This window comes from Amblyomma maculatum, chromosome 10, assembly GCF_055883805.1.
Source record: "Amblyomma maculatum isolate TAMU_Amacu chromosome 10, ASM5588380v1, whole genome shotgun sequence".
Taxonomy (NCBI): domain Eukaryota; kingdom Metazoa; phylum Arthropoda; class Arachnida; order Ixodida; family Ixodidae; genus Amblyomma; species Amblyomma maculatum.
The window spans coordinates 113581164-113653252 of NC_139353.1; the positions used below are offsets into that span (position 1 = coordinate 113581164).

The 72089-nt window shown below is 44.5% G+C and overlaps 2 long non-coding RNA genes and 2 pseudogenes across 2 annotated transcripts in view; 1 reads left to right on the plus strand and 3 right to left on the minus strand.

Moving 5' to 3' along the window:
- Positions 1 to 6350: 6350 nt before the first annotated feature.
- LOC146177268 (uncharacterized) lies at positions 6351 to 27557 on the minus strand. The gene is made up of 2 exons (XR_014701021.1): positions 27406 to 27557; positions 6351 to 6494 (listed from the first exon to the last, which is right to left on the minus strand). It is a non-coding gene; the product is annotated as an uncharacterized LOC146177268 (long non-coding RNA).
- Positions 27558 to 39919: 12362 nt separating this feature from the next.
- Positions 39920 to 42756, plus strand: LOC146177269 (uncharacterized; annotated as a pseudogene).
- A 1432-nt stretch (positions 42757 to 44188) lies between these two features.
- On the minus strand, positions 44189 to 61655 carry LOC146177270 (uncharacterized; annotated as a pseudogene).
- Positions 61656 to 67154: 5499 nt separating this feature from the next.
- LOC146177271 (uncharacterized) overlaps positions 67155 to 72089 on the minus strand; it is a 7877-nt gene continuing 2942 nt past the window's right edge. Inside the window, exons 2-3 of the long non-coding RNA XR_014701294.1 lie at positions 69820 to 69968; positions 67155 to 67268 (exon numbers count right to left, since the gene is read on the minus strand). This is a non-coding gene — a long non-coding RNA (uncharacterized LOC146177271). The remainder of the gene's footprint in view (positions 67269 to 69819; positions 69969 to 72089) is intronic.

Genomic DNA, 72089 nt, shown 5'->3' on the forward strand with positions numbered 1-72089 from the left:
GGAAATGCTTCGCAGCTAGTTGCATCATAGCTCAACAAACGCGAACAATGTGTTAGCACTAAAGGCTTGTGCTCCTCCTTTGAACATATAAAATGTGGTGTTCCGCAGGGTAGTATATTAAGCCCTTTTCTGTTTAATTTAAAAATAATGAACTTAAGAAAATTACAGACATGGCGAAATTTATAATTTACGCCGATGACGCTAGCCTGATTTTTTCCAGCAGATCTTCAGATGAATTACTGGCTACTGGAAATGCAATTTTAGAAAAATTGCTACATTGGTCTCATCTTAACTCCTTACACGTGAACACCAAAACATCCAAAGCAATAACGTTTCATCCTGTAAACCGAGTAACACTCACAGCTCTGTCGCTAACCCTTGGAGTCGATAACGTTAAAGTCGTTAAGAAGCATACAATTCTAGGAGTAATTTTTTACGAGCATCTAAAGGGGTTTGACCATATTCAACACATCACTTGTAATTTAGCAAAAACTGTAGGTGTGCTGTGTCGATGTCGTGATATGGTGCCAATGGAAGGGAAGAAAATGATATACCATGCATTATTTCACTCACAAATCAACTATTGCCATTTCGTCTATGGAGCCGCTGCCCGTACACATATAAACCGACTTCTTCGTATGCAAAAAAAAAAAGCGATTCGTGTTATTTTATCTGCAGATTACCTAGCACATACATCACCGTTATTTGTTCAACATAATATTCCATCAGTGAACAAAATACTGCAATATAACGTTTTGCTTTTAATGAAATCTAAGGCTTCGCACCGGAGTAACTTCCGTCGCAAATTGGCATCGTTAAAACAAACAGACCAACCTAGAGAAACACGCCAAAAACTCAAATGGACAGTACCTCAGCTACGTACTAATTATGGGAAACAAAGGATGAAGTTCTTAATACCGGCTACATTGAATGCAAATGAATGTTGGCATGAAAATACCGGTCTCAAGAAGAACATATTGTTGAGAAATTTCCTGAAATATATCATGAATATTAACAGTTTTTTTTTCTTGGGTATCTAGTGTTTTGTTTTTCTGCCGTGCCTCCGTTTGCTGTCTGTGTTATCTCAGAAATAATATATGCTTACAAGCGTAGTTTGTTTTCGTCCTCATGGATTCTGCGAGAGCTGAGTGGTAGTGTGATCTGGATTTTTATATTTGATATTCGCCTGTCTGTATCTGTTTCTTCTCTTTTTATTACTTGTTCCATTGTTCCCACTTTCAAATTCTTTCTGTTGGTGAAAATTGTTCGCATGTTTATATTTTTGTATTTATTGACTATGGAAGTCTCTTATTTATTTATGTTTCGTCAACACCTATGAATGCTGTATGCTGTATGTTGCCCTGAAGAAGGCTCCGGGCCCAGTCAAGCTACTTTGTAAGTAGCTTTTTGCCCGGGGGCCTTTTTCTCTCTGAGAAAAATAAAGTACGCTTTGAAATTGAAATTGAAATTGAAAAGGTAAAGGGGCTGCTTTCCGTAGACAGATTTTTTTCCGGTACGAATAAAGCATAATCTATTACACGATATGGACAGACCCAAACCGGAGAGTTGAGATGGTAAAACATTAAGCGCGTGCTGGAGCGCCGACTGTTGTACGGAGGAATCTGGATGACAGGACCACAAGGTCGTGTCGTCGGCGTACGCAAAAACGCGTACCGAAGGCATGTTTTTTGGGGCTTGGACAAAAGTAATAAAAGCCTCGTTAAATATTATGAGGTGAGGACGGAGCCCCGGGTTACCCCCCGGTTGGAGGTAAAGTGACCAAAAGGCTTCCCATGGGCACGAATACTAAAGGTTCTGTTTGTTAAAAAAGAGTGAATTGGGACAAGAAAGCGATTCGAGAGACCGAGATCCTGAAGGGTGCCAAGAAGTGCAGAGTGAAGGACGTTGTCATATGCCTTTGCGATGTCTGTAGCGATCACAGGACGAACCAAATGACTCTGGGGAGAATGGTTAAGTACATCAGCAGCGAAAATTGCAAGGCCGTCTTCTGTTACAATTTGAGGACGGAACTTGATTTGAGATTCTAGATAACAAGCATTTGATTCCAACTGCCATGACAAGCGAGCTGCTAGAATGTGTTCGTAAAGCTTACTGATAGTAGGTGTAAGGAAAATAGGGCGGATGGCCATTACAGAAACTGGGGATTGACCTGATTTTCCTTCTCCCTCATCGTCACCCATCATGACCTTCTTTCTTCTCTCCTTCCCCTTCCCCAGCGCAGAGAAGCAGGCTACATTTCAATTATTCCGGCCAACCTCTCTGCCTTTTCCTTTCAATAAATCCATCTATCTATCACCTGATTTTGGTATTGTTGTTTCGGCGCGCGTCATTCTCTTCTTCTTCGTTTTCTTTCTTCTCTATTTTCTCTTCTGTCCGCATGAGGCAGCGGAGGTGGCTCAACATCCCAGCCAGTAGCAGGCCCGTGCATTTTCTTTTCCTTCTTCCTACAGCCAAAGAACAACAGCTATGCTGTGCAATGTCAGCACACGTTATTAATCCCCAGGTGGTCTAAATTACTATCCGTTACGATTCCTATTCCTTCATTTTCACTTTCACTTCCACCTTCCTCCCTTCCGTTAGTGCGTGGTTCAGGTGTCCACTGAAACAAAGGTGACACGGTGCCATTTCCTTCCTGTGAACCAATTAATATTCACGTAGAGCTAAAGTAAACATTTGCAGTGGCTTAGCTCAACTATGCCAGGTTATACGTAGCGAGAGATACTGCGTTTCATTGGTTTTGCTTTTTGCGGTCGTTCGTGTATGCAGACAATAACAGTCTTCACCCACGCCATCATAGGAGCACGACAGCTTTATTTATGCCATAGGAAGCACTTTAGACCATTTATGTGGGATGAGGTGAAAGCATCCGAGCCTCTCCCTAGAGGAAGGAAGTTCTCAGGAAGCGTTCCGTGGCCTTTCAGAACAAAACAACTCTCCTGGTGCCCTGGTGGCGCCGGATGCCCACCGGTATTCAGTAGGCAGCAGTTTTCCCTCGGTGGGCTCTTCTGAGGTGAAATGCTTGGAAAACAAGTCATTGACCGAAACCTAGCGCTAAGGGGCTACTGCTGCATGAGGTGGATTTTTAGTATGCAGATGGCGGATCAAACATTAAACATTTTAGCTCTCCTAAGATCTTACCTCTATTCAGGCTTTGCTACATTTATTGATCGCCATTACATTTGAACACGAGGAATAGCTGTAGGCTTGTGCCTGGTACCATATTTAAAATGAAATATAATTATCTATGAAATAAAAACATTTTCAACCGTCTTTTCAACTCAAGCGCGCAAAAGTTTTTAGGTATTGTGGAAGAAGGCGAGGTCGAGACGGCAAGGTCGTGAAGGCAAGGCAAGGTATGCCGTGTCTGGCGTTTATTCCGATGGACAAAACTCAAGCGCGTGCCGGAGCCGGCGCCGCGGGACGATGATGATGGTATGTACAAGAGGAAGAAGAAGATCATGGTATGTACAAATGAAAGAAGATCCGTTTAGGGCTCACAGTATGTATACATAACCTAGTGGTAGTAAACATAACTGATGCTCAGTTGAGAGGTATTGCTGTGAAAGCATCGCTGAACTTTTTCTTGCGACGTGTTTGGGATGAAGTACACTCAATATTGAAAGCAATAATGTAACGCCCAGTTTCTTGATGGGTGCTTTATAAAGAATGACTTGTTTGCTGGCAGTACCACCCATGGTCAAAAAAGTTACTTCCTAATTAGGAACTGCCTCAATCCAAGCTCGTGCAAAGAACTCTAGAAGCAAATGCGTTTCCTGTGCTCTTGCCAAGTCGTGCTATAGTCTATTCCTTGATGGCGTCAATGCCTAAGGCGAAGGACTGCTTGAGTCGCTTTAATAATTACAGTTTCACAGTAGAATTGGTAGAGGTCAGGTTATTTAAGTGGCCACATTCACCATTGCTCGCATGAGCCAGTACGCAAGACGTTTTAGAAAAACGCACGAGTGCCTCAGACGTACAACACAATAAATAGCCGAAAACATTTTGAAGCATGCTCTACATCTAATTAAAAAGAGAAATGTTTCAGCGGTCCTGCATGCGCTACGACAGCAAAAGAGATTATCGGAATCCTAAAGTTTTCGGTAAGCGTGGTAGGCGATATAGATATGTGCTGATAAGTTGAAAGCGAGGGATATGGAACATTGAGGGTGATTTGTTTTGCTTGCAATGAAAATTTTCATCTTGTTGGGCCATAAGTTTCAGCCGCAGGATCCACTAGCGGGCAACTGAATGCATAAAAAGCCTATTATTGTAGTGATTTGTGGGGTTTAACGTCTCAAAGGGACTCGGGCTATGAGAGACGCCGTAGTGGAGGACGCCGTAAATTTCGACCACCTGGGGTTCTTTAATGTGCGCTGACATCGAACAGCACACGGGCACCATTGCTTTTCGTCTCCATCGAAAAGCGGCCGCCGAGGCCGGCATTCGATCTCGCGTCCTTGCGAACAGTAGTAGAGCGCCATAACCACTGCACCACCCGGCGGGGCAGCCTATTACTTAAATAAACACCAGTTGAAGTTCAGAGTTAGTGGTGCCTACTCTGTCTTCATCCATGAGTTTTTTGTGCGCTGGAATAACGTCGCGTAACTCTGTGCAAAACCAACTAGTTGAACTCTTTACTATTCACGAAGCACAAAACGCACACACCATGTCCATTTGGCTGATGAAACCGGAAAGAAATCATTACCCTGTTAGAGTTGAACTTGGATGTACCGATCTAATATAGCTCTCAAACCGAAGAGACCGCGACCAGTTTAGAGATTAATTCGGGTCTACTGGTCCGGTTTAAAACTAGTGAAGGAAAAGCAACGGGTTTAAAACTAACGCCCGAAATCTAGTCTTACACGGAGAAATGTACAGGGTGGGCGCTTTTGGTATAGAAGACTAGCATCTTTAATTAGCGTTTAGAGGAAAGCGCTCTCATGCAGGGCATATGCAGTTCATATCAAAACATTGCGACTTCGTGAGTTCGTGCTTTACTTAACAAATAACGTAATGTTATGATGCCACCGAACTGTACCGTCGAGCTACCACCTGAATGTATCGCATTTATTTGTTGCGAGCTTTCTCTCATTTAAAGATTTGTTGAGTGTGACGGAAACATCTTAGGCGCTGCTGTTTCATTTATCGCTAGAAGCTAGACGGCACAATTGGAATAAAAATGCCGGTTCAGATCTATCTGTATGTAATAATGATGGCGACAAAACAGCCAACACTGGTAAAATCGGATATCCTGAGGTGTGCATGTAAAACAGCAACGCATAATGAGGTTGCTGGACACTGCGGACCCCATGGGCCACCTCCCAAATAAATTCAGCGTGCATAAAGACCAACTGAGGAACGACCAAGATGTGAGGACTTTGGAGAAAGTTACCAAGAACGAAATTGAGCTGCTTCTAAACTAAGAGCGAAGCGAAGTGTTCAGTGTTTATCAAATATTTTTAGTGGCTAGCATGCTGACCAGGGGTGCATATGTTGGTTGTTTGAATCCTGTGAAGAATTCAAATTATCTCATAAATTTCTACATTAGGCCGTTTGTTTTATACGTGTAGTTTCTTTCGTGGGCGCCTTTTTATAACTTCTATCTAATACCCACAAGGGGGATCGCAAATGACACTTTCACCTTCTTTCATGGCGGTAGACTCTACAGAATACAGGGGTATGCCTTCTCTTTCATAACATTGATACCAGAGTTTTATGTAGGCAGCCCCTAGATAGATAGATGGCCATGGAATCTGACAAATATTTTCACTGAAGCCCTAAACTGATGGTTTTAGTTTCGGCACTCAATATGAGAAGTGCTACTTTTCTGACAAATTCATTTCTCAGCGCGTCAGTCCAGTTATTTCTTAAATGGTGGCCTCTACATTGTCGCGTTAAAAAATGTTTTGATGTCCGTCAACGAAACAATCATTTTCTATGTGCTGAATGCTTATTACTGCGCGTTGCTTCAAATTCGACCTTAACGTATTCCGGCCAACCTCCCCTGCTTTTTTTAAGAGGGGGTCATAAATATGCGTTCTTAGCATACAAGAACTCCCGCTATGCGTAAAGGAGAAAACCATTTAACCGCTGCGATATCCTGGATGGCAACTGCTTCTCTGTCTTAATTGTTATTGTTCATACGCCTTGCCATTCCATCCTGTCTTTTTTTGTACGTAACTGCGTATCACAATAATGTCTGTGGGCCTTTCTTTCAGTTTCATGCCGCAAAATGTTGTTGCGATTACAGTCTAGTGTGAAGGGGATGGACCATGACAGACGTTAGATATCTTTGATATCTGTATTATCTATATCGCTTACCACTGACCGTTGACTTTGTATCCACGCTCCAGAAAGTACTGGTATCCTTCATTCGGCCAATTGGGATCTAAATACATACATTTTACGTCAGCCCTGTACATCTCGTCTTTTGTTCGAAGATACAGGTAAATTCTTTCGGTGGTGTTTAGAGCCTGCAAGCAATATAACACGTATTATTCCCTGAAATCTTTCGTTATTGCCTTTATGTATCAATTTAACACATTCTGTATAAAAGAGCAGGTACACTCGCCGGCGCTAGTTCCCTATTCGTTTATGGGGCTTCAAAACTGCTGCCTGCATTTCAGAAGATGTGCACACATGTGCATGAGAACTACATACACGCACTTAAACTCTACTTGTAGCCGCCTGCAGCAATGCGCAGTCAAGTGGATACTGATATTTATACGGTTAGCGAACTCTTGGGTTGACCGAACTACACCATGCTTCCTTGAAAAACATAATGGTAGTATGATGTTGCAATGTTTCTATTAAACTTGTCAAGATTACACAAATATGTTACAAAGTTCCGCCCCTCTGTTCATTGCACATCACTTGTTAAAGCCCCTAATTAAGCATATTTAATTCGACCTCATTTAGAGACACTGTTCAAAACATTATTCTATGTAAGATTTGTTAGGGAGTAGTCCTAGAAGATTTACGAACGAAATTACAGTGTTTAATGTTATTAAATATTTTAGGGTCCCAGTAATTTTACAGCTTGAACATGGAATTCATGTTTACAACTTCCAAAGCAATGCATAATAACAAGGGTGCTTGAATAAAATGATGCAACAATGTATGTGGTGACGAGCTTAGGAGTATTTGTATCGGAAAGCAAGCTATAGTTTCTCAAATTTGTGAGAATTTTCCTTTTGACCTGCTACTGCTAAGATTGTTGCGTGAGCGGCTTCTCCGCCATTATAAACCGCCGTTGAAGAAGCTTATGTTAGCGGGCGACGCCTTCAGTGACCCCATCGCCAAGGCGAATATGCTAATTGAATGGCGGCTGCTACATTTGAAACATTTTCATGGATATAGTTTTTTTAAGTAAAAAATGGCGCTTGACCAACAGCGAAACCGTTGGCAGGCGTTCACAGCTGAACTAAAAGCGTACTAACGTTGATTCCAAAAAATGATTGCTAGTGCCAAGGTGAGTGCAACAACAAACTAAAAAGAGGCCTTCGTCCTGAACTGAACATGCAGCCGTCTGGGAAGAATGTTGTGATCCTGTCGAACTCATATCATCACCTGAGAAGAGCTTGTTCACCAAAGTTCTATTCCAATGCTTGGCTTACCCCAGCGTAAGGAAGGCTCAAGATAGGGTGAACGATTAAATAAGGCCCTTAATGTTAGCCCTCATTATCAGCCGATATACACCCATCAGAGGGAAACACCTATCCAGTATTCAGTAAATCACCCTGCCCTGTCTCAGCAACGGGGATTCAATTACGCTAATTATTTATTCTTTTAAAAAAGAATAGTTTGACCTTCCTTGTTCAAGAGTTTTTTTTAGTGGTGTGTCAGACATCGATATAAGGCCCAGGTAGCACAAAGGGAGCTATGACGTGGGGGCCCGTGTTGGGCCCGTGGGGGCAGCCCATACGGGCCCCATGCGAGATTTGCAAAACATACCCAGAGGGGCCCGCGTGGGCTGCCCAATTTTGCCGCGGTTGCTCCCAATCTGTATCCTTGTGGGCGGCCCAGATAGGGCTGCCCGCATTCAGCCCAGATAGCCGATTGTGGGCAGCATACACGAATCATTAATGGGTCCTACGTTTGTGCAGGCAGCGCCGCCCTATTGATCAGTTTTAATCATTAAGTCGATTAATCCCTCCAATACCCGAGTTGTACCGGCGCGAGCTTCGGAAAGGCCAGTCCGTTTCCGGCTGGCCCACGGGCAGCCCTCATGGGTTGAATCTGGCATTTCCGGGGCTGCCCAAGTTCCATTAATCATGATGTGTGAAACATTGAGCACTATTTCATTACCTACCTTGTATTCGACACTAATTAACATAAGAGAAATTCCCAAAAACTACAATAATGTGGGCTGGCCAATATCACCCCCTAAATGTTGGTCTGTATATTTATTTCGGTGTTGAGTGTAGAATAATAATGGCGCAGAAAAACTTTTGAGGCAATTCGGTACGTACTCGTAAAGCAGAACAGTTACTGTTGCATATTTTTTGTCAATACTGCGTAATTAACGTAGTTTTCAGAGTAAAATTAGATAGCGTTTATTTATGGAATTCATATGCATAAAATATAAAAAAGAAGAACTGAACAAGGGTAAATAGGGTACGCCTCAGGTCGCAGATGAGCCAACGTTTCGACAAGTGGACTTGTCTTCGTCTGGGCCTGCAAACCGCGCAAACCATCTTCTTCCTTTCGTTCTATATGCATAAAATAGTTATGTAAAAAATTCAGAAGATGCAATTAGTGGCCTCCAGTATAAGATGAATTACATAAAACTGTGCCTGAAAGATAGGATGAATGCGTTTCAAAGAGGTAAACCCGCCTACGGCCAATTTGGGGCCCACAGCGGCCTTTCATGGGTAGCCCCAATAGGGCGTATTCTATGTTTAGCGTATGGAGTACGAATATATTTTGCATTTGAGCGCAATTAACCCAAGAAATACCCACGTGGGCAGCGTGGGGGCATGTCCACTTTTCAGCTCGGATGCAAACCATGCGGGACCAATTCAGGTTTTGAGTGGACAGCCCCATTTGGGCTAGCCCGTCTACTATTCACTTTAGGCCCACATTTGCATCGAAAGTGCCCCACAAGAGACCGATGCGGGCAGAAGCGGGAAGTAGCACTTTTCTGCCCGGCTACACGGGATGCGGAAACTATCTAGATTTATGGTGGGCAGCCCCATTTGGGGCAGCCCAGGAATTTTCTACATGAATCCTACATTTCCGTTTGACCTTCCTTCGAAAACACCTCAAGGGTCCCATGTATGCAATGCGTGGGCATACCCGTATTCAGCCCCGCCGCGGCCGATGCGCGACCTATTGCGCTTTTGAGTGGGCAGCCCAAATCAGATTAGCCCAGGCTTTTCTTATACAGAGCCCAAATTTTCTTTGCATCAGCCATAATATTCCCCAAGCGGGGCCCTTGAAGGCCAGATGTGGGAATATGTACTCAGCCCTATCCACGCCTATATGATGCCCAGGTGGTAAGAGCCGGGGCAAGCCCAATTTGGGATAACCCGCTTGATAACTAAAGGGAGCCCTCATGGGTGTTATCGTGGTTTCCTAAGTCCAACTTGCCCATACGGGCCTCAGGTGCATGGGCCACGTAATGTATGCTACTTGGGTGGAATCAACCTTCAGTATTCTTTTAAGACCTCTATTTAAACTTTAATTGAATTTATCTTCAAATAATATTTGAATTCCAAGTATTGAATTATGGTTTGATAATAAATGGTTCTTTATGTTTCGTTCATGTTTCTAAGGCGTGGTAATAAGATCAATCGAAAAGCTAGTATTCGGTCTTGCTTCAATGCATCATCACTGGCAGCATAATTGAAGCCATGGAGTGACAACAAACCGAATCAGGATTTCGATTCTTCGATTAACATCGACAATATTAGTATAAAAGCGATTGTTCAGTCCTTGAGACTTAAAGCTCAAGAAAAAAAAAACGGATATGAATTTGGCTCCCTCATTTCAGCGAATAGTTGATTCTGACGATGCGGGAGCATTTGAATGGAGGTGAAAGAGAAATAACCTGTCTTAAGTTAATTCATTCACAATGTCAGCTTCAGTCACATAAAAACGTTAATCCCTGTTAGTGTTTGGATATAATTCGTTTTGGCTGTAGTAGCCAGATCCAGAGTTATTAAACTGGACACCGCTTCTGCTCTGCGCACGTCATGGAGGTACATTTGTTTCTCTGCGAGCATATCATAAGGGTGGTACAAGTGCGACGAAGTATCATTTAACAGCCATAAAAATCCATCAGTTCAGTTCAGTCGTTCAGTCGTGTCCGACTCTTCGTGACCCTTGGACCACGTCACGCCACGCTTTCCGGTCTCTCACTATCTTCCTAACATTACATAACTTCATCTGCAGCGCCTCGAGAATGCTATTTAACCATCGCGTTCGCTGCCTATTCCTTCTCCGGCGACCCTCAACCTTTCCCAACATCAAATCCTTCTCCAGCGACTCCTCTCTTCTCATCAGATGACCAAAGTAGCTGAGCTTTAACTTTAGAATTTGACCCTCCAATGAGCAGTGACGGTTTATGGTCGGCAATATCGACTGATTTGATCTTCTGGCAGACCAAGGTCCAAGGTCCACTCTCTTCGCCAGCACCACAATTCAAACGCGTCAATTCTTCGGCGGTCAGTCTTTTTCACAGTCCAACTCTCCAATTCATACATCACAACTGGAAAGACCATAGCCCGAGTTATACGGATCTTGGTTGGCAGACTAATGTCTCTGCTCTTTACTAGGCGGTCTAGGCTAACCATTGCTCTCTTTCCCGAAGCAGGCGTCTCCTAATTTCATGGCTGCAGTCTCTTTTCGAGGTAATCTTGGAGCCCAAGAAGAGAAAATCTGTCACCGCTTAAACTTCTTGTCCATTGATGCTCCAGGACTTGATAGGGCAAGAGGCCATGATCTTTGTCTTTTTAATGTTCAGTTTGAGCCCAAACTTCTCACTCTCTTGTTGTACGCACATCAAAAGTTTCTTGAGTTCCACTTCACTTTCTGCCATTAAAGTGGTATCATCCGCATATCTAAGGTTGTTGATACGTTTTCCAGCAACTTTCACTTCATCTGAAGACTCGTTCAGACCGGCCTTCCTCATGATGCACTCTACATATAGGTTAATAGGCAGGGCGGCAGTATGCAGCCTTGCCTCACTCTTTTCTCAATCGGAAACCAATCAGTAAGACCATGCCTAGTTCTGACTGTGGCCTCTTGCCCTTCATACAGGTTCCTGAGGAGACAGATGAGGTGAATTGGAACTCCCATCTCTTGGAGAGCTTGCCACAATCTGGCTACCGGAATATACGGATGTTCGTCATTCATGTTTTTATAAATACTGTAGCTAATCTGGGTTGACATTTGCATGAGAATTTATATCCAAAACCCAAGGAACAGAGCACCTCGAGGTCTACAAGAAGAATATGTCACGCGTCTTTATCCTGTTATAGGACTCAAAAATAAATTCTTGGATTCACGCTTTTTGTATTAATACACCAGAGTAGTGTGCACAACACCCATAAATTGCACAAGACCGGAAAGTAGCAGCGATAATAACACTTCTTAGTGGCGGTTTGCAGTATACCTCGAGCCAGAATTGCATCCTAAAACCATATGGCTGCTTCGCTCAGCATAAAGTCGCAAGATGTCCGTTACTCAAGATTTATCTCACTTGCTCATTATTTAATAGAGCTGCATTCAGTGCAAACTGCGATATGTGTGATTTATTGTGCTTATGTATACCACAAGCTCGTCTAATTTAATATGCAGTAGAATTATTTTCGCTAGGGCAGAGGAACTAGAGACCAAATTGCCAACCTCCGCTGGAGCACGAAAAAAGCAAGAGAGTTCCAGAAAGCCATCTACTTCTGCTTTATTGATTATGGGAAAGCGTTTGACTGCGTAGATCACAGCAGATTGTGGCAAGCTCTCCAAGAGATGGGAGTTACAATTCACCTCATCTGTTACCTCAGGAACCTGTATGAAGGACAAGAGGCCACAGTCAGAACCTGGGCATGGTCACCTACTGATTGGATTCCGATTGAGAAAGGAGTGAGGCAAGGCTGCATACTGTCGCCCTGCCTATTTAACCTATATGCAGTATGCATCACGAGGAAGGCTGGTCTGGACGAGTCTTCAGCTGGAGTGAAGATTGCTGGGAAACGTTTCAACAACCTTATATATGCGGATGATACCACTTTAATGGCAGAAAGTGAAGGGGAACTCAAGAGACTTCTTATGCGCGTACAAGAGAGAGTAAGAAATCTGGGCTTAAACTGAACATTAAAAAGACAAAGATCATGGCGTCTTGCCCTATCAAGTCCTGGAGCATCAATGGACAAGAAGTGGAAGCTGTGACAGATTTTCTCTTCTTCGGCTCCAAGATGACCTCGGAAGGAGACTGCAGCCATGAAATTAGGAGACGCCTGCTTCTCGGAAAGAGAGCAATGGTTAGCCCTTGACCGCCTAGTAAAGAGCAGAGACATTAGTCTGCCAACCAAGATCCGTATAACTCGTGCTATGGTTTTTCCAGTTGTGATGTATGGATGCGAGAGTTGGACTGTGAAAAAGGCTGACCGCCGAAGAATTGACGCGTGTGAATTGTGGTGATGGCGAAGACTCTTGAGAGTTCCTTGGACTGCCAGAAGATCAAATCAGTCAATATTGTCGACCATAAATCCTGACTGCTCATTGGAGGGTCAAATTCTAAAGTTAAAGCTAAGGTACTTTGGTCATCCGATGAGAAGAGAGGAGTCGCTGGAGAAAAGTTTGATGTTGGGAAAGGTTGACGGTCGCCGGAGAAGGGGTAGGCAGCGAACGCGATGGTTAGATGGCTTCCTAGAGGCACTGCAGAGGAAGTTATGTGATATTAGAAAGATAGTGAGAAACCAGAAAGCGTGGCGTAAAATGGTCCATAGGGTCACGAAGAGTCGGACACGACTGAACGACTTAACTGAACTGAACTGAGAATTATATACAGTTGCATACAAATTCACTGAGTGATGCAATATCTTCAAAGAAGTACTTTCAATTATAAAATACGTTTTTATTTTTAACTAGCGTCTTTTAATAGCGTAGTCTATATCTGCGATTATTATCTGCCCGTAAGTATCGGTGCTTCATCACCATTTCCGGCGCCTCTTTACTTTTCTTCACCTTAAAATTTCCTATTAGCCTATACAGCACAATTCTAGTTTTTTTGGTACATATTTTAGCCTCGTATTTGGTATAGTATGTCAATATCATCGGGCAACCTTTCGAATTGTGCCCTGAAGTGCTTATGAAGACATTGTCACCAACTATTTTTTCAGTACTGGCATTTTCTGCATTTACTCCTACACGCAATTTTTCAAATTTATGAATCTGCTTGTTATTCCGCAGCTTGAAAATTGTTTAGGAAGTTGGTGTGTGTTGTCCAGCACACTACTTTGATCGGTGTGGAGCACTATGGTACGGTGTGGCAGCTAAAACGTTCTAGTTATATCTTATGTGGCAATCCTACACCCTCAATCTGCAGTGCTTACTTTGCTGCTCTGGTGTCAATGACTACAACTGCCCGCCTGCCCGCCTACCCACCTGCGCGCCCGCCCGCCAACCTGCCTGCCTGGCGGACGTAATCGGAACAAATAGTTATATGCCCTGCTAGTAGTAGCGATGACGTAGGCGAGTATAATTTTTCAGGAATCCAGCATGGGCGCACTGTGGGTCATCGCGATAGCTCGCTCAAATGACTGATCTCAGAAGTCGGGGAATATTGAGCAGCCATTTTTGGCCTTCAGGGAGATAGTTTCTGCGGTAAAGGAGGTTGTCACGATATTAAAGTGATGGCTTGACGTCGGAGCGCTCGAAGGGTGGCACTGTGATTGGTTGGCCGAAACGTTCATGAGTGAAACAATCCCAGGATGCTTGCGCTGCTCATATGTAATATCCATTGTTTCAAGGGAGAAAGGAGTGAGGCCGGCAACAGCGTGTGGCTCAGAGTCAGAAGTCACAGGGGAGCGTGAAAGGGCGTCGGCGCCGGAGTGCTTGCGACAAAGTCGATAAAGGACACGAATGTCATACTCTTGTAAACGGAGAGCCCGGCGGACAAGGCGACTGGAAGGATCTTTGAGGAATGAAAGCCAGCAGAGAGCATAGTGATTGGTTATGACACAGAATGGCCGACCATACTGCCATGTAGTGGTGACAAGGCCGTACCCACGAAAAGAACACACAGGCGTGATAGTACTGAAAGTAACCCTTTATTGAGCTGATTTGTGCCCGCAAAAGCAGCAAGCAACTCGGCGGCGGTGATAGCATCAAACGTGCTCGTCGATCGTGAAGCTGAAAATGCCTGCCGCACACATCAACGCTCAATTTAAAGGGGGCTCAGAACCAACTAGATAACGTCGCAAACTGTCATTAGCACAACCTGGAACATTGTAGACGCATACGCGAATGGCCGGAACCTTCGAGACAGATCTCGGCGCATCTTGCGCGACAAAGGAACTGATAAATGTGCGTCTCGCGACATCGAGCATTAACAAACAATGAATACAGAATTGATACGCGTGCAAAAATCAGAGTGATAAGGCCGCATGCCAGCGGCTGCTAAAAAACGAAAAATACAGTTTTGTAGGTTTTGGCCCCCCCCCCCTTACGCCCCCCTTAAAAAAAAACATCACCTCGATGTTCCAAAATAAACAAAGCAACTTAAAAATAACCATTACAAAGTTAAAACACCGCGGATTTTTCAACGCGCGTAATACGGCTTCAGACGAACAACAGGAGTGAATTCCGGTTGCGAGCGTCGCCGTTGTGATGCTGTCGCACCGTCGGGAATGAGTTCATAGTTCAATTGTCCTAGTCAGCGAAGCACCTAATACGGGCCGAAGTATCGGCGTAAAAGCTTTTCGCTCAGTCCGTGGCGGCGAATCGACGTCCAAGCACAGACTTCATCTCCCGGCTTGTACTCAACAGCAAACATGGCCGCCGCGCACAGTTTCTGTGTCTTTCACTAGATGGCGCTAACTTTTGTAAAGCCTCCATGGTCATGAGCAAAAAGGGCAAAATCGTTCCCTGTGCTTAATGACCAGGCAGCATGCTACTGGCTGTTGACAAGCTACAAATAATTTTTTTTAATATATCGCGGCAATATATGTATGTATATATATATATATATATATATATATATATATATATATACAGCCGTAGAAATTTACATGGTCCACATTGCTGAAATAAATCAAACACGACAGTTCCTTTTCAGCTTTCGTTTTGTATTTCACCGACATTATAAGGAATGATATTCCTTTCGCCATAGCAGTTTACAACAGTGAAGTTTCGTGATCATCATGCAGTTTGAAGAACAACAAGGAGGTGTGAACTCGGCTCCGCCATTTCGAGTGCAGGCTAGGCCATCTACCACTCCGCAATATTGAGGCGCGACTGCGTTAACAAACAGAAACCGCGAACATTGCAATTCCGATGGTAGAACTAGAGGAGAACAAGAAAAACAGAGTTCGGAAGAGGTAGAAAAAAACAGGTAGAACGTTAGGGGCAGCGCTAGAAGCGGCAGGAGGCATACAACTGCTCGAATCCGCCAGACATGAGCGGGTGGCCCGTATTATGATTAAGGACGCGCGTTGTGAGGAGGTGCAGACGCGACAACCGACAACTGCTGTTAGAAGCTTCAGCAGATGGAGCGATGTTGAGAGCATCCTCTTTGAAACTGGGTGGTAATAGTCATCACGATGTGCAACTTTTATTTTTCAAGGTATTTAGCATATCCGTTATCTCTTCAGCAATTACAACTTTACTTTAATATACGGGTTATGTTTAAATACCCTTTTTATTTTCGATTTAGCTTCCATTATTTCCCTCCATGTTATTTAACCAGCAATCTTCCAAACGTCTTTTCCTGACCTCTACAGCCGATTCTTCACGATTCCTTTGTAACGTCTAAACACAAAGACCTCGGTTAGAGTGGCTATGTCCGCATGGAAAACTGGATGTATATTGCCACACTCCAGCATGAGACGTTCAATTTTTTTTTTGAGGGGGGGCGGGGAATCTACCGCACATTGCTCAAATTTAGTCTTCTTGATTCAACTTCCTTCTGTAGCTTCCGCTTCTAAGACATCCTGACCTAGGCCGCTGTTTCCTTATTAATCGAAGTTTTTTATTTTAATTACATCTACAGGGTCGTCTTCTTTTAAATTGAATTATTCCAGTTTAACCTCTGTGTTCTTTACCTCTCCTTTAATGGTCTTTATTTCTCCGTCCTGCCTTTCTAAATACTTCCTGAATAGGTTCTGCTCGTTTTCGGCTACTCTGCGTGAATGTCTTTTCGGTGTAAGTATTTAAATACTTCACCAGCCGAGCAATATCCGTCCATTTTCCTGAGCCGTTTTGCTATCAGCCTCACGTGCCTCGAAATACCCTCAGACCATGTCTTCCTGTACTGCTTTGTTTCTAGTTTTGCCAAGGGCTCAAGGTGTTAACCTTCACACAGAGTTTTGATTCATTTTTACCCCTACCGCATTTCTGCCCTTAAGCAATAGATCCGTTCCCGAAAGTAAGCCCAGCTGCCACTATTTCTTTCCAAATACATCGAAGTGCCTCATATCTGCTTTATCCACATATAACCCTGTGCCGCATTATCGCAGCATCCCCTCGTTCCTTCGCCCGGGTGGCCCGTTCATGTTTTTCAATGTATAAGTGTCTTTCGTTCATCCATATCCCGAGATATTTATATTCTGCTATTCTTGAAATCTCACTGCTTTGAATTTTAGGCTTTTATCACTGAACTAATTCAATACCATTACACCTGACTTACTTGCGTTGGAGGTAAAGCCGACTGTTGATTCTTCGCAATTACATATCTTGTCACCGAAAAACGTGGCAAGCAGCAGGACAACCCAGCTGGTCGTTTAATGCGGCGAAGCTCAAACGAGATGAAAACAATCGGCCACGTTCCAAGATATGGTTCAGCCCCCAGGAAGCGCCAGGAAAGGGACAGCGGTGTGGCATTGCCCCCTCCCTTCCGAGAGGCATAGACGAGATGCCACATACGTAGTGGAATGATAAATAATTTGGTCAAGTTATTTCGGTCAGTCTTTGGCTCTGTGTGGACCCTAGAAAATGTTCAACGGTTATAATGAGTTTCAGTCTGGCGCGTCACCTAGTTCAGACTTCGGTTGTCGAGAGGAGCGGGCAGTACCTTGTGGAAGCATATCATAGTTAAGTGTGTCGAGGTGGTTGAGCACCTCGTAGGGGCCAAGAAATATCGAAGAAGCTTTTCGGAGCGCGGTTGCAAAGGATCGGAATCCACACGCAGACTTCGTTGCCGGGTGATTAAGTCACCTCTCTGTGGCGCAGGTTGTAACGCTGTGCGTCGATTTCTCGTTGCTGCTGAATTGCCGTTCACTCAAGCTGCCGTGCGGATTTTACGTCAAGAATAATTTGCTCAGCGCCCACGAGAGTGCAGGGAGCAGAATCCGGAAGAGCCAAGGCATCCAGCACAGTCAAAGCTTACCGTCCATGAACCGAATGAAATGGAGTGAAGCATGTGATTTCGGGAGCACAATGTGTTAAGCAAACGTGATGTACGCTAGTATGCGGTCCCACTTCCCATGATCACCCTCTATATTCATGGAAATCTCATCGGCAATTGTTTGTTAATCTGCTCAGTCAGTCATTCAGTTTGAGGATGGTAGGCTGTTATCTTTCGATGAGTAGTGATAGTGGGTGGAAAGACATCGCTCGAGAATGCCGACGTAAGCATTGTTCCCATGACAGTTAAGACTACTGTTCGGGTGCCGTGACCAAGCACACTGTTGTGAATAAATAAATTGGCAACTTCAACACCGGTGCCGCGGCGAAAGACATTGGTTACAGAGTAACGACTGAGGTAGTCAGCGGCAATTGTTATGTACATGTTAACCATGGAGGGTTCCGTAGAGGAATGGGAATTTCTGGGGATCGATACGTTACAGAAGTCGAGCTGGTTTAGTCCGTGGTGTCTTCCGCCGCCGGCACTCAAGGCAGGTGCGGAAGTACCGATAAGCAACGGCAGCTATCCTAGGCCTGTAGTAGTTTCGGCGTGTCCGTGCCAATGTGCGGCAAAAAACATAGATGGCCGGAAGAAAGATCGCCATGGTAGGCAAAAAGAATTTCGTCCAAAAGCGGTATACGTATCACAAGCAGATAGAGTTTCTGCTGGACCGTAGTTCTTGTAGTGCACAGCATCTCGCAAGCAAAATGACAACAGTACTGACGAGTAGATGGCACATTTCCTTCGCGGCTAGGGTGGAGGTCCTGACTAGTGATAACGCCGAGGAAAGTGGAATTATCGTTGGAATTGTCATGTGGCAGGGATAAGAGCACGGGAGATATAATCCCCATAGGTGTGTTTTTAGCTGGACTTGTGCACGATAATAATGTTAAATGAATGCAATCGAAGACTTCACTGAGCAAGCCCCCCGATGGATCTTTCAGGTTTGCTAGCCAACAGCGTGAGTGATGGTCGCTAACGAAACGAAACGGATGGCCATACAAGTACTGACGATATTTCATGATTGCCACACAACGGCAAGCCTCCATTTTCTTCCGTAGTTGAATAATCAACTGTCGAACGGAACGAAGTGCGACTGGTGTAAGCTTTTTTTTGTATCCCAAAAAGACGGGTTCGGCGCTCTTTGTCAGGCGGATCACATGTACAGCTATTTTGGAAAAATTGTGGAGAAATTTCTCATAGTACGCACAGAGGCCGAGCAATTGACGCAAGCTTCGTTTACCCGTTGCCTCGGGGAATGCAGCCACAGCAGTCGTCTTTTCTGGGTCTAGGCTAACGCATCGAGCACTGACAATGAGGTCAAGAAATATTAGCTTATTAAGCGCAAAGTTGCATTCTACGGGTTTCAAAGAAAAACGGGCAGATTTGTAGGTCTCAAAGATAGCGCGTAAACGTTTCAAGTGCTTGTCCAACTTGTGCGAAAAAATCACGTCTTCGAGATACACGAGACCTGAGTTCAACTTCAGGCCAGGCAGCAATGTGATAATCATTCGTTCGATTGTGGCAGGGGCTGAGCACAGGAAAAACAGGCGTGCCTTGAACTCATACAAACCGTCTGGAATTAGCAAGGTGGTCTTCTGTATTTCTCGCTCGTCCACCTCTGTTTCCCAAAACCCATATGTAGGTGAAGTGACGAAATGCAAGTGGCATGGAGAAGGCTATCGAGGTAGTCGTCAATGAGCGGAAGGCTGTAAATGTCTTTTTTTCGTTACGTTATTTAGACGTCTATAATTTGCCAGGAACCTTAAGATTCCATTCTCATTCGTAACGAGGACACCAGACGAAGCTGAGGCGCCGTCGACGGTTGTATGACATCGTCTTGGAGCATTTCTGTTACTTGGCGGCGGATGGCATCACGTTCTTTTGACATGTGGTGAGGTAGCTGACACAGTGGACTTTGGTCGTCGTCAGCTATGACTTGTTGCTTCGTTAGCGGTGTGTGTCGGACCTTGGACTTTAATGCGAAACAATCGCGGAAGGATGTGCTAAGATTCTCGCACAGCGCGTTTCTGACTGGCTGAGTTTCAGGTTCACATCGGTCGAATCGGCTCTAGGCATTACAAAGTCGAGGTCCGACATGTTTGATAAGGTGCACTGGCTTGTAAACTCTCCACGTGTTCACCGTCAAAAGTTGGGTTCACGCGTCAAATAATTGTCACCATATGGCGCCTATTGACAAGTTCGACAAGGCCTCGAGCTACACAAACTTGTGAAGTTAGAGGCAGTGACTTGCTCGTTTTAGCAGTGCCATGCGTGCCGGTGTTATGATCACACTCGACTATAAAAAACTTGCTCGCGCGTGGGAGCATCGCTATGTTGTCATCACATACCCACAAAGTCCGTGTTCCTATCAACAACTCGCTGGGTTAAAAACAATACTATGAGTTCCCGCAGGTCGATAACCGCGCCATACGCATAGACAATCCATGCTGAGAATCAGATTTTTGGAACGCTGTGTAATACGATAAAGGTGCCAGGGAAAGTCAAACCGCGGATCTAGATGCGGCAAGTGCTCACACAAATCGGCATCACATGGCCACCAGCAGCGCCCAACTTTGGGCCAGCAAGGTGTCAGGCCTTTACGGAATTTCCTGGCTAGCTGGTTGGTCATAACAGAAAACTCGATTCGTGCACCGCTAGTGCGGTCACGTCACAACTGTTGGCGGTTGCAGAAATTTCAGCGGAAACCATTCGTTCGCAACACGTCTGTAAGTTCGTCGGATCATGTCCTGGGCTCTCGCGCCGTCGCGTCAAATCGTCAGGTGGAGGCTGTTGAATCTGAGCGGCTGCTGCAGCCACACCCACTAAGGTCACCGTTTTTAGTTTTCCCGGATACTGCACGCGCATATGAATGCCCAGGGGAGGGGGGTCGACAGGTTGAAGCAAAGCACGGCGAGGATAATGGTTGCGATTGCCATTGCGGTGACATCGGATGCTGCCTAAAAACGGCCGGGTAATCTGCAATATCCTGTCGTCTTTCGCAATAGCGGGGTCGAGGTGCGTTTGGTGGAAGTCCTCTCAAACCTATCCTCCAGCTACCATCTATATAGTATAGGCAATTTTAAATTATGGCCAGACTCCCCGCAGTGATCAGTGCGGTCATCTGTTGTGAGTACTCAGCATGTGCGCTTTGCTGACAGCGGGAGGCATTTCTTGCTGTGACTAAACGGGGCGCAGATCTTGCTTCTGCTTGACGGAGCGCAGATAGCAGGTAGGGGGTCCGGCAAAGGGGCGGAAAGCATGCGGCTCAGGACAGGTCTGCGTAGAACATCGCTAGAAGGCATGTTGCATGGCTCCGGTAGTGGAGCTGGTGGTGGCTGCACAGCGCATCGGATTGCATAAGGTATGACGTCCTCGATAAAAATCTTTGAAGATGGAGCATCCAATTGGAAGCTTTGCACCTCTCCGCCTACAATGCTCCCCATAAGCACTGACAATGCCTCGATACTAGATATGGTGCGTGGCATCGCGTAGCCGCTACGATTGTCTGAATGCTATATTGAGCACTTCGTTCCACCACTGATCCTTCCATGCTTGCTGCGTCTTTGGCGAAATCAGCGACAGGTTTTGGAGGGTAGCGAATGAGGCCTGCAAACTGCGTTTACTTCACTCTATGCATTAGGTACCGTACCGTCTTTTCCACAGGCATGGTAGGGTCGTCTCAACTGAAAGTCGCATCATGTCTTTAGCAAATAAGCCTTGCTCTCATTTTACCGCTGAGACCTCAAACGTATATAAATATCTGCTTTTTTCCGGCGCGCACTTGAGCTAATTATTACGAGGAACTAACTGGGAAAGCTGCCCAGTTGACATAGGACACCTTGTGCTTTTCAAACCACGTCTTGACCGAATCTTGCAGCACAAAGTACCCCATTGGTTAAATGCGGCAACATGGTCAAAAGTGGCCAACCAGTCTTCCATATCCTAGAGCCGGTAACCGTGAAATGATGACGGTGATCGAGGTGGAAGGACTAACGGTGGGCCGCTGTGGAGTACTGATTTGTCTGGCTGCTCGTAGTGCACGTCACGCCTTGCACCGATGCGGTGAGTGGCTGAAAATCGGGTTCGCGGTATCGAAGACATCTAGATTTTTGTATAGGAATGGCGCCCACGAGTCAGTGAATAGCATCACAAATGTATTCGAGGTCAACATACATGGGATGTATACTTAGCGCCTTCCCCAAATTTCACCGACAAACATGCAAGCAGGAGAACTACCCAGGTGGTCTTTTAATGAGGCGAAGGTCGAGAGAGATGAAGGCGTTCGGCATTGCGCCAACATATTGTTCGGCCATATGGTGACGTCAGAAGAGGGACCGCGGTTTAACCAATGCTTGTAAATCTTCCCGGCTGTTGGCTAACGGAGCAATGTCTTCCACGTACTGCAACCTTGCAAACGTTGCTTTTATATCTGTTTTATCTAGCTTATACGAGAGAATAAAATCAAGGTCGCTTTCTTGCAGACTCTTTTCTTGCGATAGCAATACTGCGCCAGGTTTCGAGCCGTCGCGTATACCCGGCGGACGCCGTGTTTGACCTTGAACAGCAACCGCTTCAGCCGAGCTCCGCCAGATGGCGGCACCGTCGGTGCGCCGAGCGCTGCAGCGGCGCCGCTGCCGCGGCGAACAGATAGTTTGCCGCTGCTTCGGCCTCGCCATGTTTGCTTTGCTATGCAGGCTGCTAAAAAGAGGTGTCAGCGACGAGCTGCGGCAAGGAGGCGACAACGTGCACAAGAGACGGTGGAATACTGTGAAGAACGTCGTGCTAAGCATCATGCACAAGATGAAGCCCGCGACTACGTTCTAGTTCTCCGAGTGCTTCCGCCTCATCGGCTACTGATGAACACTTGACTGCTCAGGAACGCCGCAATGCCACCAAGCGAAGACAGCGCGCTGAAGAATCGCCGGAGGAACAGTCGTAACCGTTGTGTGTCATGTGTTACTCTATAGCTATTTTGCTATTTACTGTTGTCATTCTCACCCTGCCACAGCTCCTACCTTAGGCCTGTACTGCAAATTAATAAATAAATAATTAGCCAGATTATCGAACCCCACAAGCTACGCCACAAGCGAACACACCAGCGTAGCCATGCAGCCATTGCTAACGCAATTTATCAGACAACCAGAGCTAAGCCACTGCCATCTTTTCATATTCTTCATATAATTCAGCAGCAGCGGTGATAGCGGAAATCCTTGCCTTAGTCCGTTCGATACCTCGACATTAGACGTACTTCTTAACACCTCCCCTACAAACTCAACTTTGTTATTGATGCATATTTTCTTTTATTTATTCAATTACTTCTTTACCAATGCCTCCAGTTTCGAGTATGTTCCATAGAAGTACAAAGCTGACGCTGTCGTATGGAGCGCTTATGTCCAGAAAGGCTAAATACAGCGGTCTCTTTACCGCCATGGCCATTTCGATTAATTGGATTATTACGAAACTACCATCGTCTATCGCCTGCCATTCCTGAGCCCTTTCTGCAGTTTGCGCAGTACAATATTACCTTCTTAGTATGTCTGTAGTTTCAGCTTCACTGCCACTATTGTCAGCCTATACGTGACTGACGTTATCGTAATTGCTGCAAATAATTTATTGTTCTTTCTGTCTGCTTTACCAGTATAGATATAGTTCATCCAATACAGCCGGCAGCAGGTGGTACTCACTTTGTCTGTTATGATTGTTTTCATTGCCTTTATTAACGTGGCGCTGCGTCTTGCACCAAACCTATCACTTAGCTTGCTTGAAATTTCGTCTATTCATATGACTGTACACACAGAAAAATTTGTCCCTGGTTTCTTTCAGGTAAGATTTGGCTGTCTTGAGCTCCTTTCGTTCATGGTGTCTGACACTGTGGTTTGTTTATTTTTTTTTTTTTTTATTCGAGGAGATTACCCTCAAAGTACGCCTAAATGATTTGGCAATAATTGATGTAATATCTCGTAGGCCGTCATCTCCCTCTAGATATTTTTCCTCTGCCTCCTTAATCTGTTCTGGATTGCTATAATGTCTCTCACCCAGGCTGCTTATATGGCCCCAGAATTTGTTGCTGCCTCTTTAGTCGATTTGCGCACTTAAGTTATCCAGCGATCTGTGTAAAAACCATATTTTGCTGTGCACCTGTATCTTCACTTCGTTTTCCTTTTGCGAAAGAATTTTCATTGTCTCTTTGTTTTCCCTTGAGATAGTTGCGCCTTCTTTGATTTTCTTTGTTCTCTACACGCCACCTAATTTCGTGCGATTACCTGCTTGATTTCACTATTACACCAGTTAAGTTGAGTCCACCTGCCTTTTCACCTATTGGACTCTATTACTTGTCAATTTTTTATGCGTTAGTTGTGCTAACTTCCTATACCCAAACTCCCTCATGGGGTAGATTTCGTTTTTCCAATGCTCGATGCTATTGGCGCTACGCGTTGTCGGTTAAATTTGCTGTCCTTCGCTGTGCTTCCTGATATTTCCTATCGGCCAGGTGTTCCATTTGCATTCTCTTACGTTTATGATCACTGCCAAGGTGCAACCCGTTAATAACTCTGTGTTAATAACTATGCGCCACTAGCAGTGGGCACACTCCCAGACGCCCTTAGAGTGAGAGGGGTAGTGTCTCGGCCTCAAGGAAGATGCCCTCGACTTGCGTGGCAAGCTCAGTCGCAATTCAACTACCTTGTAGTGGCAGAAGGGGTGGCCGTTTGGTGCCTAGCTTTCGCCGGTTCAAGCCAGAGTAAAGGTTAGAGTCAGACGTAACACACAAAACACACTTTATAAACAGCATGAGACAATACAGAGGAATACACAAGAACACCTAAAAATGGACAGACGAGGGGTTCCCAGAAAACAACGCTAAGCACGCAACTACAGAGTTATTCAATAACACAGAGGCTTACAACACAGATCAAACTCGAGAGTGTGACATAAACAAACACCTAATTGTTCATCGGGCACTGTTGCAGTCCGACGCCTCGATAGTCACGGTATGGCCGGCATGCAAGACGAGCGCCACTCCCTCGCAGGTCCCTGGGCCTGCCAGCAGCGGGTGATCCCCGGCTGTCCAGCGGAAGCACTTGCGAACACACCGCAATCACTCACTGACTCACAGACTGACTACACAGCCGCGCGGCCTCTATAAATAGGACGCGCCGCGTCTGTCTGTTAAGGCACGCTAATTCTAGCGCACACACACACTTAGCTTCACTAGTTAGAGCGCTCCCTTTTCCTCCCGTCGAGCCACGCGTCGTCATTGGCTAGGTCCCTTAGAATTTTCTGGAGACGCCTGCCATCTTCCGGACTGATGAATCACCGTCATCGCGGGGTGATGAGAAAGAGAGTGACGGCGACGCGTACAAAGCTACGCGCTCTCTCGCGCTGGGAAGGAGGTTTTTCTCGAACCTTGTGGAAATTTCGATGCGCTGCTGCACGGGCCTCGCACCGCGCCAGCTTAATAATACGTGCGCCGATTTCGTGACAGTGACACAACACCATCATGATACTCAGTTTCGTGCGCAGTGCGTGCAGGGCGAGAACAACGACAAGAACAAGGCACCTGACATCCGTGTTAAGTTCTGTAGCTGGGGAAATGTCTAAATCCGGAAGTTCAACGAGAACGTGGAAAGACGGCGTAGCTTAGAAGCTCGCGAAACATTTTTCACCGGCACGTTCTGACGCCCAGTAGGGGCTACCGAAGTGGGTCTGTTCAACTCTTGAGGAAGGAGTGGTATTAGATGAAGGCCCTCTAAACCTCTGGAAGTTTATCATAGAAGATACTTGAGAAGTTTACCCACAGCACTGACATCCTGGAGGCCATCCTGCTACCGACCGTAGCCTAGGATAATTACCTGTTGTACATTAAAATTCCACTTTGGAAAATATAGCTGGAAGCCTGCGTCGCCTAAACGTTGAAGAATGCTCTGGTGGTGACGAATATTCCTTAAGATATCCATAAAAAAGTATCTAGTTTTCCGATGACGACTCTAAATAATTACACAGAATGCCATGTTTGGCTCGACAGCGGCTATAGCGCAGCCTCTTATAAGATGTATGATACTGACAACGCCTAGTCATTGGGGAGGAGTTATTTACCATGTAGTTTCGTTACGCTACCGCATTTAAGCTGATACACCATGGACCCAAATAACGTGGGAGATGTGGCATTTCCGCATGCTGCAATTGTCCAACGGTAGTCGCCGGTGCGAGAGTGAGAGAGCGTTTCATATGGTCCCATTATCTCCTGCATGATGAGAGAGCCGACAATATTATCAAAATAGAACATTGAGCTGGAGGAGTTTAGAATGAGACGTTTAAAGACTGCTACTGCATTGCCCATCGAAGCAGGAGAGAGCCGCAGCAGGTAAAGATGGGTACGCGCGCTCTCCAGTGTTTGGCTTCACTTTCCCTGCGGTGTCTGCATTAATGGCCCCTCTTTCACATGCCCTCCGAGATATCTTTTTCCTTGCGACTTCTTGTAGCCCGCCCTCTAAAGCTTGGATTTCGTAACAACCATTTCCCTCCCCCTTTGAATTAAAAATGCTTGCAACCGCTTTTCAGAATATTTATTTTCGAAAACTCGCATCCTAAACGCCGCTTTCAGCTAAGTCCGTCAGTGACGGAAGTGCGACTTAGATTTCTTTGCAACGCTTGAGGTGGAAAACAAAACAGCGGCGGTATTCGCAGCGCAGGCTTAACAAAGGGCGGTTGCATGATACTAACTTTGTGATTAAGACTATGGCCGTGTTGGCGGTGCTCAGGGTGCAAGTTATTCGGAGGAGCCCATTGTTTTAGGTACACAGCAAAACTTTTCAGAGCCATAGACCTCAGAATAACGACACTTTCAAAATTCTTAATTCCAGAATACCTTTTTTAAATTATAGGCTAATGGTTCGAATTAAAATTTGAATCCATGAAATAATATCAGAAAGCTAACTTACAGATAATATGCGGTTCTGCATTATCGCACATGCATAAAACTGCAATAAGTGCTAACGCTGAGCAGTCCCGGTCCTTGCCCTTTTGTTTCCTCCGCCAGTGAACCGACTGCCTCCTCGGAGTGGTTATGGGGTAAAATGCCGCTCCCCTGATATGCCACACCAAGCTGATGCAGGCAGGCAGGATTTGCAATGTAAGACATTTTTAACGTGGCTGTGTCACATCTGTGATTTCCAAATAACAGATTCCCGTTTTGTACTTCCTTTATGTGGATTTGAAATATTTTAACTCTAGAACTCTGGTTACCTACACCTTTCTTTCCGAGAGCGACTACGACATACCATAACGATAATAAATTTTCTATTATCAAAACGCTGTACTTTAAAAACTACAACAAATTGTTTTGATTACATTCAATTTTTGCTTCAACAAAAATATAAGAGGTGCCGTGCATCTCAAACAATAACGAAGGTCATTTTGCAGACTATAGATAGTAGCTTATTGAGTATATTTGAGAAACTTAAATACTCCAATTTACATTTTAAGAGAGTCATATTTGTAGAAGTACCTGCACGCCTACACTTACGAATTATAGTCTTTCATTTGTTACATTTCGATTTGTCTTTTCAACATCCACACTGTAGGAAATGTGTAATCATCTTTTACGTATGCTACTGCAGTTGGGTTACCCGAGCTTCATTTCGGAAAATATACTATGTAGCATACTGCTCAATGATATTCAGTACTAAATTACAGTGCGCTAAGAATATTATTTGTGGAGGACATTTAAAGTAGGAGAAAGTCTGCAATTCTTCAATAATAGCAAGCGATATATAAATTTCCTTTATCTCTTCACTAAGTATTACGATTCATCTCACCTTCTCTAGGTGCCCAAGCGTGACTGCATCCGTACTGATGGCAACCATAATAATTATATGAATTTGAAACAAGCGCATGGTGATACAAAACTTAATATTATAGGGCGCTGTTAAACTAATGCAAGCTGATTCCAAGGGGACCACTTATATACGCTGTCTTGCAGCATAGCTTGCGAAACTGTCGTTGAAAATCTTTTTTCATCACCATCAAAGGAATTGATGTTTATGCAAAGATAAAGGAGGATTCTCGGAAAAACTAACTTTGCCATGGCTAGAATCCATGAAATATTATTACGCCTCACATATGAACAAGGTCATGGAAAAATATTAAGCGTTACATTATAATAGTGGAGGGATAACACAGCAGGAAAGAGACTGAAAAACATGAGCACCCAGCACGCTAGCAAGCAATAATTTCGCTCCGCCACTAGACGAAAGAATAACTGCGAGTCCTGGCCATAATTGGAGTGCACCGCAAGTTTGAGAGCTGGCTTGACAGATTCCACATAATGCGATAACACAAACGAAATGCCTAGATTTGGTTATCGAAAACAAAACAGTAACATCATGTTAGACACACAAGCGGATTACCTTTTGTATCAATAGCTGTTCAGATATAAAACGGAACTCCGGTTCGGGACAACTCTCACATTGGCGGGTCTGCGAAAGACGAACCGAGTAGGCTGTATCATTCGAGAGCGTGATGGTAGAATATATGTGAAAAACTTTCTCATATATATAGATAATTTGATATTGATATTTAGGTCCATCTGGTTTTCAATGTACTTTTTGCCTCAGCCAAAGCTTCACAATCGCAGTTTTATTGTCAAACTCGGAATCGTGCCCCGTCGCAAAAAATAGGAGGCAAATTGCAAAGCGAACAAATCAGTGTTATTTGAAGCAGTGTATTCTGGTCAAAGCGCTGTATAAGTAAATGTGGTACTCTGGAATAACTATGAATTATGTTTTCATGTTCCCATGAATTATACGTTTCTATTAAAATGGCAACACCACCTTCTCTGGGCGATTTGTCGCAACGGAACACTCGATAAAGTGGAGAGAAGGTATCTTCATCATCAGTTTTCTTTTACAACCAAGTCTCAGCGATAAAAAACATGTGACACTGATAACCTAAAAGTATGGCTTCAAGACGATCGCTCTTAAAGGGAAGTTGAAACGGTTTTCAAATTTGATGAAGTTCAGTGAATGGACACAAGGGGTTTCGTTAATCATGTGTGTCAATTTTTTTTTTTCAATTATATCGATAAGAAAAACAAAATCGCTTTTTAAAAACGCGTCGCAGTCCGCCCTCATCGCTGCCGGGAGCGGCGGGTGCGGCGCGGCGAAAGTGGGGAACAGGCGGATGTGAGGTCAATTTTGGAATGCCGGCCGCGTGTTTTACATGCATGCTTCGCTGCGTCGCGCACTTTGGGAATCTACGGATCAGCGCAATCTGCTGCTGGCGCCGTTTGCTTTCTCCAGTTCTATCGTTCTGTGCTGAACGTTCCTCGTGTTCAAAATCCCATGAGGGCAATCAGCAGATACGCAACTTTTGCGAAGTGGCCCTCCGCGCGGTTCGACTCTCTGCGACTAGTGGGCCTCTTTTGCTCAGCTGTAACATGAACGTCGTTTTATGTTCGAAAATAGTTTTTATTTTTTTGTGGCATTTGAAAACAAACATTCTTGTGAGTGCATGAAGCATTTGGTGGCTGTCAAGCCGGGTTTCCATTGTGCGAACATCTGGGGCGCAGGCGACATGGTGCTTTACAGTCTCTCAGAGGAAAAGAATTATCCGGCGGTGTAGGCCTCTGTCATGAAAAGGAAAAAAAAAATATTGCCTTTGGAATCAGCTGTGTTTTGCGCTGATGATTTGCATGCCAATGACGATAATCGAATCTTGGCAGCGATTGCGGCCGTTTGGGATTCCAATTAAATCAGCTTCCGCGGCCGTTCTGTCATTGTTCCCTAATCTAATAAGGTTAATACCGCTGCTGCACGGCTGAATTTATTATTGTTGCGCTTAACCGAGGATACTGAACTTAAAACGCGATTCGTGGCTCGCTGTTGCTACACAACTTGCCGCCGTCCTCGGCTAAGTCAAAAATTACTAATTAAGTACAGAAAACGAAATGCATACGATCGGTAGAACAAAGCTGCATTTGCAATAGTTATTTATAATGCGGCGTCTGGAGTGCCGTTCTGCTCGCGTGGCAACAGCGAGCTCGAACATCGCCCTAAAGCCGTACTGCCTTTATTCTGACCGGCCCATTTCTTTCTCCCTATCGATCCCCTCTGATTTCCTCGACCTTTTCCTCGCAATCCCTTTATTTCCGCCGCTCTAGTTCAGGTGCTTCAGATATCAGATACTGGGGCTGACAAGCATATTTTCTTTCCTTTTGTATATACAATAAATAACCACTACCACCACCATCACCACCACATGCCTCACCGACCGCGCCTTGCGCAAGCTGTCCGTGGATCCCTTGTGCTAGCGTCAAGAAAGCGTGCTGATATTGATTGCTGTCCTAAATAATACCGCCCGGCATAACGAAAAATCAAAATTTAATCATTATTGAGGCTCGCTGATCCGTACCGAGATGATGGTAGGAGTTAAAACTGCGATACAAGCATGTTCTTCTTCACAGCTGTGTAGTGTCAGTAGCCGGTGTCGTCGCGGCTCATCCGATCTTCTTGTATGTACGTATGCATTAGCTCATCTTCTATGGAGGTGCCCTGATAAATAACATCTTCATTTCATTGTGAGACAAAGTGATTTGTAGTAGGCAGTTCTACGCGTAGCCTGCTTACTTCAACGCTGCCGAATTTCCAAGCGTCGTCTGCTGTAGCGCCGATGCGAAACAATATAGGCCTACCGACGACCAGGGAGTGCGCTCGTTCAAAGCGCCCGTCCGCCGCGGTCGCTATCGGGACCGTTCCCTTAAGCTCGCTTCATCCGGCGCTGCAGGCGCTCCGAACATGTCTGATTTCATGATGCGGCTGAAGCCGGACCATTGTGAGCGTTGCGTTGAACAGCGCACCGCGCACATTATAGCTGCAAAGGTTCGACGGGCGCAGCTGCAGAACGCGTGCGTTTGTTGTTGCGCCGTGGGGCGATACTTGAATGTTGTTATTCACGCGCTGTCGACTGTGATTGCATCATATACAATGCCTATTCCTTTTGTTTGTACTGAAACGAGCTTTAGTGTGTAAAGGGTAGTTGTTAAAGCGGGCCAGCTCTGGCACTTTGCGAATCGCGAAAAAAGTGCTGACTTTGCTTTTGCTGTCGACGTACTCGACAGCGTCTTTCGTAGCGCTCTTTTTTTTTTTTCACTGCTGGTTGCTCGAATCCGTACGGTACATGTTCGAGGGGTTTTACATTGTTCAAATAATCAATAACATTTTAAATCGAGCTCTCAAGTCCCCTAAAGAGACGCGCGCGCAGCAACACTGCCGACGCCGGCCTGGCATATTCAAACTTGATGTCATGATGGACCCGGCCAATTACGGACACCAGCGGCGTTTGCTTGGAGGGCGATCTTACTGGTGCTTGTTTTCTAGTAAGAACTGCCGTTCGCGCTCCTCTCGTCCTTTTTAGGTGTGATAGTCTTGTTCAGCGGAGGAAAAAGCTATGAAATGCTGCACATAACTTTTTTTTTGCGAAAAACATTTCAGCTTCCTTTTATGACCAAGCAGCACACATTTATCATTTATGGTTTACGAATCCTGCCACTGTTAGCTTCTGGATTAAAAGTCTGTCGATCCAATTAAATTTTTTTTTTGTAGAAGATTGCGTTTCTTGGCTTTCTTTCCATATATTTTAGTACTGTCTCATAAAAGCGACCTTATTCTGAGAGTTTAGCGTAAATAGTACATTAGGAAAAATCTTTTCACCTTTCAGTATGTGAATATTTTCATTAACTTATCGCTTTCAATTAAACGTTTGGGAAAACTATGAGAAGTGGCTTTTTCGCATGTTTGCCGATGCGAAGGATTCAGACCACTGAGCTACAGGTCACACCAAGGTTCCGTTACAGACCTCAAACAAACCGTTTTTCTGAGTTCGGTTTCTTCATCAGAATCTTCTGGTCGACCAAATACATGTAAAACGTCTTTTAGATCCTGTATGTCGGTGAACGTTAGCAATGAACGTGACTGTTCTTTTCAAGTTCATAACAGGGGCTAATTTTGCTTTCAAAAGCTTAGGCTGTATAGTGTATTCAGTCAAAACATTTTCTGTTTTACCATTTTCTGCCCGTAATGCAGCTATTCCTTCGGTCACTTTTTGCCCATGAAGTAGCTGCATAAATACTTTATTCGAGTTAACACGGTTCGAGTCGAATTACGGGCTTCGCTCAGCTTCAGATAATCACACAAAACCAGTTGATATAACAGGTACATCAGCATACAAATAGAAAGCACTGCTTGGGCAAGGCAGAACAAGGATACCACTAGAGTCGCTTCTGAACGCAAAGTCGTAGGTACTAACCTGGATGATATAGAAGGAGGGTGCATAAAGCCATATGCATTGGCCATGTCTCACTGAAGTAGGATTCATGCGGTCATTGAAAGACATCTCCAGTGAGGTCACATGCTGATGCGGCGGCACTGCTGCGCGCGTAGTCAACAGCATAACGTCATGAAGTTCTGGATAATGGGTGTGCTGATACCACGCTCCGTCGTGAGCAAGCAGAAAAACGTGGGTGAGACAGAAGAAGGGTGCATAAAGCCACATGTTCTTTACTTGTCTTGCGTGCCTATATTTTTGACAAGAATAGTTAAAACCATAGTGTGAAACATCTGAACCATTAGCCTTCTTTGCTAGACATAGGCCCATGCAGGAAAAGGAAGAAACCGTAACTATAGACAGTAGTAGCGGTATCTGATGCTGCGAAGCACATAATAATTTAAGCTGTTTCATCTTCAGGCACGCGGCGAGGTTAATTTGCGAGTTGTGGAAAGTATTTGTTTGGTTGACAGCAAGGCGAGATGTACCAAACGTGTGGAGGAAGAGAGGAGAAATCGAAGTAGTTCCACACATGTTTCCATAAATATTGCCCCCAGGCGACACATAGAAGTGTTTAAAGGTGCTGATTCTTGCCTTTCATAATTTTATAAAAATATCTAACAAAAAGTTAAATTTCCGATGGCTTAACTAAGCTAAGCCAGAATATACAGAGCGAAAACACTACATGTCGTGGACAATACCGAACCCTTTTTTTATTGTTCTTCTGGCATCTTTTCTTTCACATTTTCGTCGACGCTTTGCAAGTCTTCCTTCTCGTTCTCCAGTAGTGTTGATTCCTCGTTTACCTCTCTCAGCTTCATTTTTCCTACTTGCCGCTTTTTCATGGCCAGGATGAGTAGAATCGGATTGTAGGCGAACGTTAGGAGCGCTCACACTCTGCGTTTTTGCCTTATTCATGGCATGAACTACAGACTCACGGCAATTCTTAGATACGCCTTGGCAAGCCAGCGGCTGCTCAATGGCCTATATCGCCGGCAGTGATGCAGAAGCTGTACAGCACCATACATGCGAAGTGGCGCGCATTGCTATGTTATGACGCTATTCGCGGCGGTCGGCAGAGACTTGACCCTGTTATACACACGTACTCACATACTTGATCATTACATAGGCCAACAGAAAAGCTACGCAAACCAGCAAAAAAGGCAGAGCAGTAGATTGGCGGAGATTACCAACCGGTACTTATCCACATCAAGACAAACGATGCAATTTCCTTTCAGCAATATGTAGAAGAATGCCAGCGGTTTCACGGTAAGCGGGCACTAGATCATGTCAAATGGGCCTCTCCCAAGGCATACTTCAGCCCCGTCATAGACGACCCGAATATGATGCATTGGGAGGACTTGCGCCCCAGCGAGTACCAGGAAGCGCAACAAGTTCTCGTACGCTTATTCACTATGGCACCATTCAAATGCAGCATCCTGAACTGAGGATAATTTGGCGTTTTTCTTCACTGCTAAACGCAGCATGAACATAATTATAACCACTATTGAGCAATTGGGCATTGTCTCTGACGCTTAAAGGAAATTTTCGAAAGGTTAGGGTCTGTTGTTCTGGTTATTGGGAGCAATGCCGACTCATTTTCTCCAATTTCTCTCGGGTTTCCCTGAATACCTTGGTGTTCCCGTTCATTTATTCAAGTGGGCGTTACCGAGGAGAGCGGGTCCGGCATTTCAAAGCCATGCCCCGACTTTTGTTCTGCACCGCCCATCTATTTTAGGTCGAGTGCAAGCCAGTAACGTGTTCGTGGCAAGAAAAGTGTCTTATGATTTGCAGGTACTTCATTGAGCGAAGCACTACATCGAAAGCTTTCACCGAGCGTATGCGACGTTCATATGCTGGCGGACTAGGCCTAACACTTCTCCATCTCAGACAGTTATTTGTTCCTTCCTTCTTTTTGCTTAATGCCAACCACCTAATTATTACAGCATCCCTGCAAACGATGCCAACCTGCTTATCATCATTACCACCATCATCATCAACAGCATGTCTATACCCGCTGCAGTGCGAAAGCCTCCCCTACATTCCTCTAATTAAGCCGGTTCTGCGCTAGCTGCATCCACTTGAACCCTGTGAACTTCATCTTATTCGCCCATCTAACTTTCTGCCGCCCCCTGCTACGCTTTCCTTCCCATGGAATCCAGTTTGTTACCCTAAGCGAAAGCCGGTTATCTTTTCTTCGAGCTACATGTCCTACAGATGCCCATTTCTTCTTCTTGATTTATGCTTGTATATCAGTGACTTGAGTTATTTTTCAGACCCATTCTGCACGTTGCCTATCCCTCAATGTTATCCCTACCACTTTTCGTTCCATAGCCCTCTGGGTTGCCCTCAACTTAAGCAGAACTCCCTTGGTTAGCCTCCACGTTTCAGCACCAAAGGTGAGTACAGGCAAGATGCAACTGTTGTACACTTTCCTCTTGAACGATACCGGTAAGTTGCTACTCATAATCAGCGAGTGCTTCCCAAATGCGCTCCATCCCAATCTTATTCTTGTTATTTCCTTTTCATGGTCCAGATTTGCGGTTACTACCCGTCCTAAGTAGACATATTCGCCTACTACTTCCAGTGCCTCGCTACCTAACGTAAACTGCTGTTCCTAGATAACGTCGCAAACTGCTACCAGCACAGGTTGGAACATTGTAAAAAGACACACGAGTGGCCGGAACCTTCGAGACAGATCTCGGTGCATCTTGCGCTACAACGAAATTAATAAAGGTGTGACTCGCGACATCGAGCGTTAACAAACAAAGAATACGGAACTGATACGCGATCCAGAATCTGAGTGATAAGGCAGTATGCCGGCGGCTGTTAAAAAACAACCAATAAAGTTTTGAAGGCTTCGCGGCATTATGACAGCGGTGGCATCCAATCCAAACCCTTCCAAATTTTGCATCTATAACTGTATTTACTATGCACAACAAATTTTTAGCACCATGTCAATTTTTTTCAGAGCATCATATGTATCCCATATTTATAGATGTTAGCATCATGTTTATCAAGTTTTTTTGCGTCTATAAGCGCCTACTTTGGCGCTAGTGTCTATGTATGCCACTTACCGACATTGGTGTATAAATATTGGGTGTTTTGCCGAAACTGGCCCTGAAATACGACGGCGAACACAAGTTTTGGAAAAACCACACAAACATTTTTCTGGACCTCAATTTTTAGCTTAGCACTTTTAGCATTTAGCTGGTAAATTGACAATCAGGCGGTTGGCGCCAGAGTTCTGAAACTATCGCACTTGTAATTCAAAAATCCGCCCGAGCAATTCTAAGTTCGTTTGAGCTGTAATCAGCTTAGGATTATTTCATCACAAGCTTGAACTTGATTAACTGGTTAAAATTTCAATTTGCCTAATGTGCCTCATTATCTTTTCCGGTACTCCTGTAGCAATTTTATCCTCCTTAGGCGATAATTGCCGGTAATATAGCAGAATCGAGCAATGTTGAAAGCTCTCAGTGGTGTCTGAGAACGATGGTAAAATTGTCTTCAACTTCAACACCGTTTAACTGACGTCTCTCATAGACTGAGCTGCTTTGGGATGTTAAACCCAACAAACCAAATCGTTTAAAGGACTCTAATATAATGCATGTACGAAGACCACTCTTCCACCATCAGTACCCTGCTATACATTGCATCTGTCGCTCTAAAAGACTAGTCCCTTCGTTCTTAACGAGATTGGAGATTTTGCTTGTTAAAGCCTCTATAACGAAAGCAGAGCGTGGAACTGGCGCATGCCAGTATAGTTTGACGACAGATTCACGGCATATCATGTGTGGATGCTGTGAAGGTAAAGGAACCCAGCCCAAATACCCATTACATACAGGACACGTGTGAGACATCTCTGTTAATGTCGGACCTGATGACCCAAAGGAACAAGGCGTCACAGAGCCGAGCAACAGGAAACACCCATTGAGCATCCTAAATAAGCAAATCGCCAGCAGGAGACCACTTGGTCTCTTCTTTTTTTTTTGAATAAATATTTTTAATACCATTGCTGGCGCCGCAGTGTTGGTCATCGTTTATAGATTCTTTACAAACGGTGGTATTGGTAGAGCATAATCTGAAGGGAACCATTAAAGCTTTTCCGCTTGGGGGCGGTTTATTATCCCTATGGTGTATTTTATCAAACAATCCGGCTGCGCAGAGTAGGCCATTTGGATGGGGCTTTGCCTGCTGAGCGCAATAACAATAATAATAATTGGTCAAAAAAGGGAAAGGCGCAGTATCTGTCACACTTCTTTCTATGGACACCTGAACCGCGCCGTAAGGGAAAGGAGGAAGGTGGGAGTTACTAGTAGAAAGAGAGAAAGAGGGGCCGTAGTGGAGGTCTACGGAGTAATTTCGACCACCTTGGGATCTTTAACGTGCCCAAGTGGGATTGTGTCTCGGCAAGAGCGGCAGCTTTTCTATCGAGGCGAAAAGAAAGGCGGCCATGTGCAGTGCGATGTCGCTGCAGGTTAAAAACACTCAGGTGGTGCAAACTCTTGGAGCCCTCCACTACGGCCTCTCCAACAGCGTGAATCATTTTTTACTTTAAAAGCCTTAGAAATCAAAAGAAATCGTTGAACTGTCCAAAATGTGCATGGTGATACACCATAATTGTTGAAGAAGGCACAGCAAAATATTCTACTTATACTTGGCCTTTACCAGATCAGAAGAGGTCGCTACTTACTGAACCGTACTGCGGGTGCACATAGGCTTTGGATTTTAGTTTAGCGTGTTTAGCTTTCACTGATCCCCGTGATTGGTTGGGTCCTCACGGATACCAAGACCGAAATTGACTTACTACCCAGGACGTGTGAAGTCAGGAAGACCATGGCCGGTTGCGATAGGAGGATTAGAATATTGTGCCTCAGGTAGTCCAGTGCACTCTTCGATATAAGCTCCCCTAACTCATCGTGTCGCTTTGAGACATAGATGCACCGGGGATCCCAGCGCCATCACTACGTTCCAAATAGCGGCTCTTTCAAAAATGAAATGCACACTTTTGTTAGGCCGCGGAAAGTTGTGCTTTCCTGCCAATGTTAAAAATACTGAATAAAATTTGCTGCTGGTGCGAAGGGAAGTTATTTTTGCAGGGATAGCAATAGAAGCGCTATTGCTCACTTCCGCGAAGCTTGACTTTACGTCGAGACATGCCCCGCCAGAGCGATTGGAATCCTAAAAGCCGCTTCTACATTCGCGCCGAATTTCACCGCGACTGATACTGTGCCTGAAATTTCAGTGGCCTCAGAAGGTTATGTCCTCTCACGATTATACTCTACGAAGCAATATGCACCATTTATTGATACTACATTATTGAGACCACATAAAAGAGATCTGCAGGCCAGTTGATTCCTCGTCAATACACGAGTCAAAATTACAAGGAACCAGCACAGAACCAACCTAGCGACTTTGAACTATACCGCATGACATCGAGCCTTTTGGCATTTCTTATAACCCCCTAAAACTGCTCGGGAACTAGTTTCTGACCGGAGAAGTGTTAAAGCATGGGGCAAGGAAATCTTAAATTGAAGAATCTAACACTTAATTCACTGTTTTGTATGAGGCACAATTATAGAACCCGCGCATTAGGAAATTGCTATTTCTTGACGTTAACGTATATACCCATTAATTACCAATTCCAAAACCGGAGTAAATTAAATAGCTTGTAATCTAATGTCCTCCCTAAACAAGCCTTAAAAATACGGATAATATGCGGGTGGAGAGCATTTTTTCCGGCTCTATCGTTTGCACTGCACGGCTCTTCAAATTACACAAATCGTACAAATAAAGTAGTTTTATAAACTATTTTAAAAGCGCAATTGAATAAAAATATCTTCTAGAAATTGTTAACCAAAAATTAACAACAAAATAATTACATGTCTGTCTTCAGCATAATGTTTCTACCGACATAAACATACATTTTCCTCCAGTTCTAAGTGCCTCGTCTGTTTTTTAACTACACCATTTATAACATGAGAATATTATAATCACAATAAAGAAAGTGAAGAAAAAAAAACGGACTGAGGGACAAGCAAACGTGAAAACATGTGGTGAAAATATTAGGTTGCAAGATTCTGCATTTAAAACTGCTCACGTACCCGTACAAAAAATATGAGGGTTCCTTAGTTTTATGCGCAAATGCACAAAATATGAAGTGCTTCCTAAGTTTAGTTCGGTAAGGCGTAGCAACTGCTTGACAGCTAATGCTAGTTGAAACATTTTATTTCCGAGGCTGTGAATTTACAGTTCAGAGCAAATAAACAGTAGCTAACGCTCAACGCCATGAGCCAACAGGGCAAAGGCAAATGCGTGAAGATGTAACAGAGAGGTAAGTATCTGATTTAGTTAGACATTAAAGCAAGATGGTAAACATTTTTACTGCCGAAAGTGAAAGTGCAGTGTATTTCACAAAGAACAAGTTATCATGGAAAAAAGGCAACTTCAAACTATGCATATAAACAGCTAATTGGATTTCTGTCCACCCATGCGCATCACAGGTTTTGCTTGAATGCACAAAGCCACGCTTCAAAAACGTCCGGTACGTCAAAAAGCACTTGGAGTATACGCACACGGTCGAAAAAGTTTTCAACGCGGGAACTGTGGCCTTTACAAACGCAATGATGAAAAGAAATGCATTCCAGCATTTGCATGCTCCCAATTATGCTACCAGGCAAGACGGCTACGAATAGCTTCAGATGTTTCATATATGCACAGAAGAAAACATGATATTTACTCACCTCAGATATATATGCGAGTTGGTAAGAGTACACAGCCTACGCTGCGCGCAAACACGAACCCAGAAGGAATATGAGTGAACAACAAGCGCTTATTTTAGCTCTGCGTCTATGTATACACACTCATGTTAACTATAAATATTGCTCCCCTGAGCGCCTAATTAAGTAAAAAGTGCCGATATGTTTGCTTCACTAGCAACAGGTGACATCAATTCAAATATATAAGAAGACTGCGCTGGAGCACGCCAGATGTGCTCCTCGAAATTTAACTCAGGTACTTTCTTCAGTGACAATACATTAACAATGCGTAGTCGAATGCAAGCGTATAATCATGACAATTAAAACCACGCGCCTTAAAAATAATCAACGTGCTTTGATGTTTCACTTTCTTCTGCAGCGCACTAAAGCGCTCTTTACGTTCTTATGAAAGAGCACTCAGCAAAGGTAGAGGATAGGACGCCTCATTTCGCAGGTAAAGCTAACGTTTCGACAAGTGCACTTGTTTTCGTCTGGGCCACGCTTTTAGCAGAGCGTCTGGGACGCTCTTGACATAAGGCTAAAAAGACCCGAGTTAGAAAAATACGATGTTTTTCGCCCTAATAGGCACAAGCCATAACGCTCATGATGCACAATGACATTTTCCGTTCAGACAGATAGCTTGAAGATATGCTTGAAGGCTGCTACATCAGGTAGAAATATTCCGTAGTTGAGGACCGCCGCAAAGTAAGTACAAGAACATGCTTCTCACACAATTACGTCGATTTAAAGAAAAAACAAAAGCCAGCACATCGTTTACAATCGTTCACGGCAACTGCGGCAGCGCATTGCCGTAGCTACCGTCGCCGAACTTGCCGTATGTCTTGCCGTAACGGCAGAATATGCTTCAGCATGCGTTTTAGCTTCACGTATTGCCATATCCTTATGTGAGTTTTGATGATGATAGTGCGCATTAAGAAAACACGAATGTGTAAGTGGTTGCCTTTTTTTGAAGTGTTTTTTAAAACTGTCCTATAAATAAAAATATTAAACCTTATTTTGAAATTTTTCTTGACATTATTTGTTTTTTTTGCGCTGGCTGTGAAGCTATGTCAAGCTAGGCCAATCCACCTCCTTAGCCTGTTAAGCTATAGCCATAGAGAATGGATTGTTAAGCCTGTTTTGTTATATTTCTTAACGTGTGAGGTTCGTTCGCTCGCGGGTGGCAATTTCTTTTTTTTACGTGTGTGAGTCTACCATTGCTCAAAGCACCTGCAACTTAGCTGCTGCCATGGCCGCATACAGTGTGCTTGGTGACGAGCTTTTACTCGGCGCGTTGTTATGGGATGAGGTTGAGGCCATGATTTGTCAGTTCCCTCAGCCTGCGCCACGCCGTAACTTGCACGATCGGGGCCTTATCGAGATGAAACACATAGACACAGACGAATTTGTGCAGATGTTCAGATTCACTAAGGTGGACTATACAAAGCTGTTGACGTCGCTACTCATCCCAGACGGATTCGTCGCAGCGAGTCAGAGTACCCAGCGATGAGGCGCTCAGGATGACACTTCGTCGCCTGGCGTACCCGAATCGCCTGTGCGATTTGGAACTCCTATTTAATAGGCACAGCTCAGTGATATCTAGTGTCGTGTCGACACTGTTGGCGCACATCGAGTGGCACTTCGATTATATTCCTGCCAACCTGACAACTCAGAAGTGGCTGGATCTGACTAGCATCAAGCGCTTTTCTGAAGTTAGTTCAAATAAAGGGATTCTGCAGTTGTGTTCAGTCGCGTAGTTCTGCGTTCTATCCTTGGGGATGCATCCTGATCAGGATTACCGGTCTTTCAAACTAGTTTTCCGCTACCGGGTTTTAATGCATGAGTTTTGACTCGCTATGCGGACTCCAGTTTGCTACAAAGTTTCCCAGCTCTCTATGCTTATCAATGAGTCAGGCGGCAATGTGATAAAATGCCTGGAAAGTAAATTTTCAAGTGTGTGGCTCGGTAACAGTGATTTTTGGGTGACTCCGAATGTACCAAATCCACATCAAACGAAATTTAAATAATGCGGCAAACGTGTTGGCCTTGCTGCGGTGGGCGATTGTGCTTTAAAAATGCGCATAAAAACGAAACAAGAACTAATGTTCTGCACGCCAGATGAGTGCCTTGCAGACCTCGGGAAGTGCTCACTGCTACAGTAAGGGTCCTGACTAACACCAGGGCACTGCACTTGCCAAAAACATGCTTTATGTTGCTTCTTACATTGATGTGTAGTCCACGATGTTGTTGCCTACCATAAATCTTTACCAACTTGTCGGACCTTTTTTGCTTATCACAGAACTTGGAGCTATTGTAGGCGCAAAAAAAGCTACATTATTTTGAAAAACGGGCCAGGCTACACACATCTTTTGTAGACTATTGCACGTCTCTGAATGAGCCATGGCCAGGCAACTCTTGAAGGAGAATTGAGTGTAAAAGGGTTCAATCATAGCAGAGGTGGACGGACTTGTTTTTCATTGAGTGCAATAAAAACAATGCTTAAATTATGATGCAGATGCTCAGTGTCTCAAAATTTAAAAGAGATCAATGTTGGTTGATGCTCCTACATTTTCATACAACCGTTAAAACTGTTCAGTGGAATACAAGCTGTTTTTGTTTGCAATTCTTCCTTCGCTTATCTGCAGGCTGTGCATGGTAAAGGTGCTGCCCGGGACAATTGTTGGGCGTTTGTCGATGGAACAGCACGGCGGATTAGTGGCCCATCAAATGACCAAGAGAATACTTTTCTGGGCACAAAAGGTGCCATGTACAGAAGTATCAGGCTGTGATGTGCCCGAATGGCATAATATGCCAACTGGACGGGCCATTCAAGGGACGGCGTCATGACGCAAGTAAATACATGCATTCTTGACACAAACTGTCCGAAAATGTGTGTGGAAGTGACAGTGTTAGAAGCAAATATACAACAAATGATGTGGTATTGGCTGTTTGTAGTGTTTACTATTATTATACAGTTGCTCAATGCTTCATTGCTGTAGATCACCAAAACAAAGCACACTGTTTTTCTGTTTTGTCTTTATTCAGATATAGTTGCCATTGCTAGTATTCAAGCCTTCGTCTTTGGGCTAAGCTGCTAAATCACCACAGTGGGCAAGATCACAATACGTAATAATCTGGGTGTAAACATTATGCAATGTTCAAAAAAAATTATAAGAAAAACATGTCAGACACTGGTTAGCTTTAGGTATGTGCGTGTCAGGCTGAAATAATGCATAGGGCCCATCCTCCTTAGCTTCCAGTTGCATGGTATCATACAGCACTACAACAACTGGTCAAAGGTCTAAGGGATTGTCGAGAATCTGTGGGTGGCCATGTACTTCAAAAGCTTCAGAGAGGACAAAAAAGGGTTTTTGTAGCTTATTAGCATCAATAGTCTACAGAAATCGTATTCATGGTAGAGACATTAGTGATGAGTAAGTTGACTATGTTGCAGACCAGTTTTTGACACTGATATTGCTTTTCGAAATAGCATTTTTATTCAGTTCCATAATTGTCTGAAGTGTATGCGAATCCAGTGAGCTTGTGCACTAAGTGGAAAGTGCTTTTTTGGAATGCATTTGTTATATTTAACTGTTGGCATAACTGATGCCTTTTATGTGGCAAGATGTGTTTGAAAACTGCTGATGAAATCTGAGACAAACTATCCTAATTCATATTTGATAGCAGTGAAATTCAGGTCTCTTTAAGTAACAAGCATGTACACCATCCTAGAAAAGGTCACAATGGGTCGTGACTTCATATGTGGGGACCCCGCATACCCCCTTCGACCACTGCTGTTCAAGCCATTTCAAGGGGACAACTTGCGACCACACCAAGTTTACTTTAACAAAACGATGAGCAGGGTACGCCAAGCTGTGGAAGGGGGGTTTGGAAAGGTAGCTTCTCAGTTTGCGTTTGTGGAGTTCCACAAAGATAAAAAATATCTCGCCAAAGAATAGGCCGTATGTACAGGGTTGCTACCCTTCTATAAAATTGCCATACATGCGTGTATGGCAGTCAAGTTTCGAGATATTTCGGTCTTTCCCCCCTTCACTCGATGAATATTTGGTTCCATTTTCTGGTTAACGCATGAACTCTACGTGCTAGTCACATCGCCATCATAATCACCCGAGCTAGCCCACTGCGCGACAAAAGCGTCTCCCATATATTTCCCCAATTAACATCTTACTTTGCCACTCATTGAAGATTATAGGTTGGTTTGTCGGATTTAATGTCCCAAAGCAACTCAGGCTATGAGAGGCACCATAGTGAAGGGCTCCAGGAATTCCAACTGCCTGGGGTTCTTTAACGTGCACCGACATTGCACAGCACACGGGTGCCTTGCTTTTCACCTCCATTGAAAACCGGCCTGGATTCGATCCCGCATCCTTGGGCACAGTAGTGAAATGCCCTAACCACTGTACCACCGCGGCGGGATGGAGTCTGTATACTTGAGCAAGTAGTGATGGCCTACTTGGATTACAAACAAGGGTGGAGAGCAGTGCATTTGGCAAGCACTCTAGAATTATGAATAGCAGTTAGTAATAGAAAGTCTTGTGCACGTGATTGCAGGCGGCATGGACACAGCAATATCTCTCCAACCAAATCTCCTGTGCCACCTGTGAGCACCCCACAAAATTCGCATAGATATCCATGATTCATGCTTTTGACCTGCAATGGGCGCTTATGCTAATGGTGTTTCAGCTGCTAACGCCTACATGTGTGAAGCTGTTTGCAGGTTTTGTGGTATTGCAAACAGTATTTCTTTTTGTCACAAAACCATGTTCCTCTGTCATGCTTGCAGCTAAAACATACTATTTAAAAAGGTGGCACAAACAATACAGGAATTATCACTTGCTAGTGCGTTGCTAACAGGAACAGGCCATTGGGCTTGGATGCAATTATGTTTGTACAGTTAGTTGGGGCTCGCCATATAGATTGGAGCCATTGCAGGAGGAAGACCTCTCAATTTGGTCAAATTATTGTGCCTGGTGTCGCCATTATTCTGCAGTGCTGTCTATGTTAGACCTTCAGCATTTCCTAGGTATGTTTCCACCTACTGGAATCTAACCTAGTTGCAGTCATGTTATCAGAGCCATTTAGTTTCCTGATGTCCGCAGAAATGCCTTTCTCAGGTTATCTAATAGCTATCAGTTGTGCTCTCACAGTTATCTTCTCACCAATGCTGTACTCTGACGGCCATATTTTACTGGATAGAAGTTGACAATGTGGATGCACTTTCAAATTGATAAAGGTGACCGCTCATTAAAGAGCAGTACTCATTGCCATGTTGGCCTGCATGTGTGTGGCCTTGTTCAAAAGAGTAGACAAAGGTGGCCTGATGTTGCCTAAGAGAAAGACTGCACTGTGCCATTCATCTTTCCTTTGGTTATATCAGAGTTTGCTCCTTGCCCCAGTTATGCTTCCATTTCCTTGCGGGTCATTATAAAAACCTTGGAACATATGATGGTTACCAATTCCCAAAATGAAACATCACTGAGGGCACAAGAAAACAAGTTTAATCGTGCTTTTCAGCAAGGTGCTGAATTGTTGCACTTTGGCATTTGGCTTGCACGTGATAACTGCGGCGCGCCTCGGTGAATGCATGGCGCTCTTCATGAAATGCTCGTCGCTCCTCTGCGAACGCTCGACACTCATCCATAAATGCCTCATACTCTAGTTGGTGCTGTTGAATTTCTACTTCTCTAAGCCTTACATAATCTGCATGTTTTTTTTTGCAATTCAAAGTCCAGCCGCTTTTGCTCCATGTTTAGTCTGTGCACATCAGCTTCACTGTGCCTTTTGATGTCAAGGCACAGTCTCCTCTCTTCAAATTCTTACCTCTTGCCGTTTACTTCATGTTCACGTCTTGACCTTTCATCAAGCAGCTCCAGTACAGCTTGGTTGTGTTGCACGCTTGCAGAAAATATTCACACACATAATCAACTACTGATTCACAGATACAAGTTCGTTCGCTTCTGCGACAAGAACAAATTTTCGGCATGAAGACAACTGTGTGCTTGGCCACAAATTCTGTATGGCACTGAAATAAGGCAGGAATCATATACAGTCGAACCCGGATAATTCGAATTTTGGTTATATCAAACTCGCGGAACATCTCCTCGAAAATCCCATGTAAAAGTGCAGGAAAGCTGCGTCGTATATTGAACTCAATTTCACCGGTCGTTGGATAAATCGAACTCCGCACCACGCACTGGAAGGTGCGCCTTCCCCAGAGAGGATCGCGTTACCTCGGCAGTTTTTTTTTTCTTTCAAATTTTCGAGACAAAAGCGGAGGGTGGGTTAGTTATGCGAGTGGATAGCTTACGCGACAAATAAAGTGGCATTTTTCACATTTGCAAGTGGCGTCTGAAGCCGATTTCTGTATATTGATGATTACTATATCAAACTAGTTTGCAATCCCCTTCGAGTTCGATATATCCGGGTTAAACTGTTTTAATCCTAGAAGAATCCGCAAAATGCATTCAGCAGACCAACTCCGGTAACTTAATGTACCCTTCCAAAGAACACTGCCAAAAAGTATGCTCGAATGGCACACCACTATGCCTGTTGAGTGCGCTTTCGAAGCAGTGCAATATGTTCTGCTAGACAGTCATAATTAAGTACAGTCACTGCAATGAAATTAATTGAACTACTACTCCAGGCATCTGAGATGTCTATAGTAGTGATAGTCCCATTACATTCATTGACTCTTGTGCAACCACAATTATGCACAACATTCATGTGTAGAAACTTGGCGCATAGTGAGATGAAAATGTCCAATTTACCTCTTGGAGTACGTGCATGTGGGCTCTGCTGCACACGCGCTCCGAAGCGTGACACATAAAGGCTCGGATTTTGCCTGACCGTTGGAGACTGTAGCTGAGTAGTTGTTGGCAACTCTGGATGAATAAAATGTAATAATTTGTTAGCATCATCTGTTTTCAAAACTTGCACATTGTTGGAATGCATAACCTTAAGCTCAGCTCATTCCCTTTGAACCTGAGCATCTCCAGTTTAAATTCAAAAGCTACAAACTTCTCTGTGAATGCTTTGTTACCTTCAGTAGTTGTGAACTTGACTTGGCAAACGTAGCCCTCTGAATGAGACCTGCCAGTGTAAGATACTCCGACGACAGCATACGCCTGTAGCTGTTTTTGTTCAGATGACAATTTGCTATTGTATGGATGCACTGTGTTCTAGTTGCTGTGCTTATTTGCCTTTTATGTGCAAACAACTGCACATGTGTTGGCTAAGCCACATTCATAAGTGTTAATATCTAATTTGTTCGGATATTAACATACACATTTGTGCAGCAATAAATGATAACATATGATTACATGATTGTGTGATTGCTCTCATTTTCAAGTCATTTACTGTTGTGTCTGGGCATGCAGGTGCTTGCAGCAGGGGTGCAACAGCCGAAAAAGGATTTGTAGACGTTTTTGGAGCAGCAAAATCGTAGTTTTGGAGCTACTCACAAGAAAACAAAAACTGCAGTTTGCAGCACGAATTCCAATTCTTGAGCTATTAAACAGGGCAGGAACGTTACTTTTGGCACAACAAATGAATGAGCTATGACTATCAGAAGTATGAATATTGTTACGAGGCACGTCGAGATATTAGGAGGCGATGGTACGTCGTAGCCGCAACAGTTCACCGTCAGGGACACACTCACAGGAGAACCAGACGTAGCTGCAGTGTCGTCTTTCTCTACTAGCCCAGCACTTCGTCATCGTCTCTTTCACTGCGTACCGTAACAATACCCCCCCGCGGAAGAAGCACAGTTCCGGTGCGTAGACTATACAGATCGCGAGATATAAGGTTTGAGACGTGCGACATGCACGACTTCTGGATGATGGTTTGCCGGGGAGTGGCGGTTCACAGGGATAATCTCGTACGTCACGTCGGTAAGTTGCCGCAAGACCTGGTAAGGGCCCACGTAGCGGGGCAGAAGTTTCTCGCACATGCCTACACGTCGAGCAGGGAGCCAGAGGAGTACGAGGGAGCCAGGAGGGTAGTAGGCGTCACGGTGCTGGAGGTCGTAACAGTGCTTTTGAGAACGCTGGGACGCACGAAGCCGATCTCGAGCAATATGATGGGCGGCATCAGCGCGGGCGATGGCATCAGAAGCGTAACTGCAGGAGGAATCGTCAAGAGGCAGTAGGGTGTCGAGGGGAAGTAGAGGGTCGCGGCCGAAGAGTAGATAAAAGGGAGAGTATCCGGCAGTATCATGTTGTGAGGAGTTATAAGCGAATGTTATGAAAGGTAAAGAGATGTCCCAGTCACGTTGATGGTCAGAAACATACATTGACATCATATCGGTCAGGGTACGATTAAGGCGCTCAGTAAGACCGTTCGTTTGTAGATGGTAGGCCATTGTGAAGTTGTGGCGCGTAGCGCATGAGCGCAGAAGGACATTAACAACTTTAGAAAGGAAGCAGCGACCGCGATCGGTGAGCAGTTGACGAGGAGCACCATGAAGCAAGATGACGTCATGCAAAAGAAAGTCTGCAACGTCGGAGGCACAGCTGGTGGGGATAGCTCTGGTTCTGGCCTACCGGGTGGCGTAATCGGTCGCTACGGCAATCCATTTTTTCCCTGAAGTCGATGTGGGGAATGGCCCGAGCAGGTCGAGACCAACTCGAGAAAAGGGCTCAGTTGGAACTGCGAGTGGTTGCAGGGGCCCACTAGGGTGAAGAGACGGGGTCTTCCTGCGCTGGCACAGCTCACAGGCGGCGACGTAGCGACGAGCAGAGCGGTAGAGTCCAGGCCAGTAGAATCGCCGTCGAACATTGTCGTATATGCGGGACACTCCTAGTTGCCCTGCTGTAGGAGCATCATGAAGGTGCGCAAGAACAGCAGAGCTTAGATGTGTCGGGACAACAAGCAAAAGGTCTACACCACCTGGGCGCATATTGCGTCGGTATAATGTGTTATTAAGTAGCACAAACATACTGATGGGCGGATCGGTGCTGTCGTTGCGCAGGTGATCAATAATGAGGCGCAGGGAAGGATCACGACTCTGTTCGACGCCGATGTGGAGAAAGTTCGAAATGGACAAAACGCAGTCGTCAGCAGTATTGTCAGGAAGTTCAGGAGGGTCAACGGGGTGGCGGGACAAGCAGTCGGCGTCTTGATGTAGGCGGCCTGACTTGTACACAACAGTAAACGTGTATTCTTGTAATCGCAAGGCCCAGCGACCTAAGCGGCCAGTAGGGTCCTTAAGTGATGACAACCAACACAAGGCATGATGGTCCGTCACTACGCTGAAGGGCCGCCCAAACAAATAAGGGCGGAATTTGGTCAACGCCCAAACAAGTGCAAAGCATTCGCGCTCCGTAATGGAATAATTGCGCTCGGACTGAGATAGAAGGCGGCTGGCATAGGCAATCACACGAGAGTGGCCGTGCTGGTACTGGGCAAGGATGGCGCCAATACCATGTCCGCTAGCGTCGGTGCGCAGTTCTGTAGGCGCAGACGGGTCGACGTGCGCCAGTACAGGAGGAGCGGTGAGCGCGGAAATGAGCGTTGTGAAGGCCTGAGCTTATTCATGGCTCCACGAGAAATTCACCTTTTTCTGCAAAAGGGAGGTAAGGGGACGTGCTAGGTGAGCAAAGTTCCGAATGAAGCGACGGAAGTAGGAGCAGAGCCCGAGAAAACTTCGCACATCACTTGTATTACGTGGTGCAGGAAACTCGCGGACTGCACGAACTTTATCAGGGTCGGGCTGCACACCATTTTCGTCAACCAAATGTCCCAGGATTTTGATCTGGCGGCGGCCGAAGCTGCATGTTTTTGAGTTGAGTTGAAGACCGGCGCGGCGAAAGACTGCCAGTATCGTAGAAAGCCGTTCAAGGTGACTTGTGAACGTGGGAGAGAAAACGACAACGTCATCTAAGTAGCATAAGCACGTTGTCCACTTGAAGCCACGGAGAAGCGAGTCCATTATGCGCTCGAAGGTCGCAGGAGCGTTACAGAGGCCAAATGGCATTACCTTGAGTTGATATAGTCCGCCAGGGGTGACAAATGCGGTTTTCTCTCGATCCCGTTCGTCGACAGCTATTTGCCAGTAGCCGGAACGCATGTCGATCGAGGAAAAATAGCTGGCACCATGCAAGCAGTCAAGGGCGTCGTCAATTCTCGGGAGCGGATTAACGTCTTTTTTAGTGATCTTATTGAGGTGTCGGTAATCTACACAGAATCTCCAAGTTTGATCTTTCTTTTTGACTAAAACGACAGGAGACGCCCAGGGAGTGCAGGAAGGTTCAATAATATTATTTGTCAACATCTTGTCGACCTCCTTCTGTATCACGTGGCGCTCAGCAAGAGAGACTCGATAAGGCCTTCTGTGAATAGGGCTGGCATCACCAGTATTGATGCGATGGGTAACGACAGATGTCTGGGCCAAAGTTCGGTCGGCAAAATCAAAAATGTCCTTGTACGAAAGCAAAAGGTCGGAGAGAGCACCGGCTTGCTGAGGTGTCAAATCCGGTGCTATCATGGAAGTAAAAAGTGTCGAACGAGAAACTGATACGGGGGTTCAGACAAAGGCACAGGCTTGAGGGCAGAAACTTCGCAGTCAGCCAACGAAAGCAAGTCAGCGAGTGCAATGCCATGGGGCAAAACTTGGACAGAGTGGCTAAAGTTAAGGACGGGAAGATAGGTTCTGTTATCCGTGACGGTCAGGACAGTGGGAGGGAGTATGACCTTACGGTGGAGAACAACATCGGTGATTGGACAAGTGACGTATGTACCATCAGGAATAGCAGGAAACGGGGTCAAAGGAACATACATGGCAGCTTCGGGTGGTAGGCGAACAAACTCGACGGATCAGAGGCGTGGCTTGAGGCGTGGCTTGATGATGATGACAATATGATCGAAAGGAAATATAGCAAGGGCCACCTATCACGAGCGTTTGGCATATTTGTTTTAGGAATCCGGCATGTACCTATTTCTGTAAATAAGCACTTTGTACCGCAAGGCATGATATTACACTAAGGAAAAAAAAGTGAACCAGGAAACCAAGGTTAATTTTTCAAACTTTTAGGGGACCAAAAATAATAAAAGCTAGAGAATGTGCGTGTATTTTTTCCTTTTTATCAGCATCTAGCGCAGTTTGACAGTCTCAATCACCGGGTCTTTTCTTGCTCTGATGAGCAAGCGCATCTTCGTCCTGTGATGTATGCTTTCTAGGGGCTGGCGACGACTCGGTGGTTTTGACTCGATATTTTGATTAACGGGAGGTGGGTGATAATTCAGGATAACCAGAACCAAAGGCAGTGGAACAATTCCTGCTGCCATTGGTTCTGGTAGCCCAGGTTGGTCGCCGACCAGCGAAGTTATTCATCGGTTCAAAGCCGGATGACTTGGGTTTGGCGGCAGGGAAAGACGCACCTTGCAGACATCGCATTTTTTACGGCTGCACCTGACATTCAATCCCTCAACAGGCGCCTGCAATCGTACCTAAGCTCCCTTCAAAATTGGTTATGTGACTTAAGATTTACATTAAACGTTAAAAAGTGCGCGTTCCTTGTTTTCCAAATTCAGAATCCGTTAAATCTTTCTCTAACATTTAAGCAGGAAATGATTCCTCAAGTTAAGTTTGAAATGTCTAGGGGTGATTTGCGATGACCATCTGGCATGAAGGGATCACATTGAACATGTTGCAGCGAAGGGGGCATGTGCTGTGGGTATGTTGCACAGGTTAAGCAATCCAAGGTCTGGGATGCGGCGAGACGCACTTTTAATGATTTATGTTATGTATATCCGCCCAATTATAGAATTTGGATGTGTGTTATTTTCTGGTTCACCTGCTTACAAAATTCGTCCGCTTGTTCTTTTAGAGCGGGAAGCGCTTAGATTACGCATTGGGCTCCCCAAATTTGTGGCTAATAATGTATTATACCTTGAAGCCCGAATACCCCCGTTGTTAACTAGATTACAATTCTTGACTGTCCAGACGTATCTAAAAATATATGAATCACGATTCCACCACTCCATATCAATTTTTTGTTGCGAGCCAGACTCCTTTTTTGGAGTCGGATGGCCTCGGTTTCACACCCCGCAGGTAATTCTAGTGCAAAATCTGTTACAACCTTTGCACGTTGACCCTTCTAACATCCTTCCAACAAAAGTAAGTGCATCGTCGGTTCAAATTGTCTATGATGACATTTTCCCAAATAATGCAAAACGCTTATCACCTCGCATTTTAAAAGGATTATTAGAAAATCATTTACAAAGTCTTCCCGTTAGTATAATGATAGCAACGGATGCTTCTCAATTTAATGAAAACGTAGGCGTTGGAATATACTGTTCGCTTTTAGACTGGACTTTTTCAGTCCGTCTTCCGGATTTTACTCCAATTTTCCAGGCGGAGTTGCTGGCGGTGGTGCTTGCTCTGCGCAAACTGGACCCAACATACTCAACAGTAGCTGTAATTACAGACTCTTATTCCTTGTGCTTGTCGCTTTCTTCCAATATGGATTCGCCAGTTTTAAGCACCTTTCTTTCATTGCTCCCCTGACATTTGAGCCTCATACATATAGTGTGGGTACCAGGACACAGCTATGTGAAAGCCAATGAGGTTGCTGACAGACTAGCTAAAAATTCTCTGAACGGCCCTGTATTGCCCATCCTCCCGGCAACAGAGTACATAACAGCAGCACGATTTCGGCGGCGTGCCTTATTAAGCACGCAGTCTGGATCTATTTTATCATCGGATGACTACGTGCATCTCAAGTATTCCTGGAATAGGAAATCATGTCAATCAAGGCAGACTGAGGTCCCTCTAACCAGGCTACGCTGTCGTATTCCGCCCCTAAATTTCTCGGCAATATGCTCAAGTTTCGCGGCAATATGCACAGGTCTGGTTTGGCGCTTTCTCCTGTCTGCGCATTCTGCGGGGAACCGGAAACAATAGATCATTTCCTGATATTGCGCCGCCGTTTTTCCATGTTGAGAAAACGGTATTTAGAGAAGACGTTACAACAGCTGGGTCTTAATGTGAGCAGCCAAATTTTATTATTTTTCGGTGCCACCATGCTTGGGTACAGCCACAGGCATGTTTTTAACGCCATTCAAAACTTCTTAATAGAAACAAAACGTCTACCTTGCTAATATGCTTTGAAGTTTTTCTCTGTACATATAAATCTTACTATTCTCCTACCACGTGCGCTAGTATTTAATATTTTATACTTTGGTTTATCATATTTACATTTCCTTCTCTATTCCCTAGCATTTATTTATTTTTTTTTATTTTTGCGACGTAGTTATAGATCTCAAAATCTAATATCTCTGCACCCCAATTCTTGGCCGATCCCCCTGTGTGGGTATGTGCCATCACATTAGAGGAGAACAACAACACCAACAATTCAGGATACTAGGTTATATATTTCGTGCACGGAGCAAACTTATAGTAATTCTATGTTCCAGCATCCGTAAATCTTAATTTTGGAAGTGTTGAGTTCCATGCAGTGTACCTTTATGGAATTCAAAATCTAAGGCTGCTGCGCATTTCACGACCTGCTGTCGACCCCCCAAAATTCATATGTACCACCACCTTTAGTTATATTTATCACCACACACAAGCCAAAAATGATGCATGCATCTGAAGACTTCTGGTACTCTATTGTCCATCACAAACGAAAACACAAGAACCGCAAACGGCTCAGCGTACAAGAAGAGTGGTAAAAAGCACGTTGATGACCCTCAAAATATGAATAAAATGTCAGTAACGCACGCTGAAGTGTCTACATCTTGATGGCCATATCAAGGCCGCAGAAAGGTTTCCCTGAGTACGGCAAGCCTTTGCGGCTAGTTGGGGCATTTTGGAGCAGTGTGGCTCAAACTTAATAAATGTCGCACTTATGGCGGAGAAATATGCAGCTCTATCAAAATGTGCAATTGGCGCTGCAGGTTGAACCCCCCCCCCCCCCCCCCCCTGTTGCAAGCCAACCACCTGAGACTCGAAAAACCTCAGTGGTCATCAGCAATTACTGCTGTGTCTACACATGGCACACCCCCGAACAACACATTGTTAGTGGTAGTTGCATGCTTGGTGACCAGTTTCATCACATCTCAATGGTGCTCTTGGTATATGCCTCGGCTCCAAACTGCTGGGTTGGACAGCAGGAATGCACCCAGAGGCGCACTGCATTTTTCTGGTCATGTAGCAAGGACTTCTGCAGTCAAAACAAAGCACATCTGCATGAAAACTGATTCATTGCTTACAATATGTCAACTCGGGCCACCATATCCCAGAAAATTTCCTCGGTTCATTGCTCATCATTGCTCTTTGCTGCTCTCCTATGTATTCATGTCATATAGGAATCTGCACGTAGCCTATACTCAATCTCTGGAGCTGCATCCTTATCTTTCTTTGTCCCCCTGTTCCACACCCTTCACATAGCTCCAACCTTGTGACTCTCAGCAGTCCAGCACATCTATAACTCTGCCATTTTCTCCACCACTTTTGTCCCAGCTGCATTCTGTTTCTTCGCTCCATTTTTATACACCCAAACATTACCCCAGCAGCGGCGGCGTAGCGGTAGAACATCCGCCTCGCATGCAAGAGGACCGGGGTTCAATTCCCGGTGCCGCGCAATTCTCCACCGGATGAAAAAAATATCCGCGTGCCGATAGAATTGCATAAACAGGTTTGGGGTGCGACCTGATGCCGGTGAACACCTCCGTCAACGCACTGTCTCACCAGAACAGACGTTGGCCACCCTGATGCAGTAATTGGCCACAACCTTCTCTGATAAGCTCCATAAAACCCCGGCTCTCAGTCACCAGCGGCCGCGGAACAACTGACCATGGCGGTGGTCAGACCTGTGACGCAGCAGGGGGTGCCAAGAATGCCTGGCTCCGCTGGACAGGCCGCCATTGGAAACTGCCCTGGCAGCGTTTAATGCTACAACACTAGCTAGTGAAGCTAGTATAGCAGTGCTGTTAGAGGGCATGAAATGGGATGTCATGGGGCTTAGTGAGGCTAGGAGGCCGAATGAGGCATATACTGTACTGAAGAATGGGCATGTACTGTGTTATCGAGGTTTACCAGAGAGGCGAAAACTAGGAGTAGGTTTCCTTGTCAATAAGTATATAGCGGGTAATATAGAGGAATTCTATAGTTTTAATGAGAGGGTTGCAGGCATCGTAATTAGGCCTAATAAGCGATATAAACTTAAGATTGTGCAGGCATATGCACCTACATGTAGTTATGATTACCAGGCAGTTGAAAGCTTCTATGAAGATGTAGAATAGGCAATGCGAAACGTAAAGACGCAGTATAGTGTACTAATGGGCGACTTCAATGCCAAGGTAGGGAAAAAGCAGGCAGGAGACAAGCCAGTAGGTGACTATGGCATTGTTCTAGTAATAGCAGGGGGCAGTTACTAGTTGAGTTTGCAGAGCGCAATAACTTACGAATTATAAATTCCTTCTTCAGCAAACGGAAGAGCCGGAAATGGACATGCAAAAGTCCTAACGGAGAGACTAAAAATGAAATCCACTTCATAATGTGTTCAACCCCCACCATTATGCAAGATGTAGAGGTAATCTAGAAAGTGCGATGCAGTGACCACAGGATGGTGAGGTCCCGAATTAGCCTAAATCTGAAGAAGGAACGCAACAGATTAGTAAGAAAGAAACCCATCAACGAATTAGCGGTGAGGGAGAGGGCAGAAGAGTTCAAGATCTCGCTACAGAATAGGTACTCAGCTCTATTTGAGGATGGCGACATAACCCTAGAGGCAAAAAACAATAATTTCAGAGATATTACTACTGACGTCTCGGTAGAAGTAGGCGGTGGGATAGTTAGAGAGGATACCGTTAAGCTGTCTAAGGAGACGAAAGATTTCATTAAGAAACGCCAGAGTATGAAAGCTTCCAATCCAACACACCAGATCGAATTGGCCGAGATATCAAAGCTAATCAATAAGCGCAAGGTGGCCGATATAAGGACGTATAACATGGAGAAAATTGAGCATGCTGTAAAGAATGGGGGAAGCCTTAAAGCGGTAAAGAAGAAATTGGGCATAGGCAAAAACCAGATATAGGCGATAAGGGACAAGGCGGGCAACGTCATCACTAATATGGACAAGATAGTCAAAGTAGCCGAGTAGTTCTATACAGATCTCTACAGTAGCCAAAGTAGTCAGGACCGTAATGAGATTGGCGGTAGGGAAAAACAGTCAGACGTTCCACCAGTGACGAAGGACGAGGTCAAGAAAGCACTAGAAACTATGAAAAGGGGGAAGTCAGCTGGAAAGGATCAGATAACTACAGATTTGCTGAAGGACAGGGGGGGGGGGATATCGTGCTAGAAAAACTGGCCACCCTGTATACGCAGTGCCTAGTGTCATCGACGGTACCGGAACCATGGAAGAATGCAAACATTATCCTCATTCACAAGAAAGGGGACTCTAGGGACCTTAAAAACTACAGACCAATCAGCTTACTGTCTGTTACGTATAAGGTTACTATTAGTGATTACCTTAGTAATCGCTAACAGAGTCAGGACAACCTTAGACTGCAATCATGCAAAGGATCAAGCAGGGTTTCGGAAACGGTACTCTGCTATCGATTATATCCATACCATCAATCAGGTGATACAAAAATGCTCGTAATATAACCAGCCCTTATACATAGCATTCATTGATTACGAAAAAGCATTTCCCTCAGTTGAAACCTCGACGGTGATGCAGCCATTGCGAAATCAGGGGGTAGACGAGCCGTACGTGAAAGTGCTGGAAGATATATATAGTGGCTGCACAGCAACCATAGTTCTGCATAAAGAAAGTAACAAAATTCCCATAAAGAAAGGTGTTATGCAAGGAGACACAATCTCCCCAGTACTATTCACAGCTTGTTTAGTGAAAGTATTCAGAGACTTGGAATGGGAGCAGCTAGGGATAAGGGTAGATGGAGAATACCTCAGTAATCTGCGATTTGCTGATGACATTGCCTTGCTAAGCAACTCGGGGGATGAACTGCAAATAATGACTGATGACCTAGACAGGAAAAGTAGAAAGGTGGGCTTGAAAATCAATATGCAGAAGACAAAGGTAATGTTCAACAGCCTCGGGAAAGAACAGCAGTTTATATTAGGTAGCGAAATACTGGAAGTAGTAGGCGAATATATCTACTTAGGACAGGTAGTAACCGCAGATGCGGACCATGAAAAGGAAATAACAAGAAGAATAAGATTGGGATGGAGCGCATTTGGCAAGCAGTCGCAGATTATGACTAGCAGCTTACCGGTATCGCTCAATAGGAAAGTATACAACAGTTGCGGCTTGCCTGTACTAACCTATGGGGCTGAAACGTGGAGGCTAACTAAGAGAGTTCTACTTAAGTTGAGGACAACCCAGAGGCTATGGAACGAAATTGGTAGGGGTAACATTAGGCGATAGAAAGCGTGCAGAGGGGGTCAGAGAAATAACTCAAGTTACCGACATTTTAGTGGAAATTAAGAGGAAAAAATGGACATGGGCAGGACTTGCAGTGCGAAGAGATGACAACCGAGGGTCGCTGAGGGTAACAAACTGGATTCCAATGGAAGGAAAGCGTAGCAGTGGGCGGCAGAAAGTTAGGTGGGCGGATGAGATTAAGAAGTTCGCAAGGGTCAAGTGGAGGCAGCTAGCACAGACCCGGATTAAGTGGAGAAATATGGGAGAGGCGTTCGCCCTGCAGTGGGTATAATCAGGCTGATGATGATGAAACATTACCCCACCCCCTCCGATTTTCCTGAGAGAAATCACTCAACTTACCGACAATCTAGTGGAAATAAAGAAGAAGAAATGGACATGGGCAGGACTTGTAGTGCGAAAAGAGGATAACCGATGGTTGCTGAGGGTAACAAACGGGATTCCAAGGCAAGGAAAATGTAACAGTGGGCGGCAGAAAGTTCGGTGGGCGGATGAGATTAAGTTCGCAGGGGTCAAGTGGAGGCAGCAAGCACAGACTCGGGTTAAGTGGAGAAATATGGGAGAGGCCTTCGCCCTGCAGTCGGTATAATCAGGCTGCTGCTGATGATGATTATGAAATATTACCACACCCCCTCCGATGTCCCTGACTGGAGTCTCTGATATTGAGGGTCAACTGGCTCTGATTCGTGAATGGCCATATTTAAGAAGCTACAAGAAATGAGCGTGCCACCATTCACTTTCGCACTGCATCAGGCACCGTTGTAAGTCCTGGCGACCGAGTGGAAAGTAGACAGAAATAAACTCCATAAGTTGGTAGTGTAATTTGTTGACAACCGCCAAACACATGCTCATTAGAAACTATCTCAGAAGACAATGAGCATATGAGAAGCCCACAAAACAGCACAATTTTCGGAATGAAAAAGAAAAAAAGTGTTCATAATAAAAAGACATCTTAAACTTGACCTCCTCTAAAGTAACATGTATCACAATCATGCCCTTCTAAAATGTGGACTTCAGAGTCCAAAGATGTACACATGTATTGTTTGATATTAGGGCATATTGAAGAACCTCAGGCGGTCGAAATTTCTGGAGGCCTCCTTTACGGCATCTCAGCTCGGGCTGCTTTGGTACATTAAATCTCACAAACCAGAATAAAACCACATAACTCCACAATTTTTTGTCTTCATCATCAGGTATGAAATGTGCAGCATGAATTTCGCTACAGAGTTACAGCTGCTCGGCCTATACCACACTTCTGGCCATTTTCCTCGTTTTTTTTTTTGCCTACTACACAAGGTCATCCCCTTTTAGTGCAAACAAGCATGCTCTCTTCAGGGCCCCTTGCCTTCAACCTCACCGTGCATGGAAGCAAAATCACAGACTATGTGAAGCCCCGCCTTCGGGTTGCTTTGTTCTGATGTATGGCTGCCTCGGACACAATGCCACTTTGAAGGAAGCATGCTTGTTCGCTTTAAGAGTGGAAGACAGTGTACATTTTTGTACTTGGTAGTATGTAGGGAAGGTGGACAGTTGAACCAAATGGCCTGCTGGGCACAAAGGGCAAGGGCTTAGCAGCAGGCAGATGGTTTAAAGATGACATACTCTATAGGGTACAATTTGTGCCAACATTCATAAACTGACTAACCAACTGGGTTGAAATCCTCTGTAAAAGCAGCTGCCCGACCAACGTTTGGGGGCTGGGTGCTACTGCCAGCAGGCATCGACTAGCCAGGGCTTATTTCACCAGGATTGCCACAAGGTTCGACACCTATTGGTGCCTGGCCGGTTTCACTTGCGCACATTTGCGACAGCAATGTCGCTACAGGCAAAAAGGCGTTTTCGTCGTCTGCGTAGAAAAAGCCAGAATTTACGACACAGCTAGTTAAGTATCCTGCCCAGTAAACAACAATACCCTCTAAGGGCAGACAGCAGGGCTTAAGTGTCTCCAATACACGAGTTTTGCAAGGTGCTGCAAGATGGCAAGCTTATGAAGACTGCACACCAGCAACCGTTTTTTCCAGGTTATGTTTTAGACACAGGTTCATTCCTCAGGAAGTAATTTGTTTACAACCTATTGCAGAAGTATAAACAAAACGGGACGGTTTTTAATGTTTTTGAGTGCTCCTTTATAAAAAACAAACATGACGATAAGGAGAACGCGAAATTAAGCTCTGAATCTTAAACGGACGATATTTGTACAGAACTGCGTGCTCCGAGCCGCTTTGGGCTAGGCACACGATATCTAGCGATAACCGAGACTGCCTATGAGTAAGCATGCGCAGCCAAACCAACAGCACTGCCTGATGTTTTCGGGGCTCGCTCGCGCGCGGTCTTCCCGCCTGCTTCAAGGCGGATGTAAAATGGCGGCGAAGGCTGGCCCCAAAAATGGTCTAGCGCGACAGCAGCACAGCCACTTTGGGGGGGGCCGAAACACTTAGATAATGAAATTGAAAAGCACAAAAAAAAACGCTATAAAACAACGTAAAGAAATAAATATTTTAATGCCACATTTTATAAAATAGGTAAACTATTTCAGCAAAACGTTACTCCGCATTTTTAATTCTTTGCAACGTTCTTGTTACGCCCCCTGTTGATGAGTGTGCGGTGCATTTGGAGCTTGACTTTGCAGGCCTTGTTTCGGCACCCGGCCACAGTGGCCGCGGGAGCTCACGAAGCGGTTTCTTATCGCCAGCTGTCTGCAATAGCGCGCCTGGTAAAGCTTATAAGTTTAGCTCGCCGGTCTCGATATGCCCCTTTTGCGAAGTTTTCGTCGTCCTTGCGCGTCGCTTCTCTGTCACCTTTTTGTAAAATTTGCACCCCGCCGCACCGCTGCGGCAGTTTTCTCGGTTTTGTCGTTTCCTTCGACGTGCGGCCAGTGCGAAGTCTTTTTCCGTCTTTGCACGCTTCGCGCGGTTCTTTTGAAGCGCTTAGCGCTTTATTTCAAGATGAGCTTGCGGCGTGTGAAGAAACGATGCGCCGTGTCACATTGCGACAGCATGGGCAGTACCGTCGGTGCCAAGCTACACCGCTTCCCGCTGGACTTTCACAAGTGAGCTCTTGTCAGTGTCGTCTGCTACAAGCCGTCTGCTCTAGGTATGTTCCGAATGCTTTATTTGGGTTGTTCGCTTCTGTTTCTGTAACCAGTTCGTGCGCACGTGGCTTTATTGCTTCGTGGATGTTTATGTACTACACTACAGGGCACACACTTTAAGTGCTGAGCTGTGCGAAAGAGGCCCACCATTTGTATGATTTATGGTGTTTTATGCAGCCGGCTATCACCAGCGTTAACATGAATGCCACTGACTGGAAGGCCAATTTAAAACCAATTGTGAGGCCTGACAAGTCTGAGCGCAACACTGTAATTTTCCAACACCGCTAAGCCAATTTGACCTTCGCAACTGGTAGTATCTAAATTCAGCCACGTGTATATGCGCGTCCTTGATGGTGCTTTAACTGACTTCACTCAGCAGGAGTTATTGCCTGTCTTGTTATTGCTATTCTGCATATGCATGACCGTTAGGGTAACTATAAACGCACTTCATTCTCGTCAATCTTAACCATAGAAAAGTATAGCCACCCGCATGGCATGAGGACGAGCGTACGTAACCGCACTCTTGGGCGCTGAGAACTTGGGGCGAGCATTTACTATCATAGTTAAGATATAATGGAAGTATATTGTACTGCAGTTAGCATTTACAGGAAGAATGACGCATTGGCGTATGGAGTATGCAGTATTCCTTGCGGCGCAATTGGGAATAACGTGTACGTTGCATCACGTCCAGGTGCCGAGCGTGGGTGCAGTTCCAAGGCAGTTCTGCCACAACGTCAGCCTGGAGAAGACACCATGGCAGCTGCGAGACTTGCGGGTTTGTTCCAAGCACTTCGAACCGTCTGCGTATCTCTCGTCAAAACGGCTGCGACCCGTATTGATGCGCCTACTAAAGTCATGTCATGTTTGCCTCAATTGAAGCTGTCTTAGCATCGTCTTCTATGCTTTTCAATTTCCTACCTCGCAACGTTCATGGAACTGCAGGGCTTTTTTCTATCCGCACTGTTACCATTGATATGGATAGCCAGCTTAAAGGAACTTCAGCTTGAGCTGACTGTGACGCGTATTTTTTGTTGGTGTGCTTTATCACTGTATTTGTTTGGTTGCTGTAATAAACCATGAATATGAAAACCATACTTGCCGTACACTATTGCAGACTGTGCACTTCAGCCTGTGCTTTGTGCATCATACCTTGTACTCAAAAGTACTAGCACCAGTATTTCCACCAAGGTTTCCACTACGAATCATGCATGATTGCATGCTTAGCCAGCGAAGGTAAGTCAGCGTCTGAAAGTGTTCCTGCCTTTCTATGCTGCCTTCTTTGCCATTCACTTTCACTGGGTTCCGAATTGCACATTAACAAGGCCATAACTAGCAGGAACTCGAGCACGTTTGACTGGCAAAGGCTGGTGGGCAAAAGCAACCTTCATGAAATACCGGTTTGAAAATGCGGGTTCTATAAAAAGACCACTTTAAAATTCGCGCTAAAAACATACGTATGCGTGACGTCATTCAACGTCACTCATGCGTAGTTGCCCCCCAATATGGCGATGCCCATGAGCCGCCATTTTTCGGACCAATGGGCGTCTATGGAGCCTTCGCTACCATGGTATATCTACCTTGCCTGCTTTCGTCGGCGTAGCCTTGTCCGTATCGGGCCAGGCGTGCGTAGCGAGAAGCGGCCCGAAGCGGTCAAAGTACGCAGTGCAATCGTTCCAGAGAAGCGTTTCGCCCTCTGTATATGTATGCTTATCCACATTACGGTTAAGAAAGGCCACAAACCTGTGCTTGCTCATGCAAAAACGTCGCCCATCTTGAGCACCGTGCCGCGACACACCCCCTCGAAGCGAACCAGGTGTGAAGGACACGAACACACAGAACGCGATAATTGTTACAAGTGGAAAACGAGGCAACGACTTACCAAAGGACTCGCTGGTGTCCTCGCTCCGATTTTCGAAAGCCCGCATCGCCTTCCGCTCTCTGTCTGTTGCGGAGCTCTGTGCGTACGGCGCCGTTCTCTCCGGTTATACCGCAAGAGTAGTGCACGACTTCGTTCTGTTTCTCGTGACACGGTGAGGCGTATAGCCGGTTTCAACGGCCATATCCGAGATTTCTTGCAGAAGTATGTCCTGCCTCTCAAACGCTTCTTCCGTTCCAGACCTAATTTCGAAATAAGCCATCATTTATAATTTCGAATGCGATGCATACGCGAACATTAGATTAACTTATGTCAGATATACTCACTTTCGGCGATTTTTCCGGTCTTTTGCCTGAAACTGTGTTAGAAGCAAGTCCAGCCTCTCTTTGACACTACGAGGGGTAAACCGTTCCTTCACATACCAAAGTCGCAACCTGCTCCCACCTCGCAGAGTCAAAGAAAGGCTGGGCGCTTATCACAGCATTTAGTAGGCGTAATTCGTCGCTTGGCGAATACTTGATCCGGGATGTTGAAGCACGGGCATGACTAGCACGGGACTTCGACGCCATTTTAGCTGACACAAACACGACTAGAGAGTGAACACGAGGAACACGACAACTGGCTCGCTCGCCAGGCCCACTCTGGATTATCTCGGCTTGGAAAGGGCTTACGGCAGACACGGAAGGAGGCTTTCCGGACTTGCCGGGACTACCGGAACGGCAAAACTTGTGCATGCGCAGTCCTGCCGTGGCTAGCCGTATCTGCCGTATGGTCAAATTTGCCGTAGTTACCATGTTTGCCGTAAGGCGATGCTAAAACTGTCTATTAATAGCACTTGAAAACAGTTTCAAGCAAACGCGAAATGATCCTAACGCACCAGGATTTATTTAGGCACCTCACAATATTATTTCGCTTTAGTTGTTCAGTGTGGTAGTTACAATATTTACAAATCACTGCGTACACGTTCTTTCAAGTGAGTCAAATATTATTGATATTGCTGCGACTAGATTACCACGTGCGTTTTGTCCCAACCAACGCGATCATGTTATGGGTCTGGTCTGTTGTAGTTTCCTTTGCCCTGTTTATCTGCCCAGTCCTTTTCACTAAATTGAGTTCTGCCGATTGCAGCGGACTCTCGTATTCCTACTGGCTCCGAGAGTATCGCTAGCTCGGGTGCCGTGTTGCTTAGCTCTTACGCGGGCGCAAGTCAGCCAAATAATAGTTCATTTTTAGCTCTGTGCCAGTTTCACCTTTTTTGGCCTGTGATATTTTATTACAGCCACATCACGGAAGTGATATGACTTACATACAGAGGCTGCTGTATTAATGAGCGACTCGGGGAACATGCGCTAAATGTTAAGAAAGGCGACATATTCTTGCATGCAAATGTGCTCCGCGCTTTGATGTCGATTCTAGGCAGGAGCAAAAATGAACAAGTGCAGTTGGCACTTTAAACCTTTCATATCAAGAAAAAAGCTAGACAGTGCATTAGCAACACTTCTATTTCTTTATATGACGCCGAATATGAGTTTCTCCGTCGCGATGTTGTTAACTTAGACAAGATGACATTTCGGTTTCTCGACTTGTTGTTCAATGTGGCCTCAGGTCTATATTTCCTTGTGCCAAGAAGAGTGAAGGTTTTGTTAGTCAGCGCCTGTCCTTGTGTATTCTCCATGGATAGTGTGCTGTTTTCGCTAATCATTTACCTTTGAAAATCATGAAACAATACCCCGAACTGAAATTTCCTTGTCCTGAACTCAGAGCTAACTTAGGCAACAGCCTTTTCCCAGCCATTTTCCAAACTCTGTCTCCTAAATTCGCACACACTTGTCCCCCATGCGACCGCCTTGGATAACTTAAGAATAGCTAAATCAGCAGTTAAGTGGACGACCCGACCCAAACGTATTCTCGATGCTTATAGTGTTTTTACCTAATATTTTTTCCACCTCATTCCTCGTTTTGTACTGCATTTGCTTTGCTGCGATATAAAGACAGCTACTAGCCCGCCGGAGTGGCGCAGTGATTACGGCGCTCGACTACTGTTCCCAAGGATGTGGGCATGAATCGCGGCCTCGGCGACAGCTTTTGCAAGGCGGCTAAAAGCAAAGCGCCCGTGTGCTGTGTGATCTCAGTGCACGTTAATGAACTCCAGGTGGTCGAAATCTCCGGAGTCCTCCACTACGGCGTCTCTTATACCCTGAGTCGGTTTGGGACGTTACACCTTACAAAGCAAACCCAAAACAGATACTCTAGCTAGTGGAGTTGAGCAAACTGCAACTGCCATTGTCTCTTCATCGCTTCTTACATAGTTGAAGAATTCATTTTATGTTTATTTCGATTTCAAATTTCTCCACATTTACGGTGATATATTTGTCATTGTATATGTTACTTCATCATAAAATGCCATCCTATTTGTAATCGTTACGGTTATTACTCTTGAACATGTTAAGAGTTTAGTTGGACGTATTTTAGTTGCCTTATTATTGACTGTTAGATATCCAGGTTGGATGTACAGCAATGATTAAGAATTGTATTGTTACAGTATTGCAATGAGCCTCTATGAAAGCGAATGACCCTTAATTACGTTTCTTGGAACATATATTTATTTGTTTACCATACTCGTAATCGCTGAAACAGCAGGGGGGAGCAAGAATACAGTGGTGCTACATAGAAAATGAATACGCGTTGGCATCTGTTAGAACAATGAACATATTATAGAGAGCACTTTAGATACATCAGTATTACTGACCACGCGTCAATAATGTCAGAGTAAATAGGGCAGAACCATAAAAAAAAGATAATGTTAGCAAGAAATTGTCTCGACGCACTTTACTGCCTCCTGTATAAAGTGGGGTTAGGCCATTACGAACATGAATGGCCTTAAGGAAAGTACCAATTGCTTCTAGAAAGCACCTGAAATCTATAACGTTCAATAAAGCGACGTTGCCAGAGCACCATAACCGAAATGGTAAATGCTGCAAGCATCCTTGTATTGACAGCAGTCGATACACTGGTTCTAACTCAGGTTAAGCTCAAATAGGTTAGAAGCTGTGGTTGCCGGTGAAGCACCTACCAGAAATTATTTCCTCTGCCATTTCTATTTCATAGTTTAAAGAACTATGGAAATTGCAGAACGAATATCATGTTGGCATTATGCCGTTCAGTGCAGCTCTGGTAGAAGCATGATCTCTTGAGGGTAGCCTTTTTTTTTAATATTTGAGCTAGTAAAAGGAAAGTAGCTTCCTTTTCAGCACTCGAGCGAGTATGCGCAATATTGTTCGACTAGATGCACTACGAGAAATAGTTGGCGCATACTCCTTCTATCGATAGGTTTCAAGGACAGGGGAAATATTATGGCAGTCACTTCTGTTCTTGTCCAGAGGTTTAAAATGACATTGGAAACAGCCCCTCTGTAATATTTTCACAGATAAAGCTACACCTGCTTATACACTAAAAGACCTGCTTTTGCAGTTGCCACCCCCCCCCCCCCGCCATACACAAAAACACAGCTCTCTTGTCGATGCTGTCATAAATAAATATAAACTTCCACCAAAACTATTATGCTGCAAAGCCGTTTGCTTATCATTGTACTTAACCGCACGTTACAAAAATGTCTTCATAAAAAAGGATTGTTAATTTTTTTCATAACTGAGAAGTGAAATTTTAAAATCTGAAGAAGTTTTCACAAAATGATTCTGCACCTTGCCTAAAATGTACAAGGTATAAAAACGTTCGATGTCGCTTGCGTTCTCCCATATTTTTCTAGAAATAGCATGTATTTATTCCATTTTAAGCTATCGTCAATCCTGCTAACGAGCAGAAAAGTATGTTATAGGCATTACAAAAGTATGAAATAAAGCTTAAGATAAAATGCAACTAAATTCAGCGAATAAATATTCGGAATTTTATTGCATATAACGGGAAGCCTTAAGCATTACTATCGAATAAAATATGCGTTTCCTTTCGTACTTATATTACCTAATATATAACTTCTTGGTAAGTAATATTTAAAATAAAGTTGAAATTGTTTTATAAGATTTCGAGAAAGATCGCAGATTATGCATGCAGTTTTTAAAGTCAAATCAAAACTGTCCATTTTTCATATTGTTGAATTTTGGCCCAACACAAGACAATATGAAGAAAGGACGCACAAATCCAGAGCTTCAATTTTTTTCACCAATAAAAAACAAGGCCTCTATACTATAGAATAATATAAAAGAAACGTTTCAGTATAGCAATATTTCCTTGAACCAAGAAAGAATGTCAGGCTGAACACTGACAATATTCCACGCAAGCGATCGGATTTATATTTACTTTTATACATTTAAACAATATTGTTACGTAGCGGCAAGCCGATGAAAACAGAAGAACAGAGAACAGAGAGATGATGCTCGATAATCGTGAGATGACGTTTAATGAATATGTTAGCGGGCCTAGCGCGAGCGCTCCTGCCCGCGCCACTGCCCGTTTTTTCTTCGTTGCTCGTCCGTAACAATGTAATGCAATATTTTAGTTGGTAATATTTTTGAGTTACTGAGGGTTCTTAAGATGGATAATAAGAAAAGCGAAGTTGGCGTTTGTTTTTGAGAATTCGAAATAAATATGTCCTTTTTTTGCCCTCTTCGAATTTGGAGCCATTTTGCTGCCGCGTGAATAACATACCTAGTAGTTTAGAGCTCCGAATTTCGCATAAATTTAGGAGCATTCCCTTCGTAATAAAGAGAAATGTGTTAGTGCAAACAACATAAACAACATAAACTAGCGAAAAATTTAGCAGAATTCTAATTACATGGGCGAAACAAAATGTTGCGATTGTCTAATTATTGAAGGGTTTTCTGGCGGGCTAGTTGGTGCTTGTCGTTCATGATTAAACTGAGTGAAAAAACACGGACAGAGACAGAAAACACGTACCCACACATAGCGCAAAACTTCCAACTTTTATTCGAAAAGCGCTTTCAGAATGTCTTGCATACGTTCAAAACAACAACCACATGACACAGCCGGGATCAAAAACAGATAATTGTTGACAGATACGTGTACATGATGCGCGGACCCGCCAGAGCGCCAATCTAAACTACCCGCGCTGGCGGGTCCGCGCGTCATGTACACGAACCTGTCAACAATTATCTGTTTTTGACCCCGGCTGTGTCATGTGGTGGTTGTTTTGAGCCTATAAAAGGCATGCGGGAAGCGTTTTACAAATAAAATTTGTAAGTTCTGCGCTCTTTGTGTCTACGTGTTTTCTGCCCCTGTCCGTATTTTTACGCGCAGTTTAATAATGAAAGTATAATTCTTCATAATAGGGGAAAGCATTTCTAGTGCTCTTTTTTTCCAAATTCATATCCCACAGGCGAAATATGATGAAGCCGACGGCATGAAGTGCAATGAAAAAAATAGTTGATGAGGGTGGGATATTACCAGCTTTGGAGACACGATAGTGATATCTTTTAGCAGCCAGCAAAGCTGCTCTCTTCGCCCTGAAGCATCATCTCAACGCTGCTATCTAAAATATGTATCGACCTGTGGACTAATTGGTAACAGCTATAATTAGACACGCACTTTATTGATTCTTTGTCGTATCTGTATACTCGCAAATTCATTGCCGATTATCGGATGAGGTTCGAGATTGCATTTATTATAGAAAAACCACTTTGCTAGCCAATTCTTTACATATGTCCAATGACTATACCATAGTTAGGCTTTTTTCTCAAATTCTTTACGTCCTTTATAACCCTTCGTGAGATGAAACAATTTCTATGCGAAATCCCTTTACAAACGTTGTGCGAAAGTCCAATATTTCATCAGTCTTTCGACGTTTACTGAAGATTTGTACTCATTGGAAGGAAAAACTTTGCATGTGCCAAAAGCTATAGATTGTTCAAAAGAGGCATGTGGCAAAGCTTGGGCATGCTGTCATATGTAAAAAACGGACACACGAGCGCTTACTTAAAAGTGATTCTAATCCATGCAAAAACAGAATATTTTTACACTTGACGTCATATGCGCATGCGAAAGTAGAAACTCAGAATGAAAAAGAAAAAAAACATTATATATGCTGCTCGAATCCGCACCTATCCGCACTTTGCTGATTTACACTAGGAATAGTCTTTATTGCTTACCGTAGAAGCGGTTCACCGTCATTGTAGCATTTTCGTCCCCTTCATGTCCAGAAGCTAGTATTCCAGTAAAGGTGTTGCTGGCCCTGTAATTTCATACGCATTGAAAGAAACCTGATAAACCCATTTGGAGATATTGCTACGAAGAAGCCGAAGTGGGCAGTGGCGCGATGCGGAGTGCTAGCGCTAGGCCCGCTGGCCATTAAAGCATATTTCATCGTCATGTCATCACGTCGTTCTGTTTCTGTTGTGTCGCCGTGTTTTATTGCTTGTCATGCCAACACGTAACATTTGTTTGGAGGTGCGGGTCAACCGCGTCCTCGCATTGGAGCATCGACGCCATCTATAAGCCGGGACCGTCGGCCGAAAACCCATGGAGATTGCCGCACAGCTCCACCCCAGCCTTTTCTGCTCAGACTCAATCAGCCGCTCTCCCTAGCCCCGTCCTCAGCCCTGAACACCACACACGGTGACCAGGAAGAGCCCAAAGCTGACCCCACGACGAAGCGACCTCACGACCACTCGAGCGAAGACAGAAACCCCACCCAAGCCCTCCGCGTTCCACGGGCTTTGGCCTTCGGCCGCAAAAGATGTACCCCTGCGGACAAAAGTAAACGGAGGGCGCTTTTTTATTCTATTATTTTTCATGCGGAGCATAACTGAAATTTGCATTCGTGGTATGTGCGATTCGGTACATGACATCAGTGCCTTTTCACAAGTTCAAATATTGTTTTCTTATCTCCAGCGTACAAGGCGTGACTTTAATTTGAGCGGTAACGCGTGCTTCGTTTACTTATGTCCGCACCTGTACATTGGACCTGATTATTTGAGGCAAACATTCATCCCATCTTGCATTCACTGCTTATGGCAAGCATTTCATCTTTGAGTCCTCCGCCTGTGTTCATTTGTCACATCATGCATTGGATTGCAAGCAATCGATCTGGATGATCGCTCGCTGGCCCCGGGTCATGCTATAAAGACGACGAAGTGGGCAGTGGCGTGGGCGGAGTGCTCGCGCTAGACCCACTGGCCATTAAAGCATATTTCATCGTCATGTCATCACGTCGTTCTTTTTCTGTTTTGTCACCATGTTCCATTCCTTGTCATGCCACCACGTAACAATATATTTAACTATCGCATGGGTTTAATGAAACTTGAATGACCGTCAAGGATGCTGAACGACATGCCTTCCAATGAATTTCAGGTCTTGTTCTTCTAGGATGATGAGGTGGATGGACGATGAGTAACAAAATACGGATAGCGACATTGGGGATTAGAAAAGATTAACTGAAGTATATGCAAAAACTTGAATATGTTTAGCAAGGTAAAATAGCATTGACCAGAGTGACCATATTAGCAACCAAGATACTCTGTTGGGCGAGTTTGTACATATTCATTATTCATTTAAACAGCGCGAGCATGAAGAGAAAGGACAAGATAAAAGAAAGCCACCGTACAAGCGCTGACTCACAACTATGCCTAAGCTCTTTACCCCAAGGCCGAGATAAAAACAAACATGATGAAAACGAAATAATCATGTGAAACAACCCCTGGGTTCACCTGCTGCACAAAACGTCAATCAAAAAAGACACCTCTTTGCTGGAAAGAGCAAGAGAAGTCTTGCTGGTACACTTATACACTTATTGTCCGTTGAAATAAAATATGGCTCCACTATCTCTCTGGTCATCTTTTCTTTGTGGCAATACAAAATTCTAACCTGATCAAAATTAGGAGCGCGCTTCTTCTCCTTCTTCATTGTTTCACATGAATGGCATTGTGATACCAGAAACGTCTTGTGCTTGCCACTTTCCAAATTGTTCTGGTGTTGCTGTAATCTCTTGTTAATACATCGTCCTGTTCGTTATATTACAGGCTCCACAAGAGAGTGCAAGCTGTACACAACACCTGTCCTGCATCCAACAAATGGGTCTCTATGTTTCACCCCACATTCTTGCTTCTTTGATTCTCTTTCCCTTTGAATCACGTTAAATAACTCCAGGGGTTGTTTCACGCGATTGTTTCGTTTTCGTCATGTTTGTTTTTATCTGGGCCTTGAAGTAAAGGGCTTAGGCATAGTTGTGAGTCAGCCCTTATACTTTGGCTTCCTTTTATCTTGTCCTTTGTCTTCGTGTTCGTGCTGTTTAAATTAATAATGATTATATTAGCCTGCCCAATCCGTGTCTCTGCTCAACAACCTCAGCTTCCACACAGGCCAATCTATTACAGAAAGAGGGAAAAACATACAACAAAGCACCCAATCCTTTCAACGTTTCCCATCGTAACCCCTTGTTCTGCTACGCGTTGGCACTGTTTACAATGTAAACCCAATGCCACGGTCGACAACGCTAATTTGGCATTGTCATTTCGGTGTATCCGATAAGTAACCGTCAAATGTCTCTAGCCTTGCTATGGTTGTTGAAACAACTCTTTCCCAGCGGGTGCGTTTAACTTTTTTACGCCTGTCATAAAACGGCCTCGTTAGAAGAAGTAGTGTTCAATAGTAGTTGTTCTGCCCTTTCCTCGTATATTCGGTATGTTGGTGCTACCAAAGTACCATTTATTTTATATAATTTTGAATCTATTTTCGTACGGACAAATTTGTTTCTTATGATTTTAGCAGGAAAGATAAGTACTCGCCATTGAGCTCCAACCTTGTAGCGTTGAGTAAATGAATACTCGTCCGCCTCAACTTTTTTTCGTTTCATGCTCAGACACTTCCAATCTGAATTATACATACGGGCGTCGCTTCGCCAGTACAAATATATTTTCCCATTTGTGTCGAAAGCCTGAAATAAATATTGAGCAGAGCACATGTTTGTGCACACACATTGGTGTATACAAATAAGTAAGAATACGCAAAATTAGTATAGAATAAAGCGTCAGCAAAGTTACAAAAAGTGCCACTGGATACGCAATCATTGGTAATAACCGAGGTGTTTCGGCGAAAGTGATTAGGAAACATTCAAATGCGCTGATGGAGTCAGAACCAAAATTTTTGAAGGTTTTTAAGTGTGGCAGATGTATAATTATTCATAACGACTTCAGATAGATGAGAAATAATACCTTCTGAAGTCTTAATAGTTTTAACCATTTCGTTACCAGACAATTGAAATAAATCACCAGTGAGCGACGTTTTAATAGGCGACTTCTGTTTTTCAGAAACAAAAGGCGTTTTGTGTAAAATGTCTTCATTTTAATAGCCTGGCTTTCAATCATTAGCTAACCCAAAGGAAGTGTATTTTTTCCAAAACAACAGAAAGCTGTTTCCTGCTTCTCGTTTATCACGCATCGCTGAAACCAGCTTCTTATAATTGGCACACGTGTCATGAAAAATAAGCTTTTCATAAAAAAAAACTGCTCTTTTCACAAACTACAAAGCGTTCTTATATTCCAGCAGAACAGGAATGTTCCGTTCTTGACGTATGCTATTTCGATTCCACTACTGTGATTTTGTACGCTGCGTCCGCACTTTGAGGGAGCGGTCTCCGCGCGTGAAGTGCACGTATTTATCATTCCTTACGTTGCGTAGGGACAATTTTCAAGCGAACCATCAAGTAGAAAGCAGAATCGTCTGCTGCCATAATTTACCGACGATAGTTCTTAACCTTAGATTAACACTCGAATATTTGTGTTGAATCGTTTATGCACTACATGTCTTGTCCTCTGTAACAACGGGGCTCTTACATAACGTTGATTTTAGCTAGTGGTATGACACATTTTTTGACCCAATTAAAATGAAACATGCCAATAACAGTCCATAGGCCAACCATTCAGTTGCGTTTAACCTCGACTTTACCTTTTTGGCCCCATTTGTGGATTTTCTGAATTCAGTGTTAAAGGTGCGTCGGACTGTCCCGGTGAATTCCTTTCTAGGTACGCCGCAAGAATCTTGCCGATATTTTTTTAATACTGTGGATAAGGATTACTCAGACCGCTTCCCGGGTGCGCAAGTGTTCAGCATTCGACGTATCCGGCAGGGTATTCGCATATGTACAATGCTATGGGTTACACGACCTGTTTCGATCGTAATTACATAATTACAGGACAAACATAAGCATAACTACTGAAATGTGAATAGCACGCTAGCTACCTTTAGTCCTTAGTTGGTTTTCATTGTATACACAATGCCTGAAAAAGGGCGACTGGTATCCGATGTACATATACTTCGAGTTTCGCAATAAAATATTGCGTTTGTGCTGCGTTCGTACATAAAAAAATCAGCATGTCTTCGAGTTGTATGGTTCTTGACACAAGTCGCTGAGAAGCAGCATTTAAATACAAATTTACTCCTGGAAATATTCATGTAAACATATGTGAATTTTTTGTGTACCAAAGTCTGGCGTAACATATCATCGCTCGTTTGGGACGACGCAGTAGTCGTACGATCGGTTAAAACTAACCTCGAACGTATAAGGGCGCAAAATACCGGTTAAATATCCTACGCACTTCCGTTTTGTTGATTGTGCATCATGTATTGTAGTGCAGCGCGTCTTTGCTTTTTCAGATTTGCTGGCCAGCTGGTTATCGCAACTATACCAGCAGGTTTGGAATGATTTTTCTCATGGCTATCAATAAATATATAAAGGAAGGATTGAATGCGAAATATAATATTCCCTGTCAGCATCTAATACCAGCATAGCATGTCAGAAAGTTTACAACATGCATGAACGTATGTTCTGAACGCGATGTTTAGATTGCGTCGGCGGTCGAGCTACTGAGATTGGCGCAGCATCAAAGACAGCTCCGATGCTAGGAATATGGTACTTAGTTGAATACCACGTCAAGTTTTCAGTTTTAAGGTTCAGTTCGAAACGAAAACTCTTCGATTGGTAATCTGTGTATCAATTGTTGAGCACACGTATCTACAGCCGTGGCTTGCAAGCAACGAGGAGAAGCATTAGCCGACC